Below are 71,267 nucleotides of genomic sequence, written 5' to 3'. Positions count from 1 at the left end.
GGAGCAGATACAATGCAGGAGTCACAAGTCTGGGGGCTGCAAGTCCCCTTGCTCTGGGCAGCTGGCACAAGGGCCACCAAGCTGCTGGCATTGGTCTCAGACCTCACCTGAAACTGCCTCACTTGCCCCAGGAACACGTTAGAGAATGTTAATCTGCACCACTCAGCTCCATCTCAGAGCAGGGATTCACCACATCCTCCATCCACAGGGTCACAGGAGCAGCTTACACCATAAACAACATGGAAACTGCATGGACATCTCTCCAATCCCACCACTGGGAATGGGGGACCCGGCAACGTTGAAAGGCATGAGCATGCACAGTGGCATTAATGATGGATGGCTGCACTGCTTAAGTGAAGCCTGAGAGAGGGTTTGAGAAGGATAACGGGACCCTCAAAGCACCAACTAAAATGACATTTGTCACTAGCCCTGTCCATAGCAAGAGGCTGGAACTGGATGATCTTTAAGATCCATCCCAGGATCCTATATCTGCTGGCTTTGTGTGAGAGCTGGTTGAGGCCACAAAGGTGGCCCAAAAGGCCCAGGTTCTCCAAGCTGGATCCCAAAGCTCCCACAGCGGCCCTCACCGCCTGGAGGAGGAGCGGAGGCCTCGGCCCTCATCTGCCCGCGCTGTGGAAGCCCAGAGTAAACATTTGACATGCCCTGGCTCGGCTCATTCATGCCACCACAACACATCCCTTATTGTCCGCCGCACAAGCCGCGCTGTGTCGGCTTTGCCCGGCCTTTCCAGGAGCCCCCGGTGCCACGGCGCCCCGGGGCCGCATTCCGCCCGTCCCCGGCCATAGTGGCGTTTTGTCATGGTGGGCCCGAGCGGGCCGTGCCCACAGCCCGGCCGTGCCCGCAGACCGGCTGTCGCCGCCGTGGCACGGCCCCGCGTGGGCAGCGGCCACGGGGGTGAGGAGATCCTGCCAGCCCCGGGAAAGAAATGCCCACGGGTCTGAATGGAATCAGCAGCCGCGGGCTGGCAGCGCGTCCCTGGCATTTATTGTTCCAGCACAAGGGTTCTTTGGGGAGAGGAGCTCTGCGGAGAGATTAGATCGGTTCCCTGCTCTGCTCGGAGATAAAGCTGCCCGTGGCGCCGCCTTTGTGTGCTCCGGCCCCCACAGCAGGGAAAATGAGCCGCAGTTTGCAAAAAGGGACATTCTCTCCACGGGTGACAGCCAGGCTGCAGTTTTGGAGTGGCATCGAGCAGTCATGGCTCAGCCAGAGCAAGGGTGACAGCGCTGGTGACATCTGAACCATCTGGGAATCCCTCCCTGGGAGGGGGCACAGGAGCTTCTGGGAGAAGGCTGCAGCCTACCCTGCAGCCTCAGGGGGACATTGATTCAGAGGAACATCAAGATTTAGTTACTTTGGAGCAGTCACAAGGGTGATGGAGCTTGGTAGCTCCTACTCAGTACATCAAAACTTTTTCCTTGTCCTGGGTCACTAACAAGGCAGTGATAAACTTAAATAATTTCAGCCATTTCTTTTCTGTAAAACAAGTACATCACTGACCTCCTCCATGGAGGTCCATCACAAAATCCACTTGAGAGCTATTTTTTGGCTCTACCCCCTCAAATGACCCTCTATTTAGCACACGCTGATGGAATAGAGCACACATCATCTGGGAGACACCAGCCCAACTCCAGGCCTCTGTAGGGCCCACAGAGGCAGAAGGACACGAGCTGAGACCAAGAGCAGCAGGTCCAGAGAGCAGAGCCCTGCCAGGAGCCTGCAAGATCCATCTCGCTGCCACCTACCCCACCACTTATTTTCTTCTTTCATGGTTTTGCCATTAAAAGCAATTACAGCCCAGTCATATTCACAGGGCACCCCGATGATGAATTCATCAAAGCTGGAGCTCCACACAAGCCCAGCTCAAAGCCACGGCACTTTCCTGGGTTCCTGGGGTGAGCTTGGATGTCTGCAGAACAAAAGCCCTGCACAAAGAATTCCTGCCCGACTTGAACGGCAGCCCCGGGTGCTGATACAGTCTCAAACGCAGTAATTATTGCTGGCTTTGAAGCCTAACGTGTGCAGAGTGCACTTTCCACACCTATTTCACCCAAACGACAGCACTTACCTCATCCCCGGCGTACCTGCTCCTCCGGAGCCCTTTGTAGTCCTGCCAGGGCCTCTCATTTCTGCTCTCAAGTGCTGCTGCTGCTCCTGGAACAGGAGACGGGGACTTTATGCAGGGGAAAATGCAAAATGAAAAAAGGCTGCCCTGAATTACAGCTTGCATCTCCATGAGAAAGCCTTTATTATATTATTTCAACCCGCTTGATGAGGGGAAATTAAAGGATTAAGTTTCCAAATGGGTGTCTATTGCCCACAACTCCCACATGTCCAGCCCTGGCTCATCCTTGACCTGGCACCCTGAAGGACCTTTCACTCCCAGGCCTTCTCCCATGTCCTCTCCAACAAAACCCTCCGTTTGCTTTGTCAGTGCCACTCAGATAAATCCAACCAAATTCCTTGTGGAGATGAAGACCTCTTGCCATTTTACCACGGAAGAGGCAGATCCAGAGCAAAGCTGTAAATCCAAAGTGGGCTTTCCCAACATCAGCTTTGCAAGACAGCAACCAGACAGAAATCCCCCCTGCCAAATCCCTGAGGCGATAAGGAAGGTAAACTAACTCAGAGATAACATCAGAAAGCCCAAATATCTCTGAGCTGGTGAAGAAGCAAAGCCTGTTTGCCCAAGAAAATGCTCCAAGGATATCCTAAAGATGGCCTCAGCCACGTGGAGCTGAGTGTCAGCAGTGGAAATAAGCTCTGCAGGGCAGGCACACAGCACCAGGCAGCCAGAGCAGGGCTCAGCAGCCTCTGCACAGCAGCACAACCCAAATTCCCTTCCCAGAGCCTGCTCAGGGCCAGCTGATCCCACCACACTGCTCATCCCCACCCAGAGCATGTCCACACACACGGGGTGGCCTCAGCAGACAAGGTACAAGAGATAAAGTCCCTTCATCAGATAAAACAGGACAGATAAGTTTGGTGTATCTCGTTCTCCAGGAGCTGGAAGAGTCCTTCACAAAAGACTCGGCACCCACACACAGCCCGTGCCACCAGAAGGGCAGGAGGTGACACACAGACCCTCAGGGGAGGAGAATTTTGGGATTCTGGTTAAAAAAAGAGCATCACCACTGCCCAGATGGTGCTGGCACAGGAGCTGCAGTGCCCGCCTGGCACGGGGCTCAGAGCAATGAACAAGCTCTGACAGCATGAGGGTGACAAAGGAACAGCACAACCCCTGCAAGTATTTCAGATTTTTTCTGGCCCCACGAAGCCCTGGTTAAGGAATAAATCCCACAAGGGTTTTCCTTATCCAGGCTGATGTGTGGCAGAGCTAAGAGGTGCCCAAACACTGGGGGTGCACCAGCTACTCTGATTGTGAGCACAGCAAATGTGCCAGGGCAGCTGTGCTCAGAGGGCCAGGAGCCTGAAGGGCTCAGGCAAGCACAGAGGGCACAACAGTCTTTCCAAAAACAAGAAAGGGAATTTGGGGGAAAAGCACATAAATCCCTCTTTAAATGGAAAGCACTCCATACAGTTTGTTGGTTTTTTTTCTTTTTCTTTTTTTTTTTTTTTCCCTACACTGGGTTTTTTGAAGATATTCAGAAGGGCAAAATCAATTGGGTTAGAAGGGACCTTAAAACTCTTCTCATTCCAAACCCTGCTATGGTCAGGGACACCTTCCATGAGCCCAGGTTGTTCCAAGCCCCACCAACTCCCACAAATTATAAAGAAGAAAAACAGATGCTCTTCGATATCATCGTCTGTCCCCAGCATTAACAGCTGCTGGCACATTAATGAATCTAATTAACAGAAATGCTGCTCATCCACCACTACTTGGCTCTACATTTTCAAGTCCTCATTGATGTTTGGATTTTAGAGCATATTTAAAACCCCCTCCTAACCCCATACACCAAGCACAAAGTGTCTTATTCCAAGCAGAAAAATAGCTCTGAGGCACAGCTTGGTTTAACATTTTAGGGATGGCACCTTGAGCTCTCAGAAGTCATCTCTGCTCCCCAAACCAGCTCCCATCCCTGCAGCTCTCACACTGACCAAAAAAAATCCTCTGGGTGTCTATCAATAAAATTTCAGCCTTGATTGCAGAGCACTATTAAGTAACACTATTGTTCCCTGACAAACCTGTTGAGTTATTTATTAGGAAAGATTTGGCAAATTAAGCCAAACTGCCAAAGCTTTGATAAACGGAATGACTCAGCCTCCAGAACTCCATTCTTTAAACACTTTCAGTTATGTATTTCTCCCACCCCATCGGGGCAGAAATGCCTTTCCCCCTCAGCCAGTGCTGGGATGATGATGACATTCCTGAATGGAATCCCTGGTGGTTGGTGCAGTCAGCATCCCATGAGGAATCCTGCAATGATTCCTCATGGGATGTAACTGTCAGGAAGACAAGTGGAAAAGGCTGGATTTCCCTCCCTGCACTGCCCAGGACAGGGTGGACCCTGATGGGCAGCTCTGCTTCCACACAAGGAGCTGCTCTCACTGCCAACAGCTAATTCCTAAGCAAATTCTTTTCAAATGTTAATTACAGTCCAACATGCTTGAATTTTACTGACCCCATCAAATTTGACAGGTAACTTCTCATGTTACCCAGAGCCACTTAAAAGCAAAATCAAGCTGAATATATCTTCAGGCTAAAATATTTGTTAGTCTAAAACCCTGCAAGCTTCAACCATAACCTTGCAATTTCCCTTGCATGTATCTCTGTTGATAACAGGTTCAGGACAGCAATTACTGGGCTTGTAAACACAGGCAAATCTCAGGTCTCAGGGACAAAGGCTGGAACCAGAGCGTGTCTGGTGCTCAGAACACCGGGAACTGATTGTGCTCAGTGACACACAGACAAAGGATTTCCCTCCTAGATCAAGGCAAAGTACAGGGTAAGAAGTTGCCTGAAGATCAGGCAGTAATATTTTTAAGAGGGTGCTCTTGGAGCCAAATCTTTGCTCTTTTAGGAGCCAAAACCACACAGGGTCAGGCACCTTCCCTCGAGGGCATGGGAGGGGCAGACAGAGCATCCTTTTGGGGCTGTATTTTTTAAACAAAATTTGCCCTCCAGCCACCTGCCCATTTACCACCAGCATCTCACTGGGCTGTGAAGATTCCATGGGACAAATCCTGCAGGAAATACAGGGGGTAACCAGGACCTAACAGTTCCTCTGAGATTTCAATCCATTAGACTGCCCCAGGGAGAGAGCAGGTGCCCCAGGGACACTCCAGTGCTGTACAAACAGGACAAGAAGTCTCTCCCAGCCTGACATCAGAGGGTGGCCCAGGCCAAACTGGTCCAGATGGGCCCTTCCCATTCCTCAGCACTGGCCACACAGGCAGCTCTCCCACCACAACCCCCAGCATCACCCTACAAACCCCAAAATGCCCCCAGGAGTGTCCACATTTGACACTCCTCCCACCTGCCAAACTGAGTGCCAGAATTTCTCTTCCTCCTTTTCTCATCTTTGGAAGAAGCTGCTCTGTGCAACCACCCCAAAACCACCCCATGACTCCAAGGCTCACCCAGAGCTCCCCACACTTCTGGGGTGCCTCCAAAACCTCTCCCCTGCTCAGAGTGCCAGATCAAACCCCAAAATCCTAACTGCAGACATGCCCTGTGCTTCACCCACATCTTACACCCTTCCAGAGGACAAAGGTCTCTGCTGCTTCCCAAACCCCCACGATTCTGACAGATGCAATAAAACCCTGCCCACTAAATCTGCAGCTGAAGTGAAGTGACAATTCCTCATGGAAATTCACAGCTGACAGAGGTTTGGGAGCAAACAGAACATGACATCCCTGGAAACATCCCTCCTCTGACTGCCAGCTGCAGATCCCTCCATTCCCAATTCTCCATCACTGGGGTTCATGTGAGGTCAGCCACGAGCTGCCCCATTCCCAAGACTCTCCCACCCCGAGGGCAGCACAGGGAAGCTTTTCCTGCTGCCATCCATCCCCACTTCTCTTCACTCCCATCTTCTGGGAGGTAAGAGCTGCAGGTAACTGCCATGACCTTCATCAGTCAGGCTCCTCCTGACGATGGGCAGAGCCCCAGCAAAGCTCCTGATCCCAGAGCCCAGGAATGCTCCTCTCCCAAAGGGAAAAGCACTAGCTTTTGTGAAATTAAGATTATTTTTACCCCCAGCGCTCCCAGAGGCTGGTGACCAACATCTGTCAGGGCCTGTGGAATCCCACCAGCTCCAGGCTCTGCAGCACAGCTCCAGCCAGGGCTCCCTTCTCACCCTCCCCATCTGATCAGGAAGAATTCAAACCATCTGCAAAGGCACCGGCTGTGTGCTAATGGCAACTGGCAGAACACGTTCCTGTTTTATCTCAAAGGCTTCTGGTCTCAATGTGAGGCGTTGGATCCATCACCAGAGCTTCCCACCAGGCTTCCTGCACTGCCTGTCACTGCACAGAAAAGCTTTTCCCACCAAAAAGGCAGCCCAGCCCCTCCTCTGCACATCCCCCAGCCAGGCTTTGCTCTGCCCCCTCCTCAGGGAGAAGTTTGGAAGCATCAGACACTCACTGCTTCGCCTTCTGATCTCCCTAAAATCGAATCCCAGCCTAAAATCCCTCCAGGTCCCAAAGGACAACTGATGACATCAGCCCACACTGATTTAAATAAGTTATTGCAACTTGCACACGGAGGCGTGGCCTGAAAATGGCATTTTTGGCTTTCTGACAGGAAAAGGGAAATGCAAACTATGAGATGCCTTTTTTTTTGAAGCTTGATAGGAACAAATTTGGGAGTGGTTTATCAGACATATGCACGGCACGTGGCCTCTGGGTTTTCCCGTGGCTGAATCCTTTCTTGAGGTTTCTGCTTTGGGCTGAGCAGCCTTTGAAGCTGCTGGCTGAGGCTGCTCAGCAGGAGGAAACGTTCAGGACCCAGAACCTGGGGGAGCTGGACCCACTCTGTCAGAGGAAGCCACATCAGACACACCCCAAATGCCACTTCCATCATCCCTCAGTCCTTCAGCAGAGGATGTCTCTGCCACCAGCACAGGGAGCACTGTCCTTGTGCCAGAGTCCCTCTCTGGGCACTCAATGTCTTTATCCAAGCCTCTCCAAAGAGAACAGGATTTCCTCAAGTTCATTCCCAAAAGGTTTTTCAATGCTGAACACAAGTGAAACAGGCCAAGAACTCTCCAGATTAATTCTGGCTGGTTTAAGTGTTCACTTAAGGAAAAATAAGAAAGTTTCCAGTTTCCAAGCTCACCTACTGAGCTAAATGTAAAGAAAAAAAAATTAAAAATCAAGACTTCAAGCCCAGCACTGCCACAGCTAAGGAGGTGTGATTCCACCTCTCCTGCCCACACCCAAGAGCTCCATCAAAGCAGAGTGATGGCAATAACCACGGTGCTTTTCAGCAACCCTGCCCTGAACCACATCAATCTCCTGCCCCATTTATTCCATACCCAGTCTGCAATCAAACACCTTCAGGCACCCCTGCTACTCAAGGGTTAAAATATTTGCTGCTCACACACCTCATGAGGTTAAGACAGAGGCTTTGGTGCTGATTAATCATTAGCAGTTCCCTCAGCATTATTAAAAAAAAAAATTCACACCCAAGCAGCTGCTCTAAGAGCTTTCATGGTGCTTTAAGTAGCGAAACATCACAAGTGCAAAAGCAGCTTTTTTGGGATAATTTAAACTGGATTAAACCCCCTGCAGGGCCACCTCAGGTGCAGAAAAGTTCAGCTGAGTTAATGCACCTTGCAGCATGTGGCTGTTTGCTCCAGGAGGGATTTTGCACATGGATTCTCATGGTGATTTCTGCATAAAAATGCTGGGAAATGTATTTTTTTTTTAATTGATGTTGTTATCAATTGCTGGGAAATGTTATTGTTATCAATAACAATATATGATATTGTTATATCATTGTTATATATATGTTATATAAAGTTATATATATAGTTATATATGTAGTATCAATAACAATAAATTATATTGTCAAATTGATATTATCAATTTGACAATTTATATTGGCAATGGATATTATCAAATGCTGGGAAATATGTTTTGTATTGTTATTATTTTGGGGTTTTTGTATTGAAGTTGTTACCAAGGACACTCCTGGCCTACAAGTAGAAACCTTGGTCCAGAGAGGACCTTCAGCATCCCTGGAGGAGCAAAAGCATCTCAGTGGATTCACTCCCGTGATAAAATTAAGGAAAAAGATGATCTTTGGGGGCAAAGAGCAAGGAGCAGAGCCTGGACCCAGCATGGATAACCAGGCACAATGATCAATATTGCCAGTGTCTAATGGTAATTTCCTGCCCAAATCTGTCCTGAGTCAATGGATGCACTGAAACCTGGGTGACAAACCTGGAAAAGTTAAATATGAGCAGATATTTTGGAGTTCAAGTCCTACAAGGAAACACAGGCTCTGCACTGACACCAGCAAATTAAAAACTCCCTCTGTGACTGAGGAGCATTCAGGCCCTGCAGCCTCCTGCTTGTCAGCTCTGATTTCCCCTCTTGGCTGGGGGTTCCTCTTGCTCAGCTCTGGGCATCCTGGGCTGATCTGGGAGCAGGAATGTCTGGAAGGAGCCATGGGGACCTGAGAGCCAAGAGTCTCCTCTGCTGGTGTCCAGCTGTGTCACTGGGCATCAGCTCTGGAGCTGAATTCCATGGGAGACTCTTTGCCATTTTTAGCAGACAGATGGTTGTTAAAAAAAAATCCTTTTAAAATCTCTTTGGATCATTAATACAAGTTTACACTTCCTGGAGGCTTTTCTGGTGCACCTTCAGAGAGCTGTGTGGGTACATTGCAAACAAATGGGCTGCAAAGTTGGGTGTAGCCTCCATCCTGGCAGGGATGGTTCTAAAAAAAGGGCACTCTGCCCCTCCAATGCCACAGGCTGCACACCAGGACAGAGCTAGAACATTTACCTGTCCCTACAGGCATGGGGAAAAGGAGGTGACTGATCTTATGAAATCTGCTAATTAATGTTTGTGATGATTCCCAGATGAGAGTCCCTAATTATTTCACAGCACACCCAGTTCCTTATCAAGGGACCTGTTCATAACCCCACAGCCCAGAATGCTGCTCTGGTTTTTTCCAGCCCTTTTCCAACCCAATTTGGGAGTGCCCAGGCTGGTGCAGTACAGAACATGACTCAGCCAAGGCCTTGAAGAACAAATCAGGGTTTTAGAGCCCAGCCTAGGCAGGAAGGTAAAACCAATTTCAAAATGCAAGATACACTCTCCATGAAGAGAGCTGGGATCACAACCTGGCTGATCCCATCCAAACCCACCAAACTCCTGCACAGCCATTTTATTTCCAGTGCCACTGATTAAAATCGTGACAAGTTAGGTTAAATTCAATTCATTCAAGCCTGGGTAGTCTCCAGTTTTCTCCTTGAGCTACCCAAGCATAGGGAAAACTGAAGCCAACTCATCATTTCACAGAATTCACAGAATGACCAGGTTGGAAGAGACTTTCAAGACTGAGTCCAACCCATGCCCCAACACCTCAACCAAGCCATGGCACTGAGTGCCACATCCAGTCTCTTTTTATCCCCAGCCAGCTGCAGCCTGGTGGGACTGGCAGCAATTCCATTGTGGTGCCTGCCCTGGCATCCCTGGAAAATCTGCCCAGCTCCAACCCCAGCTGTTCCAGCAGAGCCTGGAGCAGCTCAGCTCCAGAGGGACCCAGCAGGGACAGAGCCCATCCCTGCCTGGCATCTGCTGGAACTGCCAAGGGGGAAGGGCAGCGAGCAGGATCCTGCACAGGGAGCATCACAGTGGGCTCCCAACCTTCTCCATGCATTGGGAACACAGGATGGGCACCCTGGGATGGGCACAGCAGCCAGGTGATTTTGAAGGGAAGGTGGTTACTCAGGTGAGGTTCCTCATTCCCAATTAATTTTTCTTGCACTGCTCACAACACCTCTCCCTCTGCTCTTGGGAAAAAGGCAGCATCAGATTTTCCAGCAGGACAAGCACTGTGTGTCAGGAACGTTTTCTTTCAGCAATGTGCTAAAGAAGTGCAAAGGGTCACGGGAGCTCTGGGATGACATCAGCCTCTTTACTATTAATCCTGTGTTGAATATTATCCAGGAGAGAGTAATTTTTAATGGGGCCCTGGTTCTTCTTGTTTAAACTTGCACATACCTGAGCTACTTTTAGGCCTAAACCCACTGAAAAGAAAATAATGCAGCTTGGCTTTAGTGCAAGCAAGAGAAGTGCTAATTCCACCTTCTTTTATCTCCATATTTACTCAGTAGTACAGAGTAAATAGACCAAAATGGAGATTGTTACATTAAGGCACACCTAATAATACTACACCATCCTTAATGCCAATTAACTCTGGGGCCTTTCAACATTGCACTCACTTAGAGCACCCTTCAGATAACACAGCTGATAGAGGAGGTGAAAAAACTGGTGTGATCAGCAGCAGTGGGGAAAGCTGAGCTTCCAGGAGCAGAATGAAAGCCTTTCTCCTGGCAGCACAGAGAATTTTTGTCCTGCAGGTCTCCAGGGCTTTATCAATCTCTAATACATTTTCAACCCCTCCATGATGTTACTATATACAAGAGATGAGCCCCAAGCTGCAGGAAAGGAATTCAGGAACCCAGTTTTGGTGCTAATCCCAGATTTACAAATAAAGCTGGGTGTAAAGGAGCTGAGCAGCTGTGCTAGGCTTGCCCAGGGAGTCACAGAATCACAGCCTGGTTTGGGGTGGAGGGCACCTCAAGAATCAGCTCATTCCACTCCCCTGCCATGGGCAGGGACACCTTCCTCTGCCCCAAGCCCTGTCCAGCCTGGCCTCTCAGCTGGCAGTGAGCAAAGGGGGGAATCAGGCATCCTGTCCCCAGCACAGCCCAGAGTTCTCTCATTCCACAGGAGCAGAAACTGCACAAGGAGCCACAAGCCTTTGTGAGCAAAGCACCAAACTCCAGCCTGTGTGAAGAACACCAGAAATGGGTTTTCTCTGCCAGGATGGAGGTTACACCCAACTTTGCAGCCCATTTGTTTGCAATGTACCCACACAGCTCTCTGAAGGTGCCCCAGAAAAGCCTCCAGGAAGTGTAAACTTGTATTAATGATCCAAAGAGATTTTAAAAGGATTTTTTTTTAACAACCATCTGTCTGCTAAAAATGGCAAAGAGTCTCCCATGGAATTCAGCTCCAGAGCTGATGCCCAGTGACACAGCTGGACACCAGCAGAGGAGACTCTTGGCTCTCAGGTCCCCATGGCTCCTTCCAGACATTCCTGCTCCCAGATCAGCCCAGGATGCCCAGAGCTGAGCAAGAGGAACCCCCAGCCAAGAGGGGAAATCAGAGCTGACAAGCAGGAGGCTGCAGGGCCTGAATGCTCCTCAGTCACAGAGGGAGTTTTTAATTTTCATGCTCTAAATTAAGTCATCATCGGTTATTCCTGAGATGGAAGGTATGATCTCCCTTTCTAAATATACACCTGGAAGGCTGCCAGGGGAACACAGCCTCCAAAACCAACAGGCAAGCAATCCTGGAGGAGAGGAGAAGCCCTTGGAGACCTCAGGAGCTGCTGGAAAGGTTTTCCACAGCGGGGAGAGGAAACCTTGGTTGGACTGTGGATCAGGAGAGCCCATGGTCCTGATCAGAGGAGCAGGGAGGAGCTGAGGAGGCAGAGCAGCCCTGGAGCTCAAAGGAGCTGCAGAGCCCTGGTTGTGTGGTGGTGTTTGTTAATGGTTGGACTCTGGGTGCAGAGGGCTCCTGGCATGGTGGGACAGCCCTGAGGAGGACAGAGGAGCTGGAGCTGCTCTGGATGAGCTCAGCTTCTTTCAGAGCTGCTCATGGCAAGGCCACAGCTGGCACTGGCTCCCCAGGGGCACAGGAGATGTCTGACAGGCTCCAGGCTGTGACAGAAGCCACAGGAGGAAGACCCAGGATCCTCCCAAGGGTGGGATGTTCCAGGAGCCACATCCCGGGGTCCACCACACCAGGGGCAAGGCAATGCTGTGGGCACTGCAGGAGGCCCTACACAACAAAGCTCCCAACTTCTTCCTTGCTCATCAAGCCCAAAGAGTGATGATTAATTAGGGCAATGATCACTAAAATGGCACCACCCGACAAGGACTCTGAAATTCTAAATATCACCTTCATTTTTCAGCTCCTTAAAAAGAAGGGACTTGCCTGAAACCAGATTTAGGATTTGGACCATAGCCCATTATTTCCCATTTTACCAAACTGGGGCATGGCTTGCTCCAGATTTCCTATCACATCAGCTCCCCCCCTTCCATGCTGCCAAAAAGTTTCTCCTCCGCGCTTGAAAATGAATTAATGTAATGAAGAATGCATCCATATTTCCACTTTAAAAATGATTCTCCCAAATGATGGCTGGATGTATAAAAGACTGCCCCAAACACAGGTAAGAGACAGGGCCACTCCTGCTCCCTGCTAACGGGGTGCTACATTATCCCAATTACAAGTGCTGCAGTGTCACATCTTTAGCTCTGTAACAAGCAGCAAAATCTTGGCACGGCTTTTGGCCAAAGGCAATTGCTTATCAAAGCCAGTGCCAGAGAAGAATGATTACTATTTCCTAATGCATCAGAGGAATGCTGCAGTGGGATGCAGAGCTTCATTAGCCAGAGACAAGCCCATTGTGGTGGCGTGGCTTCCACTGTGGCAGGGAGGTCTGCGGGAAGAGGCTCCTGTTGGAAGGAGAGGAGCAGAGCCCAGCCAGGGCCACTGGGGCGTGTAAATTCACTCCCTGCTCCTCCTGATTTGTTTAGAAAGCTCAGGGGTTTGTGTTCCCCGTGCTGAATTCAGAGAGAGGCCAGCAGCAGCACGGAGAGGATTTCTGAGTGGAGGATTTACGGAATTATGGAATACTTTAGGCTGGAAAAGACCCCTAAGGTCAAGTCCGACCATTAACAAACACCACCAAAAGCAGCCTGGCTGCAGGAGGAGCCAGCCCAGCTGGGGTGGGGGTCCCAAGGGCTGCTGTCTCCAGCATCAAGCTCATCCTCACCTGAAAAGGAGGGATAAAGATCTGCTACCCTGAGCAACACCCAGACCTTTGCAGGATACACAGCACACCAATTTATCCTGTTTGGAGGGCCAGGAGCACATCAGGATTGCTCTAAGTGCCACAGAGTCCCAGATTTAGGTTAGACTTGTCTGGAAATCCAGCAGCAACAGCCCTGCATCCCAATCCTGCTGGAACCTGGATGAGCAGAGCCTGCACTGAAGGGAAAAATAACACGGCGGGAGGAAGAAAGTCAGCTGAACTTTGTTTAACCCCACAACGAGTGCAAAGGGATTTCTTATTTTCTTCCCTCTGGTTTGTCCATCCCTAATTAGTATCTCAGAGAAAGCCATGTCGGAGTTGTGTAACCCCACCAGAGCGGGGAGGCTCGGCCAGGACTGCCTGGGGCTGCAGAAATTCAGAGGTTTTGCTCTGTCCTCCCAGCACTTCTCCCAGGCCAGACCACGGGGTGTGCCAGGGACCAAACTGCCAGACATCACAGCGCTCTCTGGCCCAAAAAGTCCTCAAAGGGTGACCAAAATTGGAATGTCTGGAGGCTGCAGCTCCCTGGCCTGAAGCCAGCACTGGGAACATGCTGGATTGACCAGGCAGGAGGGATAAGGACTTCAGCACCCAAAAACTGGCCCATAAAAGATATAACCATGGCCTGCAGCTCCCAGCAGGGACAATTCCCCCACGTTTTGTCCATTTAATCTCAAGGGTGAGGAGCTCAGCTTTGGAAGTTGCAGTGGGAAGGATGCAACACCCTCCCCATTCCCAAATCCCAGGGCCAGCAGCTGTCTCAGAGGATGCAAATATCAACTATCAATCACTGAAAATCAGGATTTATCACCCCAGTGAGTATTTATGGGTGCTTCCCAGGAGCACTGAGGCAGGGAACTGTGGACACTGCCTGGAAAACTCGGGGAAGGCTGAAGCTGGGTTTTAAGGGCTATTTCCTAGCACTGGGTGTGTCAGGAATATTCATTCATAACAGCCAATTCACACCAAAAATCCCAGCCTTGCCATTAGATATCCACAATAGAAATCAGGTCTAAGAGCTCAGCCAGGCCAGGGAACAAAATCAGTGCTAAAGGATCCATTATCCAGCCAAGGGAGTTAAATAAAAGCACCGTGACTTCCTAACAAGCCAAAATATGGGACTGCTCACACAGAAACCTTTGATCCTGGAGGACAAGTGCTTAAAAGGAATCTCATCCATTCACCAATTCCTCCCACTCAGGGGCTACCAAACCTGGCCAGGACATTCCTTTGTGGAGAGATGAAGATTTTACACCAGATGTTGGAGATTGAGCTGCGGAGCCCCACAGAGCCCGGTTCAGCAGGACTTGGTGCTGCCTGGAAGGTTCCAGGGGTGTCCCCAACCCACATCACCCCCAGAGCACAGCCACCACAGCAGGGCTCACAGCTGGCTGCTCCTGGAGCCACCAACAGCCAGAGGAGGGGGCTCCTTGGGAGGGATTTACTCCAAAGGAGACACATCCTTCCTGATAATGTGTTCCAGCTTCCTTTTCCCTGTTCACATCTGGGCTGTGTTTCTAGGTAGCCAATTTAGCTCCGTGGTTCCACACATGGCACTGCAGCATCTCCCTCCCCACTCAGAGAAAACCCTTCCTCTGCTGAGAAACAACCCCCAGCAGCTCCTACAGCTCCACAAGGAGTGGCCAACATGAAGAAACAACAGAGCAGGGGGGAGGAAAAAGGAATAAAACACACAATAAAGCGGTGTGACAGCTCTGGAAAAAACCAAGCAGAAAGGATCCCGTTTGTATAAGATATTCCGAGAGCCGGTGTCAGTCCATCATGGTTTGTATTAAACCCAGATGGAGATCATCTCCTCTTCAAAGAGAAGTGGCTGTAGTTGTTACAGTCGGCCAGCTGGTTCTGAGCTCCCCTTTTCCCTGCAGTGTAATATATCCCGTGCTCGTTGGAGCTCACGTCCCATGGAATATCTGTGCAATTTGTAACCAGCACACAATGCGGCTCAGCTGTAATTCCATAAATCACCCCGCAGCCTCCGTTTAAGAATAAATCTTCTGATGCCTCTGCCTTGCAAAGGACCGAGCAAAGGTTTGAAAGGGTTTGGGTTTTTTTTTTTTTTCCCCCTCGCCTTTCAAAGGGGAAAAGAGATCCAAAGACATTTGCAAAATCCACAAGGGGTCAGTGTCTTGGCAGAAATCCTCCTCCAGTGCTGAGGAACACAGGCATGGCCCCAGCTCCAGGATGTTTTTAATACTCCGAGACAAGGGAAGGATTTGTGGGGGCAGGGGGTTGATTTTGATGTTTCTCCCTGCCTCCTTTTTTAATGAAAAAAAGCAACTCAAGCAGCAATTCTGCTTTGCTGCACTGTTTTTCTGCTTTGGCACGAGTGACCTCTGAGGAGTGGGAGAGCCCTGGGGGGGGATGCTGACCTTGGACCTGCCCTGCTCAGCCAGGGGGATGCTGGGGCCAGGCAGGGAGGGGGCTCAGCCCCAGCAGCTTTCCCAGGGCTCAGAAACATCCCCTGTGGGGCCAGGGTGGTGCCACAAAGGGACAGTGGGATCACAGCCCCTCCACACTGCAGCAGCTCCATGGCCAGCTCAGGGCTCTCCCTGGTGTCACCCCCACCGTGCCTGGGGACATCATCCAGGCAGGATGGAGCGAGGTGAGGCTGCACAGCAAAGGGAAAAGGGTCAGTAACACCCCAAAGCTCAGCCCAAACCCACATCCCACCACGGGGCTGGTGTTGCACTGAGCCTGCGCACACACAAAGCCTCAGAGCCCTAAACAAAACTCAGTCCCCAAATCCTTCCCTCTCCTGATACCAAAAGCAGGTCTAAAGGAGGGATGGAAACTACAGCATTTTCAAGGTCTCTTCCAACCCAACCCATCCTGGGGGTGCACAGAGCATTTCCCAGCCCTTCTCTAAACAATGGCCCCAGAGGTGTTTCTGAAATAAATAAAGAACATGTCCAGTGTTGCTGCTGAAGTTCATTCATGACCACATAAGAAGTAGGCTGAGCTTCCCAAGCCCATCTGCTGCATTTTCCTGCCCACACAGAGGATTCAGAGCTGCTTTCTGATTTTCCCCTGACTCAGGGGCTGCTGCTCCAAGAGGTGATGCCCAGGGGCCCCAAGAGCCTTGACTTGGTCTCATTTTCTCAGGTGTGTGGCAGCAGAGCAGCCCAAAGCCACAGGAGGGGTCTCTGAGGGGGGGCTCTAGGTTGGTGAGAGAGGAAGGATTGCCCAAGTCTTACTCAAGGAGCAGCTCTGACCTCCCACCCTCCCTCCACACACCACCACTTACTTATCTTGGAGGAAACATTTCACAACATCACATTTTAAAAATTCTTTTACATTTAATAAACCAAAGTTTATGATTGTTAAGCTGCTATCAAAAGCCTTCTCGAAATCTCATCTCAGCTTGTCTAATTTCAGGCTAAAAAGCTCCAACCACATTGGTTAACTCCAAAAATCAGCACAGAACCCCTTTCATCTTGCTTGATCCCAGCTCATGTGCACATTTTTGTGAGAGGTTTCCTAAGCAGGAATTCAAGGCTATCAAGGTTTTTTTTAAAGGGAAAAGCAAAGCTGAGCTCAGTTCCCATCAGGGCACCTCACATGAAGCCACCTCAAGTGCTGGGAGGCTCCTGCCCGAGTTCCTACAGCTGCACTGCAATCCCACAGGTCACTGATCCCAACAGCAGCAAAACTCCTGCTCATTGAACCCCAGCTGGGCAATAGCTCCAATTTCAGGGATTGATAAATCCGGGAAGCAGAGAAGGAAGAAAGTTCTGCCATCACGTTGCCACAGATGGAGGGCGATGTCAGATGTTCCCTCCAGCCTTTTCTGGAGAGCAGAGCTTGGATCCTACCAGGGATTTCTCTGCCAACACAACCAGCTGGAGGAGGAGAGGATTTGCCCTTGTGAAACAGCAGAGGCCACGAGCAGAGGGGATCTCGTGCAGCAGAAACACAACTCAGCAGGGACTTTCCTGTGGGAGGCTCAGAAAAGCAGAACAGCCTCTGTGACCATCCTCATGGACCTGCACCTTCAGATCCAGCAGCAGACCTCACACCCAGAAATCCACACCTCTGGCAGTTCCCAGAAGCAATAATGGGTTAATTATGGACTTGCCAAAGCTATTTTAAACTGCTGCTGTGACAGAAGAGCTGCAGAAGCTGCTCCAGCACCAGCTTCCCTGGGCTGATGGTCCCACTCCATCCCCACCATGAGAGCTGCACCAAGGGCTGGCTCAGAGTCCTCAGAAGAAAGAGAAAAACATGCTGAATTCCCCAGCATTTGAATCACAGAAGTGTTTGCCAAGAACGGGCCTCCCTCCTTCCAGTTTCATAATTCCTCAACGCTCTCAGCCCCGCTCAGACCCCATTTGGGTAATAATTAACTGTTCCCAGCACAGCTCCAGCTTGGCACACAAGCCTTCAAAATTAAAAGTGCTGAGGAGTTTATTTCTGTTAATTACACTGTTTTGGAAGGAGAAGAGGAAGGAAAGCAATTTCCAGAGACTTGTGGGGGTTTTCTTCTCACCCTTCCCCCCGGCATCCTTCGGGAGAAGGCGCTTCACACCCACCATGGAGCTTCCCCAGAAAAGGGCTGTGGTGTCAATCCTGCATCCCCAAAGCAAGCACAGATCCCTGCTGCCAGGGGAGGAGGCCCAGCCCTGCTCCACACACAGCCTCAGGGGGTGGTGGTGATTCAGTTCCCTTCCTGGAGGGGTTTGTGCCACCAGCCTGGAGAGCCTCGTGTCCCAAATGCCACCCGCGACCCGACCTGCCCAGGGCTGGCAGCATCAGAGAGGGACAAGAACAGAGGATGGTGGATGGACGAGACCAGCAGGGACCAAGCTGAATCTTCTCCCTCCAAAACCTGCAAGGGAAGCACTGGGGACTCTTCCCTTTGCTCCCATCCCTGTTCTCTCCAACTGCCCATGCTTGTCCCTGGGATGCCAGGCTGGAGGGCACACCCTGGGGACAGAGCCAGGCTGTGACCTGCTGCCACTGTGACTGACACACAGGCAGGTCATCAAAAACGTTTTGTGGCCACTTCATTTGGTTCCTGCCCCACCTTGGGGTGCAGAGACACTGGGGGACCCAGCAAGCACCACTGTCTCCCGCCCCACTATCACACATGCTATGGCAATGGAAAACCCATCCTGGGAAGAGGCAAGAGGTCAAAAACATTTTATTATAAAAAAATAATATTAGAAATCAATAAAGAAGTTTCTGTGAGTGTTTAATAGGAGAGAACAATCTCCTTTCCTCTTCCCTGTGGCACAGGTTGGTGCCCACTCTGTCAGCACAGTGGAGTCCCCAGACTGTCTCACCACCTCTGGCACGAGGCCACCAGCTTGTCACCCAAGCCAAACTAGCAGCTGGAGGGTGCTGAGGCTCCCAGCCCTGCCAGGGCTTTGGAAGGGAGGAGCTGGGAAGCACCAACCTCTGAGGAAACTGCTGGCAGCAGTTTGAGAGCAGCAAGGAAACCCTGAGCTCTGGGGTTCCTCTCTGGCCGCAGCACAGGGAGATGCCACCAGCCCATGGCACTCCCAGAGCAGCTCCCAGTGCCAACCCCTCCCACAGATGTGATCATACCAAGCACAATCCCATAAACAGCATCCAGATGTGCTTTGGGAGGCTCCATAAACCTTCTTGATCTCCCGACAATGGTGCCCAGAAGGATTTGGAAAGCTGACAGAACGCTTTGAAGTTTTATGTGATGTGCTTTGGACATCCACAGCAAACAGCTCCACGGTCCCCATCCCAGCAGGATGAGCACCCTTCCCACATCCCCAGGTGCTGCTGGGGCAGGAAACACCAGCCTGACATTGGCTGCATTCAGGAATTGGGGAGCCTGGAGGCTGCTCCACCCTTCATCTCCACCCCGGGGGTCTGGAAATCACTCTGGCATCACCTGAGGAAAGCAGCACTTAGGACACTTCCTCTGCTTCCCTGTCCAGCCTGAAAATACTGTGGGAAAAATTATTCCCAGGGAGAAATTTGGTATCTCCAAGCCTGGCAGTGAGCAGACAGCAAGAGCTGGGAAAAGCAGAGGAGCAGCTCTTCCCAAATCCAGAGGGGAGCTGGGCCAGGGTCTGGGGGAGGGGGAGCATTTCCAGCTGAGTTTCCTATGGAAACACAGGAATGAGCCACCCTGCCTGCCCATCCCCACAATTCCTGAACCACTGACTTGCTTTTAACCAAAACTGTGTGAGGATGAGCCCTTGCCAAAGCCACTCCTTGGGATGTGATGCACCACAGCCCCTCCTGTCCCTGCAGGGAAACTCAGCAGCACCAAAACCCTGCTTCAGTAAGGAGCCACCAGAGACGTCCCAGCCTCAGAGGCCACAACCAGAGCTGCATCTTCTCAGGCAAGCAGGAAAATCCAAACCCAGATGCAACTCCATGGCAGCTGGAGCCCCCCAGGCCACCCCTCAACAAACTCATTTTTCTCCAAAGCTTTGCCTCTCCAGCAGCCCCACAAGAGGGGTGCACTTCCCACCCCCTTCCCAGAGCTCCATCTGCAGTTTTGTCCCCCTCAGCCCCATGTCAGGGCTGGAGGAAGGCTGTGAGAGTCACATTTCCCCAAGAAATTCCAGGAAAAGCACTCCTGCTTTTAATGAGAAGACTTTTTCCCCCCTCTGCTCTCTTCCATAGCCAAGCTAATAAAAATGGAAAGCACTAAGAAATTCCAGCAGAGGGGAGGTGTGGGGGAGGAGCAAAGGGAAGATCCCACTCATTTAAACCTATCCTAAGCAGAAGATAATTAGGCACATATATCCCAGAAAGAATAGCAACAGTATATGCAATTATTGGGAATGCACACTTTAAGAGCATTTGCCAAAAATGCCTGCTTTTATTAAAAAGGAATGGTTTCACAAAGGCCCAACTGTAAGAAAGGTTGTAATTTGCCCAAATAAAACTTAATTTGATCCATGAAATAGCTGTGGTTTATTGTGTAATATATGTGCTATGTGTTTTAATTTAATAGAATCCAATATAATTGTAAGCCAGTTGAGTTTCAGAGCAATTTTGGGTTGTTCCCACAGTGTGCAGAGCACAGATGCCACTTTGTGCATCACACCAGCACATCCATAAATCAGGAGTATAGGAAGGATTATCCACAAAGCAGCAAGTAATGCTTCATCACGCCCCAGACAGAAAATAAGACCTTTGAGGGGAGCAGAAGGAGTTATTCACAGGAAATAACTCGGGATGCTCTGCACTCAGCCAGGCTCCTGGATGCAGTTTTGGGGTGTAGGTATCACCCAGCAGCCAGTGATGCCATGGGCCCCCTTGCAGAGCCCCCAGCCCACCCCAGCTGAGGGGAGATAGAGGTGAATCTTTATTTTTGCTTTCTAGGAAGGTCGTAGTCCCTGCTAGACACTCACAAGAGCAGATCCCGCTCTCCCACCAGGCAGCTCCTGCTCCCAAAGCTCAGGACACACTGAGGGGAGGTACAGCACCTCCCCTCCCCAGCACAGCTCTGCAGCACCCAGCTCCCATTTCCTCCAAAGCTGAGCTTCAACCAGCCAGGGAGCAGCAGATTCACCAGCCAGGGAGCAGCAGATTCACCAGCCTCTCCCCAAGCCCCTGCCATAAAGCTGAGCTTCAACCAGCCAGGGAGCAGCAGATTCACCACCAGCCTCTCCCCAAGCCCCTGCACCAGCTCCCCTCAGCCCTGTGCCCTCACCAGCTCCCTCCACACGGCTTTGGGATGGATGGGAGACACATCTGACTTTTTTGCCTTGGTGTTTGTCAGGGAAAGCCCCACAACCCCCCTCTGGCTCCTGAGGCTCATCCCACACCCCTGAGAAGCACCAGCAGCTCCATCCCCTGAGCCAGCACCACCCCGGGCAGCTGTTAAAGCTCTTCCTCCACCTCAGTGCCACCCCAGAGCAGGCAGAGCCCCAGCCTGGAGCACCCAGAGCTTTGGGATGCACAGGTTGGTGTGAGAGCAGCCCTGCTAAATGCATTAACCCACATCCCAAAGAGCTGGAGACCTTCCACCACTCACAGCCCACAAAGCCAAGCAGCATCACACCCCAAACCAAACCTCAGCTCCTTTCTCTGCACCAACAGGGATTTTTGTCTTTTCCCTTGGTAGCCCACACAGAGCCCTGAATTTGAATTCCAGCTCTGAATTAGGCATTGAACAAGCCCCTCCAGTTTCACTGTGGAGATAAAGCCCTGAGGAGCATTATGGCCCAAAGACTGACAGCCCCCATAAAACTGTGGCCAGACCTGTGCCACAAAGGGCCTGAGAGTGGATGAATTTAGCAATAATTTCTTTTCCATTCTGGCTGCTGAAAAGCATTTCTCAGTCATAGCAGCAACGAAGTCAAGGACTGGGAAGATGAATGTCTGCTCAGGAGGAGCAGCAGCCTCTGGGACTCACCAGCAGCAACTGGCTGCTCCTCCCCAGCCCAGTGCACAGTTTAAAACCCATTATTGCTAAATTAAGAGGATCCTGTCAAATAAACACAGTCCACACACCAAAGCCTGCAAGGACTCAGGTCCAATATGAGAATTACTAATTCAGGGCTTCCACTGGAGTGGACTTGGGGCACACCTGTAACTCCAGGAGAATCCAGCTGATGCCTCCAGCCGAGCCCCGGCGCTCACAGAAAAACTGAGCAGTTTTTGAGTGAGTTTCACTGCTCAAGCAGCAGCTCAGAACATCTCCCTGTCCCAGCAGCCCCTCAGGTGAGCCACACCACGCACCCCAGGCCCTGCTGCAGCACGGAGAGCCGACCGCTCCCTGCCCAGGCTGTGCCCTGGGGCGGCTCCACCTGAGGAGTCGCTGCCTTGAGGACACTTGGAGGGGTGACAGTCACACGCTGAGGCACCAAACCCACCCAACAGCCCCATCCTGCAATAAAACCATCTCCTCTCACCCACAAACCAGAGCAGCTCGGGGCAGTGCCCAGCTGGGCCCCTCAGCACTGGGACAAAGCCGTGTTTGCTCAGGGATCCCTGAGGGTGCTGCACACACCCAGCCTGGGCACCACAACAGCAAGGGCTGAAATCTCCCTGAGCTCAGTGCAACCCTGGGTGTTCCAGCACTACTACAGGGAAAAAAAACCCCTCATTTCCCCACTGCACTGCCCAAAACAAGCCCCTGGTGATCTGTAACCACAGGGGTGACCCAAGAACCTCCTCAGACAAAGCTGAGCAGCTCCAGCTCAAAAGGCGCCACAGAGGCCCACAGATCAGTCCAAGCACAGGCCAGCACCCTCCTGTGAGGGGGCTCTTCGATTTCTACCCTTAAAATGCTCCAACACCACACAGACCCAACAACAGGGAATGTTCCACTTACCTTGGGTGCTGGGAGAACACAATTCCCGCAGGAAAAAAAGGAAAATCCCACTCAGAGAAGCTAGGAGGCTGCTCAGAAAGGAGCAAAGACTGTGGCCATCCTGCTTTTATAGGGCTGGGGCAAGCAGCAGCAGCTGTGGGAGCTGCACAGCAGAATGCCATCAGCTCCTCTACCAACCCCAACCGTGCCCAGCTGCTCCTGCAAACCCGGCAGGAATTAACCCCTCTTTGCCCACGGGAGTGCCCTCCACGCACAGCCACCCCCGGGGCTGCTCCAGGGGCCAATTCCCAGCCCCAGGGAAGGCTCCAGCTGAGCTCTGAGAGGGTCCAGTGTGGAGCTCAATGGCTTTGAAGTCCTAAAGCTCCTTTAAAGAGTTCTAACTTTCAGTGATTATAAGGTATTAAAGGGGCAAAATGAGACAGAAAAGGATACTTGATGTCTTATTTCGTTGCCTCACCATAAAATCCTTTTTTATTCCCTTTAAAGCCCCGCTGTCAACTGAAATAAAACTCCAGATTTATTCCTGGGGAAGCGAATGAGTAATGAAAAAAAAGAGAATTAAGCACCACCAGTGGATTGCACAAGGGAAAGCCCAGAGTTAACCCTCAAATCCATCCATGGTGCTGTTCTGTCCAAAATTATGGATGAAGTGGGTAGAAAGTGGAAAATGGTGGCACTGCTGCACGAGGAGGAGAACAGGGAGCAAAGGTGTGAATGTGGTGGTGGGAAATGCTGGGAACAAGAAAAGGAAACAGGGAAAGCAATTTTTGCTGGTGCTTCCCAGGTAAAATGAGGACAGTCTTGAGAAAAATCTTTTGTAAAAGCCCCCAAATCATAAAAGTGGCCTCTTGATAGACTGTGTGAAAGCGATACAACAAGAGAGGTGGGTGGTTTGGCAGGACCCACCAAACCTAAGCCAAAGGGATAAAAAAACCCCTGCAAAGCTCTTGAAAGCTGCTTTAAATGAGAGTGACATGTTTTGACACCGTTCCCTAAGAATGGCTGTAACACAAACAAAAATTAATGATGTCAAGTATTAATACTGATGCTGCAGGAATTCAAGCAATGTGGTCCCAATTAAACATCAAATATGGTTATAATTTGAAAAATGACTGCGGGAATGTCATTGCAACATTCCCTGCTCAGATCTCTCCAGCATCCACCCAGGTTCCTGAGTTTCCCTGTGGGATGCAGCCCCCACCTTCCTCCATCCCTGGAAGTGTCCAGGGCCAGGCTGGACAGGACTTGGAGCACCCTGGGGTAGTGGAAAGTGTGCAACAAGATGAGATTTCAGCTCTCCTCCAACTCAAACCATTGCAGGATTCCACGATTCTGTGATTCCCCATCCTCACTTGTGGATGTGACAGGAACATCAGGGCCAGGTGCCAAAATGCAGGACCCTGATGTGCACCAGGAGGGCTTTTGAGTGGTAAATTCAAGCCCTGTTTTACTCTTTAAGGTCTCATTGCATCTTTTCCTCTGCAAATATGAAGGTGACAGAAACATCCTCTGCAACCTTGAAAGCTTCCCAGTCACTGGGCTCCAGGGGCTGGGATTTTATGGAAATCAAAGGCACAGACTGGAATTGCAGAACTCCAGGACTTGGCAGAGCTGTTCCCTGGCAATAAATAACTTCCCTGACCAAGCAAAGCCCGTGTCCAACCTGCCCTTGCCAGGTCCAGCACAAGTCAGAGCAAAGGAGCTGATTTTATCCAGGATTTCCAGGCAGAGTAAATCAGCTGAGACAGGCACATCTGACCAGGATATTTTTTTGGCTGCAGCTGCTCCTTAGAGTAAATATATTCTTCCCAAACACTCCTGGATCATTTATTGCCTGGATGACAGACTGGGAGATCTACAGGACAAAGCTGCTCATGGCTCCTCTGAGGCACTGGAGACATTCCCAAAATCCAGGCCATGCTCCAGTGGAGGACCCACCCAACCATGAGTTGTCCAAAACCTCCATTTGTTTCTCAACCATCAAACACGTCTGGGACGTGCAGGGCTCACAGACAACCCCTGGGAAAGGACAAAAATCCAAACTGGTCCTGCTGGGCAGCTTTGTGGCCGTGCAGTATTCTGCTTTTCTCAAGACCTACTGATTAGCACTGATGATGATCAATCTGCACAGTGTGGATGTGCACCCTCATCCTCACCATGTTGTTCTGTGTTATCACAGAGGTCAGACAGCCCTGAGTGAGAAGAGCTACAGATCTTCCTCTCACCTCCTCCCAGTGCTTCCTGCCTCACTCACCCTCCTCTTGGAGCCAGCTGCAGCCTTCCAACTCATTTATTGCTTTTCCAGGGTCCTGGCTGAGATGGGAGACAGCAGCTGCCCCCTGGAACCCCCCTGACTGCTGCCAACTTCAGCTGGGGGGGGAAGAAAAAAGACAAATCCCCCCCCATAATGCGAATACTTTATTATCAATGAGTGACTGGTATTAGCTTTTTGTCTGGGTATTAATAATATTTCAAAAAACCATACATCAAAATTAGGGCTTTCTCCTATTTTTGCTGTATAATTTTTGTTGTTTTTTTTCTTTTTTTTTAAAAATCTGTATTGAAAGAATTATATAAGCCAAAGTGCATTTTCTGTTTTTTGTCCATATACACATTGCACCATACATAAATAATTACATTGTAAAAATGACTCCATAATTACAAGTATAATATATATTTTCATATAATATATAAAACTTTATATTAAATCTAGGTAGATGATATTTGGGATAGTCTGTGTTTTTTTTTTTTTTTTTTTTTTTTTTTTTTTTCTTTTTGTGTGTGTGTGTTTTGCTGTTGCTGTTGACGTTTTCCTTTCGTGGGAGGCTGACCGTTACCGGTTGTTGCTGAGTAAGATCTCCAGCCAACACGGACACGACGTGATGAACTGTCTGGAATAACAGGGCCCCCAGCCCTTGGCGAAGCTGATCCGGACGCTGTTGGGGTCGTAGGGCCCGTCTGCATAATCCAGCTCGGCCGTGTGCTGCAGCAGGCAGGACTTCTCGTAGTCAAACACCTTGATGGAGTAGCCCGGCATCACCTTGCGCACGATCAGAGTCCTACAGTTGGGGATGTCCAGTGTCGGGGAGTTGACGAAGATGGGATGCTCGCTGCGGTTGTAGGCCCACACCCCGTCCGGTTCCTTGCTCAGTAAAATCCCGTAGCCGATTTTACTTCGAGTCCTTCTCACAGTCTCGCTCCTGTTGTCCAGGTTTAGCTGTCCGAGGCAGAAGCCGTTTCCTTGAGGTAGGTCGTAGAAGATACTGACAGACTGTTCGTACACTGTGTAGAGGCGGCCCACGCGCGTCCGGTGCTCCCAGTAGGCCACGTTGCACCAATGGCTCCTCTTCACGGCATCGGGCGACGTGCTGGCGTCTGTGGGGACAGAGAGGGAGTCAGGAGTGCTGGGATCACCTGGGAAACCACAGGGGTGGAGCCTGGGAAACAGCTCCTCCCACCCATCAGCTCTGCTCAGTGAGAACTTGAACTTGTGCTCAACCCAGCCCTTGCGTCCAACACAAACTTCATGTTCAACCCAAAGATGGTGTTCAACCCAAATTTTATGGTCTTCCCAAAATTGGTGTTCAACCCAAAGATGGTGCTCAACCCAAAACTTGCGTTCAACACAAATTTCACACTCAACTCAAAACTTGAGCTCAAGCCAAAGCTGGAATTTAACTCAAAGTTCGTGCTCAGCCTAAAACTTGTGTTCAACACAAACTCCATATTCAACCTAAATTTGTATTTAACCTGAAGTTCATGCTCAGCCCAAAACCTGTGCTCGACCCAAAACTTGTGTTCAACACAAACTTCATGTTCAACCCCGTATTTGCGTTCAACCCAAACTCGTATTTAACCCAAAATTTGCGTTCACTTCCAAACTCGTGTTTAACCCAAAGTTTGTGCTCAACCCAAAAATTTGTGCTCAACCCAAAGTCCATCTTCAACCCAAAGCTTGTGCTCAACCCAAATCCTGTCTTCAATTACATCAAATGCCAGCAAGACTGGCAGCTCAAGCCCAGGCTGGAGACAGGACACCCACCATCTCCCATGAGCTCAGCACATCTCCCTCTCCAATTTAATGTCCAACCCTGCATGCACAGCTGGGCCCACGTGTCCTTAGGATATTTGCATTCCTCCCACTGGATCTGGCACGGACACTGTCCTGGTATCCTGAGCCTGGTGGCTCCCCAGCATCCCTGTGCTCCTGCAGCCCCACCTTCCAAGCCCAACTTGTGCCCAGCTGACCCCCAGGGATGTCCAGGATGTGCCTGGATGAGTGACCCGCCGGGTGTCTCCTCCATGTAATATTCTCTGACAGCGACGCTGATGTTCCCAAGGGGAACATGAAATCTGAGGAAGTATTTCATGCCAAGGGGGAGTAGCTGCTATGAACTATACATGTCCTTCTAAAAACCCACTGGAACTCTCTCCAGACAATGAGAGACGTCTCTTCTTTCTAGGAATTACACTCAGGGAAGACGGGAGGGACGCAGGCTGCCAGAAATCTGTTTAATCTATGATGCCTCCAGAATTTATGATCTCTCCAGAAGGAAGACAGGAAAAGAAGGAGCCCCAAAGAGGGCGAATTAACCACTTGCTGAACATCATTCCTGCTCCTACCACACCGGTTAACGGAAAACCGCCGTGGAATTTCCAGCAAGGAGCTCTGCTCCGGGCCAGCCGCGCTCCGTGGCCGGCATTAAGCTCCCTGACAATCCCTCACGTGCCCGCGGCCTGCTGACCCCGGTGCCTCCGTGCCATCATGTCCCATTAACTCGCCCGCGGGGTGATGCCATTATTTTGCTCCAGAGCCCCCATTGACACACCGGATTTCAGGCACAGCCCTCCAGCCCCGCTTCTTTTCAGGCTCAAATTACCCCGGAGGAGACCGGGCTCCCCTCCCCATTAACCAGCTTTGAATTAAGCGGCTTTGTTGGAGTTTAACTGGAGTTGTAACTATACAAATTTAAGGGGAGGGCCGTGGGGGAGGAGGTGGCGGGGCAGGCGGGGAGGCAGCAGGATGCCCTTTGCTGTGGGCAGTGCTCATCAGCCTGAAGCAGCCCCTCCACCCACCACAGGTCACATTTTGGGGGGAACCATGTCAGTGTTTCCCCCCTCACCCACCACAGGTCACATTTTTGGGGACACCATCTCAGTCCATCCCCTTGCCACCAACTGGGACAACTTCCACTAAACCAGGGTGCTAAGAGACCCATCCATCTTCCACAGCATCCAGCTTCCACACTCATTTTTCCCCTGGGACATCCTACAGATGCTCCCAATGCCTTCCCCAAAGCTCTCCCCAAACACTGAACTTTGCTGTTGTCCCACTCAAGTGATCTGGGGGCTGCACAGCAGCTCAGGGCCTTTCATGTGCCGGGGCTGGAGGCTGGTAGCAATTACTGAGCTCTGCATCTGTTTAACCTCCCAACCTCCTCAAAGCCCTCCATGCCCATTAGCTATGTTGGTTTTGTTATTACATTTTCGAGAAACTACTGCTCAGCCCCTGCATTTCCCTTACAGATTAAGGATGGGACAACTTCAAACCTCCAGTGTCCCCAGCAGCTCCATTAACCAGGGGAAGAGTCAGCAATAAACATTTAAATAGGAGTTTCTCATGGTTTAGTGCAAATTAATATCCAAGGGGGGGAAAGTAAAGCTGGAGGAAAACAGTGTCTATCCTACAAAAAATATTTTGCTGGAGGTGCCAACAGCCCTGGTGCCATCTGTCCTTTCCAGGAACTGGGAAACATCTAAGCAAAATCATCCATGAAAACAGGGGAAGGAATGCGTTTCACATGCATGTGAAATAGCTTTATTAAAAGCATTTCCATGCAATTTATGGCAGGAACTTCCCTCCATCCATCCATGAATGCAGCCCACTGCCTCATCTCTGTCACCCCACAGCCCCTGCCTGGCAGTGCCAGCTCACAGCCCTCCTGGAGAAGTCCTGTGCTCCTTCAAACAGGTGACCACGAGTTTCAGGTAACTGCACCTCAAGAAGTGAGAAGTTTCCTTTCAACCCACTTCTTCTGGCCAAGGGAGAGGAAAGTTTAAAATCCAAAAAAAAAAAGTAACCCACAGGGAAGTAACCCCCTGGAAGGGGACAGCTCAAGGCTCATCTGAGCAGCCCCTGCCTGCAGGAAGCTGTCGCAGGGTCCCTCTCCCAGCGCTCCCCGTGCTGCGGTGGGTTCCTCTCCCTCCTTTTATCTCCCAGTGCACTCAACCAATTCCTGCAAAGATGAACTCATCCCGCAGGCCTGACATAAAACAAGCACTTCAGCAAGCCCCCAAATCAGGGGGGCCTGTGCTGTGTCTCATCCCCTGCCAAGTATTAGTTTCGCCTCCAGCTATTAGCCACTACCACTCTGCAGAGAGCAGGGGCGGCCGGCACACCACCACCTCCTCCTCTGCCTTTTAAATAAATATTCCACTTTTCCCTCCTCTTTTTTTCCATGCTGCCCTTTATGCACAGACAAGAAAATCCACTTTTTGTTCTGTTTTTCCCCCCCCTCCCACTTCTGCTAGAACAGAGGCGGGCTTGTTAGCGTTCTTTTTGAAGAAAGGAAAATATTTGAGTCCCGCAGTGGTACAGGAGGGGTTTTTAACAACTATCATTGTAGGCAGCTACAACTTGTAGCAGCTCCAGAGGGGCTGGCGTCAGGGCTATCTCCTCCATCAAAGCCACCTTCATCCATCAGATGGAGGGGCTGCAACTCTGCCTCTTGTTTACTCCCTCCTCCGCTGCTGCTTCCTCCACGTAGCGATGGCAGCAGACCCCAAAGTGAATTCAAACAATTAGAGATAAAGGAACAAGATAGGAGAATCCAACCCAGAATTTAAAGGGAAAAGGCTCCTGCGTGGCTCAGGCAAGAGGAATCCGGGTCTGGGAATAAATGCAGAGAGCAAACACTGTAAATCCTGCCAGCGTTAGCAGCACTGCTGCTGTCGCTCCCTGCAGAGTGTGGAGGTAAAGAAAATAACTTGAGGTTTGAGACTATTTGTGATTTGACAGCGTTTTATGCCAGTAAAGTTCAAAGGAGTGCTTTAAAAGAGAAAAGAAAGATGCTTTTTTTCCAAAACAAAACGCTGCACAGTCCCACTGCTTGATGTTGCACTTGAAAGCAGGATGGAAAACATGGGCAGATCACGAAGCGCAAGAAACAAACGGCTCTGATTCACTCTTTGGCTTTTCCTAAGCCACCAAACCTCCTCCCAGCAGGTCAAATGGCCCCCTCAATACATGGCTGCAAGGAAGAGCTTCTCAAAACACATTGAAGAGGTGCCCATAGGGAAGGACCATGCACATGAAAAATAAATCACTGCACTCTCCAGATGTGATGGGGACTTGAATGCACATCTGGGCAACCTGGAAATGAAGCAGGATATTCAAAAGTGCTCCCACCACAGAGCCCACTCCCCATTTCCATGTCCCTCCCTCCTGTACTCCTATGTCACAGGGCAGCCTCACACTCCACTGGCCATGCAGCTCAGTTACCCTTCCTCAACACCTTTCCATTCACTTTTACTCCACTTTTGGACTATCAGACCCATGCTCAGTCTTTTTCCTCCCCTTTGCCACAGCACAGATCAGTATTTACACTGCCCAAAACACAGGAGCAGGGAAGCAGGAAGGTGACAGCCATACACAGGTCACTGTGAACATGGTCCAGATAAAAAGCCCAGCACAAAGAACACACACATTTCCCCAAAATTTATTAACAGTTCACTGGGGAGCCATCAGTTAAAATAATCCCCCATTAATACCCCTGGAAACAAGCACAGGGTAAGGAAGGGGTTAAAAGTTTCCACAGCAGAAATGGAATTTTTATGGCCCTGCAAAAAAAAAAAAGAAAAAAAAAGGAAAAAAAAAAGGAAAAGAAAAGAAATTAATTGTCAATCTGCCCCAGCAAAGCTCACAACCATTTTCTTTAAGCCAATATACTTAAAATACCTCTGCCATACAAGTTTCAGCTGGAATGCATCACTGTGCCCCCCAGAGCCCCCCTGCCACCAGCACCAACCCCAGCATGGCCCCTTGGGCTGGGGAGAGGCTGAGAGCTGTCCCCAGCACGGGGCCCCTCAGGGGACACAAACCAGCCCCTTCTGGCTGCCCATCCTCGGGGGAGCCGTGGGTGGCACCCTGGGGGCACCCTCCAGGGCTTGGTGACCCTGTCTTGGTCCCAGCAGGGAACAGACACAGGAGGCTGGGCAGGAGCTTCTGCAGGTGAAAATCCTGGTGAGAACAGGATCGTTCAGTCCCCTTCCCTAACTGCTCCTTGGGTTCTCCAGGGAAGCTGCTGGGGCTGCTGAGGGGAAAAGGCAGGTGGGTGCAAGCAGCATGATGGGCAGCCCTGGTTCTCCTCCTGGACATTTTCCTTAAAGCCCAGCATCAACAGAGGATCCTTCTCTGTCCCAGCTTTCACCAAGGAAAGTTTCTCCCTGGTTCACAGAGGCCCTGAGAAGCAGTCAGCAGCTGCCCAGCCGATGGCCAAGGGCAGCCACAGGGACAGCCAGCTGCACCTTCTGTGCCCCTCAGCACCAAAAACCCTCCCAGGTTTCTGGTTTACTCCACTGAATGTAGGGATTCAGCCCAGCTCCTGTCTCAACTATAAAACAAGAATGTGATTTTTTACTGCCATTAATCTGGTGTCACTGCAGGGTCCCAACCCCTCCACCCTCACAAGGCACGTTCCTCGTGCTGGATGTGGCTGTTGGGCAGCCATGGACACCAGTCCAGCTCCTTTATCCCACAAAAACCATGGGAAGACAGCTGAGAAGAGCCCTCCCCACGACCATGCCCCTCATCCTCATCCTCATCCTCATCCTCATCCTCATCCTCATCCTCCTCTTCCAGCCCTCCCCTTGAAGCAGAGCTCTGCTACTCCCCAGCCTCCTCCTCCAGCAGATTTAATTTGTTAACCCAGGAGATGATTAACTCCGAGGAACACTTGCGCTGGGTTAATTAATTAAATTAGTTCAAAAAAAAGGGTCTGACGAGCACCAGAGCCGGTGCAAGAGGTGTGTGGAGAGGCCTGGGGGGAAAGGGGGACATTTCCATGGCAGCCCAAGAAACAAAAGCAACACAGGACAAGGAGCCAATGCCAAGAATGAGGATGAAAACAATTTTCTCTGCATAAAAGAAACCACTCTGCAAAATCATCAGCTCATGCTAATTTTTTTTTATATCCTTCAAATCAAAACACATGCCATGTTTAGTTCTGCCCGGAAATTTGGAAGTCATCATCAGTTAGCTTATTTTTAAGCTAAACTCAAGGAGTTTGCTTCTAATGGACCTTCCCTGGCCATTAAATCCACAGTCCAGAACAAGATTTTAAGGTATTTTAGCACTGTTTTTCTCCCCAGCTCCCCTGTTTTAGAAAAGGCTTTTCAGCCAAGTGTGAAAACTGGAAAAAACCAACTCAGGTATTTTTCCCTGACATTTTTATGTGTTCCTTCTAAATGCCAAAGTTTTCAGAGATTTAGGTGACGTTTTCAAAATGTTTTTGTGTCCAACAGTCTCCGTTAACCTCAGCCTGTCTTGCTCAGAGCTTTCAGGCACATCCATGGCTTTTCCAGCTCCCGGGCCGTGCAGGTACCTGCGTTACACCTGGCACGTCCGAGGGAACACAACAATGTAAATACAGCTTCAAAAGGAGCCCCGAACGTCACCGCCCACGCTGGCTGCCACTTCTGAGAGCATCAGACCTGTCATCAACCACAGCCTGCCTGGGACTTCTTCCCTCTTGGAAACCAGCCCTGGATAAACCCAAACCCAGCAAAATCCTGGGGTCGTGCTTGGCATCGCTGTGAGCATCCACCCCTGTGCCCCAACCAGCTGGAAAATGGGGAGAAAAACGAGCTGGTGAAAACCTCAGGAGAAAGGTTTGGCGAGGGAAGGTCCCCACTGTTTGATTTTCTGTAAAATCTGGAGGTTTGGTGAAAATCTTCCCAGCGTCGTCTGGTTGGGATTGGCTTTTTCTTCTGCCTGCTCCTGGCAAGGCACCAGCTCCACTCACAGGGGAGAAGGTCCATTCCCAAATGTGCCCTCTGCAGCAGGGTGAGGGAAACCAGGACAAAAATGGGAGGGAAACCCCCCTTTTTTCCACTTTTACTTTGAGAACTCACACATTTTCAGGTCCTCCACCCAACCGCATGTGCAGTCCCTTTTTTGTTCCCCTAGAGCCTGAAAAACGCTGAGAATCTGGGAGAAATCACCCCAAAAATCACGGGATGGCAGAACTCCCTTCCAGCCACGGCTGTGACGTTCAAAGCTCCTTTTCCCGCGCCTGCTGCTCATCAATCCGGGGGCTGCAACCCCAGTGGGATGGGCAGGGATTGGGATGGCCAAATGGGATCTCCTGGGCTCTCACCAGCCTTTGGGAGCCGTTCTGGCTTGGCAGAGCAGCTGTGGGTGCTGTCAGCATCCCCCGGGGGAGCGGGATAATCCGCCCAGCGGCCGGAGCCGCGGCGCATCCCGCGGCGGGGCCGAGGCGCTGGGAAAGGGGATAAATATAAATAATCATAGTTTTCGCTCCCAGAGAAGTTTCGGCTGAGCGCTTCAAAGCCTTTTAAAAGCAGAAACTAATTAGTAGGTCCCTCAGAAGAGAAACAGGAATAACACCCCTTCCCGCCTCCATCGCGCCGCTCGCCGAGAGCACGTTGGGCGCTGGAGCCGAGCCTGGGAATCTCCTCAGCGGAGGGGGACGGGCCAGAGGCTTTGGCTGCACCAAACCAAACCCTGCTGGTTCACACCAGCACTAATCCTCAATCCTTAACGATGGAGAAGACCTCCAAGGAAGGGGTTTCTCCCAGGGTGGAGGGGGCACTGAGTGCTGGAGATGGTTTTGAATCCAGAGGCCGAGTTGGTGAGGATGTCATGAGGAGGCTGCAGAGATGCTGCTTGAGCCTCCTCATTTCCCACACTTCCCAAGAGCATCAGGGTCCCCAGCAGCAGCAGGACCACTGACCCAGCACTGGATGCTTTTTCTATCCAGCTGTTGGATAATCCATGGGACTGAGCTCCTCCAAACCAGGAAGGCTGTCCTTCAAAGGCCAGGCAGCCCACCACCACCTCCTTGCACAGCCCAACCCCAAATTACGGCTCAGCTCCCTCCAGGAACAACCCATATTTGCCATTTCCAGAGGGGAATGCTCAGCTTCCCCTTCATGAGGCCTCCTTCAGATGTCCCAGCTGATCACAGAAAATCCACACTTCCCAAAACACCAGGGAAATGGGAACTTTGGAGCTCAGACAGGACACAGGACCCTGAGCAGGCTGTGGCTGCAGCAGATTTTTAGTTTCCTAATCAGAAATGAGTGGAGCTGCCTCCCTGGGAGGAAAACCAAGGCAATATCAAACAAGACACTGCCACCAGATGTATTTTGAGGGCCTGCACTCTGCTCCAGCCCCAGCCATTCCCTTTGGAGCAAGAGCCTCTCCCTGCTCTCATACCTCCGTGGGATTGACTCCTGAGAAGGAGCTGATGGCTTCCAGAGGTGACGTGAGGAGCAGCAAATGGGCTGAAAAACCCAAGGCCACCCTGATTACTCAGCAGCCACAGAGGGCAGACCAAGCGTCTGCCTGCTCCACACCAACACCACCGCGAGTATCAAGGACTGAGAAAGCTTTAGGAAACCATCCCCGACCTGGAAAACAACCTGTGACAGAGGAGGCTCCCTGAGGGGGCCACAAGCAGCAGCCCAACAAATATTTTTCTCCATACAAACTGGGAATGAACTGCTTTGCTCCTCCTTGGCTGGGTGTGGAGTCTGATGCTGGGCAGACATGAGACCTCAGCTTGGGAACTCTGCCTTTCAACCCAACCCTGTGCCAGAGGGTTCATACAGACCCCAGAGAGGCTGTGGGTCCTCTATTCCAACCCAACCTTCTCTCCAAAAGGGCTCCAGCTGAAGCCTCCCCTCATCTGATAATTCTTCCCCAGCAACCCCAAAAAAAGGCTCTTTTCCCCAGCATGGTACCACTGCCCTCACATATATGGGAAGCAGACAGGGGCTGCGAGAGGAATGGGAATTCAGGCTTTGTTCTCCCTGGCCAGAACCCAAGATCCTGCTCCTGATAAAGCTCTCCCGAGCCTCTCTGTCTGCGCAGGCACCTCCAGCCGGGAGCCAGGGCTGCGGGGCCGCCACCGCGTGTCACAACGCCCACGGCTCCTGCAAGTCCCCGCTCGTGGCGGATTTGCTGGAGTTTTACAGGGAATTAAAGGATTTTGGGTGCCAGCCTGGCCTTTGCAAGGAAACAAATCCCTCTGGTGTGCTGGCCAACCTGGTCATGCTGAAAGGCTAAACCTGTACGGGGAGGTCTCGGGCTCCTGCCCGATGGAGGGATTGAAAGCGCCGGGATGGGATTGGGGTGAGCAGCCCTGGAAGGGCCTGGTGCAGCAATCCCACCAGGAAAGGAGCACAGGGATGGCTCCTGCCCTCCTACAACGTGCCCAGGGCTGCGTGGGCACCCACACACGCCAGATTTTCCGATAGCTGCTCCGTGTATTGTGTGTAAACATCTGCTGGGGCCGCCCCAGCCCTCGCTCCAAGCAGGCAGCTGGTCCACTCACAACTGCTCGTGGCCAGCATCCACGGGCTCTGACTCCCACTTCAAGCAAAGACTAAACAATGACTTCAGCAACTCGGGATTTAAGCCCCAGGGTCGGTCCCTCACATCCACAGGGGAGCAGGGGGGGTGCCATGCTGGCATCTCCAGAAGGATCTGCAGCACCGTGAGTGCCATGGAAAACAGCCCTTGTGCCATGTGTGTGCATGGAGGGGCCCTTCTTCTGCCAAATCCACAAACCAGCAGCTCAGAAGTGCATGCACAGAGCACCCACTTCTGCTAACCTGGGACAAGACCATCCCTGAAGATCAAACAAATCTTTTCTTACAATTGCAGAATTGTTACAGCTGTAACTCTAAAATCATTGAGTCCAACTGTCACATTTTTATACTCCCTAGAACAGTGCTGTAAAACCTGTTAGAGCACAGATAAACAGCAAGAAAACTGGTGTGAAGGAGGGGTGGGGGATGAAAATCAATGTGTTTGCATGAAACCCACAACACTGAAGAGCATCACTGCAGCCCAGACCTCTCTGCAAGTTCCCATCTCCCAGCGTCATCTCCCAAATTCCTCACCCTGTACTTGCCCATGGAGACTGGAGGTGACTCACACCAATTACCCTCCCTGGCCAAGAAGGACTTGTTTTCATTTCTACAAACCACAGTTTCTTAAAAAAAAAAAAAAAAAAAAGGAGGGGGGGGGAAATAGGAAAATGCCAAAATACACAGAGAACTCCATGGAATACATCCTGCCCTGCTGCACTAATATGAATCCCAGACAACTCCAGCTTTGCTTGGGATATTCTAGGAGAAAAGGATTAATGAGTTATCACAGAATCCCAGACTTGTTTGGGTTGGAAGGGACCTTTAAGCTCATCCCATTCCGCCCCCTGCCATGGCAGGGACACCTTCCACCCATCCCAGGCTGCTCCAAGCCCAGTCCTGCCCGGCCTTGGACACTTCCAGGGATCCAGGGGCAGCCCCAGTTGCTCTGGGAAATCTGTGCCAGGGCCTGCCCACCCTGACAGGGAAGAATTTCTCCCCAAGATCTCATCCATCCTTTCCTTCTGGCAGTGGGAGCCACTCCCTGTGTCCTGTCCCTCCATGCTGTGAGTTATAGCAAGGACAAAGCCAGTGGAACTGCTTGGATTAAAAAACTCTCCCACCCTTCTAGGACAAGCTCTCATCCTTCTTGGGAGCTGAATTTTCAAGCTAAAAAAATAACCTTTTCAGGGTTGGTCTATGCAGGGTTTGTGGCTGCAACTCCTCCACGAGCTGTTTTGGGGCTGAAAGCAAAGGCTGAACTCAGAAACTGCAGAAGAAGCACCAAATAAATGACCTTCCCAAGGGGAGGAAAAGGGAAGGAGAGGAAGGGGAGCAGGTCGGGCTCTTTGTACATCAAGGCCAGGGAGATTAAGGGAGCACGTGAAGGCATCCTCAGGGATAATGAGTTCAACACTGCACTCCCTCAGCTCAGCACTGCAGGAGAAACATCAGATTCCTCCCCTCCCTCCGGGGAAATCCGCTCTAAAAAATAAAGTGAGGAATACTGGGGGAAACACCAGGCATTACACATTAAAAAGGCAGCTTGTCACCAGCCTAAACCAGACCCATTTTTTTTCCTCATTCCATATATATCACACATATAAAGAATCCACATGGATTTAGAGACTCCCCCTGCAAGAACCCTGAAGAATAACTGGGTGTAAAGCCAGGGTTGGATACTTTTCCAGGAATACATTCACAAAGCTCACACAGATTCCCAGTTTGGGTAATTTTTGCCCGTTATTGCAGCATTTCACACTGTTTCTGATGGGGCTGTGGATGATGTGGAAGCCTCATCGTCCAACCCCACTCCCACATGGTACAAACAGATACTGGTGTTATAAACTCTGTTAAGTCCTGCACTAGAATCTTTAAATTGTTAAAAATAGGAAAGAAACTGCACAGTTCACATATTTTATAAAGCTGGGTTAAATCAACATCTGCAAAAAATATCCCCGTTAAACGAAATAGCAGGATTTCATTAAGTAAATTGCAAGTTGGCAAAAATTCTGAAAGAAAGGGAAAAAGCCACAGCCAGCCCTGTAATTTAAACCTTATTTTAACTGTGACAGCATGGCTGTGAGAGGCTGCATTTCCAAAGGAAAAAATAAAATGAAGTTTAAAAAAAGTACCTGTTCCCCCTGTTCGTCACCTCAGCGTCTGCAGTCGTTACTCAAACGAGTTTTTCCACAGGGAAATGAAGAGGGAGCAGGACACGCTGCCACCTCTGCATCCTCTGTGTCACATCTACCAACCCTGAAAAACTCAGCGTTTTCCACCACAGGAGCACCTGGATGCTGCTGGGTGATGGTGGCTGTAAATGCCTCGGAGCCAGGAGGGCTCAGGGACACCCCAGGGAGGCTGCAGCCCCCCTTCCACCCCCTTCCCTGGAAGCTGAGCAGCTGAAACCCAGGATGAGATGGCTGCAGAGCTGTGAAACAGCTCAGTCTGGGTGACACTTCATCACTTGGTGTGTTTTAAACATATCCTGCTCCCCTGCACGAGCCTGGGGGTGCCCCAGGAGCGGCAGGATCGGGCTCCTGGCTGTGTACCCCAAAGACACCCCTGGGGGCACAGTGCTCACCCTGGGGAGCTCTCCTGGGCTCTCCTCTGGGATGGCTGCTTCAGGGTGGTCGTGGCCCCGTTTTCCCACCTGGAGGGTGCAGCTTTGGGGCAAAGCTGAGCCCTGGGGCAGGCAGGGAGTTTCCAGCCGGTTTTCCCAACCTGCTGAGCCTTTCCCTGCCCGGGGTGACTCAGGCAGGCTGGGCTGGGCTGCGTGGGGAAGCCGAGCTCTTCCCACAGCCCCGGCCAAGGGCCCTGCAGGAGCCATCCCTGCAGGAGCAGGGACAGGGACAGGACACCCTGAGGGCACCCTTCAGGGCCACCTCCTCCAGGCCAGCACCCAGGGTCCAGATTTCAGCTCCAGGACTCCAGTAACTCCAGCTTCCCACCCAAGAGCTCTGCGTGTCCCAGGGGAATCACCTGGAAGCAGCACTCTGGGATCAGTAAAACCCATCTGGCACATACTGGATCTGTTTGCTTTGAGAAGAATTGCAAAACCTCAAAACAAAACGTGAAAAGAGCAGCTCTGATCTGCAAACTTGGAGCTGAAGAGGAGCCCTCTCACAAAAAGGCCAATTATTTGCTTACAAGGTTTTGGCTTCGCTGTTTTTCCTGGCACTTACGCCACTGGAGTTATTTTGAAGGGCTGTTTGCTCCAGGAGGAGCCGAGCAAACAGCAATCCCATTTCCTTTCGGATCTAAACATCCGTTTGCCGTGCGAGCAGGAGGAAAAAAACCCAACCCGAGTGCCTCAGGAAGCACAAGGGAAGGGGAGGTGGGTGCTGCTGGGGAGGGGAGCACTGCACCCACCCAGCCAAGGGGGTCCCCACTCCCTGCTGGCCTGAAACCAGAGGGAAAGCTCACCCAAGGGCTCTGGGATGCTCTCCTTGAAGCAGACCAAGCAAAGCTCCAGGGGCTGGACCATCCCACCTTCCTCAACACATCCATGGGGGTTGGACTTGAGGATCTTCGCAGGTCCCTTCCCAGCCAAACCAGGGCAGGATTCCACACTTACAGTGGGATGGAGCAGGGAATTCCAGGCAATTTCACAGCCTGGATGAAGCAAGGAATAAAAGACGGGCTCTGCAGGGGCCCCTCGGAGCTCCCTGGAAATGCAGCATCACTGGAGCCTTGCAAGAGGAACTCCGGGAGCAGAAGCAAGGTGGTCATGCTGGGGGAAGTGCAAGGCAAAGAAGGACATGGAGCTGCTGGAACAACTCCAGAGGAGGCCACGGAGATGCTCCAAGGGCTGGAGCCCCTCTGGACCCAGGCTGGAAGAGCTTGGAATCTTCCCCTGGAGAAGAAAAGACTCCAGGAGACCTCTGAGCCCTTCCAGAGCCTAAAGGGGCTCCAGGGGAGCTGGAGAGTGACTGAGAACAAGGCACGGAGGGACAGGACACAGGGAATGGATCCCACTGCCAGAGGGCAGGGCTAGGTGGGACACTGGGGAGGAATCCTCCCAGCTATGCCTTCCACCCTTCAGTGAGCAAAGGGCCAGCTCGCCGGCGTGTTCCTAAATTTCCTGGCTTTTGAGGACACAAGCCAGGTCATTAACATTATTTATAGGTTCCTGTGTATGAGTTTCCATTTGTTTGCCTGCTTAAAACCAGTTAGGTGGAAAAAAAAAAGCAATTCCTGGAGGTCAGACAGTTAAAAAACCCTCATGTCCATGGTCTGATGGACCCAAAGGATCGGGAGCTCCTTTAGAGGCATAACTGTTTCCTTAAATGCTTATTGTGTAAATATTTAAGCTACTTTATAAAACTTTTACAATGTACTTAGGAAGCATAAATCTCCCCAGCGGAGCACGGCAGGCCCTGGCCGTGCACGCTCAGGAACACAAACAGGGACATTTCCAATGCTAATGCTGCACCCAAGGGGCCCTGAGGTCACAATCCCAGGAAAATCATTACTAAGCTGATCCCCTGGGCTCACCCCAAAAGGGAGCGTGGTTACGTGCACTGAGTCATTGCTACGGGGTGACTGCAGCGTGGCTGCCTTTGAAAACAATCAGGGATTGATGGCTAGTGGGTGGTGGTGTGCATGGAGCCCTGAGGTTTTTCCTCTTCAAAGCACAGCTCTTACACTCGAGAATTATGTAATTCAAAAACAATCCACTAATGCTCATCCGTTTTAAGAATGAAATGATTTTTTTTTTTTTTTTTGCTGCCTGTGGAAGGTTTGAAGTCAAACCCAAGTGATCAGAGCCCACTGCTGCATCCCTCACCAGTCCAAACCAGTGCCACCCTCCCATGCCAGCCTCTCTCGTGGTGCTTTTTGGGGAGATAAAACTTCCCAGAGGTGAATATTCCCTTGCATTGGGAAAAAACCCCCACGTGCTGACGGACACATCTGTATCCAGGCTGGTTTCCACAGGGAAACCGTGCAGCTCTGTGGGATTTGCTTGGACACAGCACTCACCAGCTCCAATTCTTCAAAGAAATGAGACCTTATTTAACATAGGAAATAACATGTTTAGGATTTTTTCCCCCAAAACAGCTTCTCTACTGTAATTTAGGTGCGTTTGAGGCAACAACAACAAACGGAATCAGGGAACTGGAAGTTTATTCTCTTTGCAGAGCACAGCTTGCTGTTGTATATGATGAAGTACATAGAAAGCCTAGAAAAAACTTGGATGGGAGTTCAAACACTGATGTTTTAAAGATGAAAGGGTGTTCTGCGATTAAATGTTTAAATAAAGTTTTCTGGTACTAAATCATTTAAACATTTTCACATTCCTCACATTTCTAGAAGCGCTGTTGGCTTTTATTTATTGTCATAACCCAGTGCCCTCAGCAAGCCACCAGGGCCACTTGAGGCAACCTGCTTTCCAAAGGGAAAGTTCTTTCCGGATGGTAAAAAGTCAGGAAGAACAAGGGAGCCTGAGCCTTATTCTCCACCCCCCATTTAGTCTCCAACCCCCGTCACATTTTCCTCTTTTTTTTACAAATAAATCCTCCCATGCTGCACACGGGCACAGCCAGGTTCTGCTCCAAATATTGACCAGAAATTCAAAGTAATTCCACTGACTTCACCGTGGTTGTATTTAGACAGCTGAAAATCAACAGAAATTGGCCTGGGTGTTGAAATTGTCTTTTTTAGCAGCTCTCGGGCTGTTGCAGGGTGCTGTCAGTGACGAAGTCAGAATTGCCCATGGGGACACGGAGCAAGGCTCCACCACCAGGGCTTCAAACAGCCACAGGAAGAGGAAAACCTGAAGTCCTCGAGCTTTTGGAGAAGGTACAACTCATGAAACCACCAAGCCCAACACTCCAGCCCAGCAGAGCAAGGAAGCTCCGACCTGGCCTCTCCCAGCTCTGCCACAAAGCTTCGAGGAACTGCAGAGAGATCCAGGAAAAATGGGGATAAACCTGCCACGAGCCAATTAAGAGTGGAAATGCTGGCGAGGTTTTTCCTTCAGGACAACGCAGCAGTAGCTGAGGAACAAAAATCTGAATTTCTCCTACGACACAGCTCGATAAACAAAACGTGGTGTGGTTTCCAAAGCCAGAAGATAACTGGGCTCAGTCACCCAGCACGCTGCTGCTGACCCTGATGTCCTTCTTTCCTTGTAAATCCATCATTAAGGAATAAAAACAACAGCCCAGGCTCAAGGGGACATTCATGAGTGGCGAGTCCTGCTCGAGATCCCTGGTGGTTCCATCCCTGCTGCTCTCCACTGAACCTCTCCCCAGGAGCTCCCAGGGCTGTTTGGCTAACACGGCCCAGGATAAAACTCCCTATTTATTTTGGCACCCTGCACTCCCAAGGCCCTAAAACCCAAATAAAGCCCGTTCCCCTCTGTGTGTATCTCCAGCTATTGACACTGCTCGGGACCAATTTGCAAATCCAAACAAACGCTCTGTTGTGTAATGGGGCTGGAAAAACAATCAGGAAGGGGCTGGGGGTGTGCTCACAGGTTCCTGCTGAGGCAGGGCTGGAAGGGGCGGCAGCCCAGGCAGAGATTACAAGAAATTCAGCTTTTACTCTGATAACAACAGGGGCTATTTCTGCCCATGACATCACGCTCCCAACCCAGCGCGGAGCAGCGGAGATGGTGCCGGTGGAAGTCAAGGAGGATTTTGCTGGTTGTTCCAGTGGCCAACATCCTACAGTTCCCTCCTTTAAAAACAGCGATTTTTCTTTTCTTTTCCAGTGCCTTGCAACCACCCAAATCCTCTCTGCTGGCTCAGCTGATCCGAGGATAAATCACAGCACTCCAAATCCATGTGAACAAGCTCAGACCCTCCAGCCTGCAGGGAATGATGGGGGCACAACTTATCTGCCCTGTTTTAGCCCTGTTCTGTAGAGAGAAGATGAATTGTGCCCTTCAGCTGGCTCTTCCTTGCTGTTGGCTGTACTTAAGTATCCAAAAAAAACCCTCTCAGACATGGACATCTGTATTATTCTGAGATTAAGTGCAAGAATTGCTACCCAAACACCATCAAAATGGTCCAAAACATTATTAGCTCTTTAATCACATGCAAAAGCAACATCCCAGTAAGGGAATTCAAATGTGTCATTGCCTGGATGACTCTGGATAGGAAATGGAGCTGGAAATGGATTGTGAGAATAAATACATTGGTGTGTTCTACCTGTAGACACAGAATTGATGTATAAGAGTGGCAATAAGCTACACCTACATAACTGAAGGATGTCAGGGACTGGAAAAGCACAATGCTGTGCTGTGCAGGGCAGGCTGAAGTTAAAACTCTTATTCATGAGCCCATTATTTCAGAACCAATGGTTAAAACTAAGAGCTGCCACAAACTTCTCCTGCAGCTTGAAGGACCAACCCAGAGCCCGATCCCAGCCACCACAGGGGCTCTGCTCAGCAGAAAAAGGGTCTCCTTTCAATGCAATGGAGAAGGCAGAGCAACAACTCTATTTTAGCCCTGTTGCTATGAAATGTCTACAAAAATAAGTCCTGCTTGTGCCCTTCCTGAGGCACATCCCTGTCCCGCTCCTCCTCGCAGCCCTGTCCCAGCCAGAGCCTGGCCTTGGCCAAACTCACCTGGTTTCAGGTTTCCTGACAAACCCCGAAACATAAATACATCCCTAATTCTGCTGGGGAAGCTGAGCCAAGTTTCTGGCAGGGCTGTGCTTGGGATTGAAACAAGGGGGGGAAAAAAACCACAGCGGTTTTGACCCAAAACCAAGACTCCCCCCTCCAAAACTTGGCAGTTCCCACTGATTTTTATTTTGACTCAAAACTGAGGGCTCCAACACCCTGCTTGGGGAAGGGAGATTTTCAGAGCCCTGCAGGACATCCAGCTCCCTGCCTGACACTGGATATCTCGATGGAAGTGTGCTGCAGCTCTCCAGTGCCATGATGAGGAAATCCCAGCTTTACTGCAGCAGAAAGCCCAGAACACTGTTCCTAAACCCTCCCTGCAAATCCCATCCATGCCCAGAGCCCAGCACTTGGAGGCTGCACACAAACAGAGCTGCAGGCATCTTTCCGAGGGCTGCAGAGGCGAGTTTAAAAGCAGGATGTTTGGCTGAGCTGCTCTTCCCTCAAATAAACACCCACGGCCTCAGTGGAACAGAGAGGCACCGCTCTGGGAGCGCTGCAGTCGCTGCATTTCCACACAGCCAGCCTCGAGTTCCCCCCCTGGCTCTGGGAGTGTCACCAGCCTGGGTGGCACCTGGGGAAGGCAGCGATGGCCACAGCTCTCCAAGGGCCACGCTGGAATTCTGGCATGTGAAGGGAAGGGTTTTCTCATCCCCCCCTTTCTCATGGACCTGCTGGGTTGAGTTAGTCAGAAAAACTCTGTTTTGGAAGCTGTGAAATGCTGAATTGGTGAGAATTTCTTTCTGCATCACAGTCTGCTGCATCACAGCTCAGGGAATGAATCCAAGCTGATGCTCCCATTCTGGGAGTGGATCTGCATTCAACACTCACTGTTGCCTTTGTAGTTTGGAGACCACCAAGCCTCCAGTGTGCGCAACTGCAGCACTCACAGCAGGAGCCAGAGTCTCACCCCTGTGCCACCACTAACCCAGGATAAAGACACAGCATTTTGGAGAAACATTTCTGCTACTCTTCATGCACCCTACACACTGCTTCAGTTCCTTCATGTGACACAAGCATTAAGCACAACTTCAAAGGAGAAATAAGGAATAGAAGCCCCAAGATCAGCCTGCGCTGTTTCCCTCAGGTGGCTGCACTCACCCAGGCACTGCAGAAATGCTCCTTCCCTCTGTTAAACCAACCTGTGCCCACCCTCACCACTCTCCTGGACTACTGATGGCTGGGTGTGAGGTGTTTGGTACCTACTGCAGCTGGCACATGTGAGTTATTAATGCCTGAACCAATTTCAGTCACCTGCCTGCCTTGGAAGCACCCCCTGAATCCCTAAAACCTTCCTGGGTCTGAACAGGGCGGAGAACATGACTCCAAATCCCAGGGGATGCTTCCTCTGCTCAACACACACCAAACACTCAGCCCCAGGGAGGTGCACCGAGGCAGCCTGACCCACAGAAGAGCTCGAGAAACAAATAAAGCCAAAATTTAACAACCTCTAATCCAAGCAGAGCTGTGCTGTGACACAGCTGGAGGTGACAGGGCCACGGCACATCCCAAACCCGGGTGCTCCCTGTGCTCCACCCCACGATGCTCCAAGGTGGGATGGCTCCAAAGGCAGCCCCAAATCCCAGGAGTACGATCACCATTCAGGGAGGACAGAGCCAGGAGGAAAAGCTCTGGGGGCTGGGGGAGAGCCAGGCAGCCATGACCCAGCCGGTGCCAGCTTCGCCCCGGCCCGGCCCCGCTGCGGGGGAACGGCTCTGGGAGGCAGCTGGTTCTCATTGAGAGCCTCTGCAGCCTGCATGGGGGGAGAGAGCCTGCGGGGAAGGGCACGGGGAGGAGGAGGAGGGGCCAGAGGATGGGGATTAAAATAATATTGTGTCGAAATCTCAATGAGAGGGAGGAAAGGGGGAAGAGCAGAGAAAGCGGCGCTTTCTGCGAGGCAGCGCCAGCGATCCGGCCCGAGGCTGAGCTGGGATTATCTGCTGGCTCCCAGCAATGCTCTGGTGCTGCTGGCTTTGTCCTCATTTAAACCTGGACTGATCCTATTGCGTGTACCCAGCCAGGGCAGCTCCTTCCCTCCAGCACACCCGGCAGCCCAAGGCTCCCACAGTGGACAATGCACTCACAAAACCCTTCCACAGCTTGGTCTGGGCACAGACAGCCCCTCCCTGGGACAGCCCTTCCATTAGCACCTTCTGTTTTATGGGGTTTTTTCCACTGTTTCTGTGCTTTAAAGTGATCAGTTCCACAGTGCAGCCCGCTGGGATGTGCATGGATACACCAGGCTGGAGGGGAAAGGGCTCCAGCCCCGCTCCAACAAAACCTGTTTGGTGACAGACCTGATCTAAACATGCACAAGTCCAGGATGTGAGACAGGTTCTCCCCTTTTCCCTTCTGAGATTCAATTTCTTTGGAAAAAAATCCCAGTTTTCAAGCCAAGAATCAGGAAACTTCACAATATTATTTTTACTGTTCACCTTTGTTTGAATACTAGCTGTAGTCCAACTCAATCTCTTGTGCTTGGTTCTTACTGCCAAGATCTCAGCTGAGTTTTCTGGGACCAACCATTCCCAATTCTCCAAGCACACACAGGTTTCCTCTCACCCACAGGGAAGGGCCATGGAGAGAACCATTCTTGGGGCTGCACCAATGACACACAGCAGCACATGCAGCTCCAGCACCCGTTTCCTACAGGAATAAGCCCTGGGCATCCAGTTTCCTTGAAAGCTTTGAAAAGCCACGCTCAGCTTTTCCTTCCTGCAGGTTTAACATGAGCTGACACTTCCCAGCGAGGCAGCAGAGCTCGGGGGACTGCAGGGCTCAGCACATAAAACACCCAGAGCTGCAGCCTTTGAAGCAGAGCCCTTCAAAGACAGGCACATACCAAATCTACTGAGGTTTTCTACACAAACAAATTCAGCATGGCAAGAGCAAAACTAATTTGCAAAGATCTTTTAATGTTGGAAGTCTCAAATGACCGACCCTTTCAAGCACAGCTGAATTCAATCCTGCTCTGAAGGTCTGCACTGGCGATTCAACATGGAAAAGACACGGAGATTTCAAAATATGTGGCTGTAATTACTGGGGAATAAAGAATGACTCCAATTTTCTTGTTCCAGTGATGAAGAAGCTGCCCAGTGTGCTCCTAGTCTGTAACCTGTGAAGTGTGACTTTTTTTTTAAAAAAAACATAATTCTGCTGACATTTCCCTTCCATTCAAATAACTCAGCAATGGGGAAGAGCAGCTCCCTGTACCCACAGGATCTCTACCTTAGCTTGTACTCTCCCAGGAATTTCCTTGTTCTGCTGGGGGTGGAAGTCCCCTCAGTCACACACATCCCTTTGTGCAAGCACTGAACAGGCCCAGTGCAAATGGAAGAGTCAGATGAATTCCCATGCTGGAAAGCCCTGTGGCATTTAAAGATGAGCCAAAGCAGACAAAGACCCGTTCTGGGGTCTGGTCCTCCACACAAGCCAGCTCCTGACTCCTGGGACCCCACCCGGGGGTTTGGGGGGCTGGGATGTTCCCACCAGACACAGGAACAATCCCACAATGGGTAAGGCTGGAAAAGCCCTCTAAGATCAGCAGCTCCAACCATTCCACTCATCCCCAGGTGCCACAGCCACATGGCTTCTACATCCCTCCAGGCATGGTGACTCCACAACTGCCCTGAGCAGCTGTGCCAGGGCTGGACAGCCCTTGTGGGGATAAAATTTTCCCAAACATCCACCCTAAAGCTCTGCTGGCGCAACACCCAACAGCATCCAGCATCCCTGAACTGGCACAGCCACACTGACCCAGCCCTTCCCCTGGATCAGACCCAGGAACAGATCCAACATGCCATGGATGCAACTCCCATCCACGTCCTCACCTGCACCCTTCAAACCCACAGGAACCCACCTGAGATGGAGCAGGGAGCCCCCAGGCAGGGCTTGCAAACTGCAGAGCTGCCACCCAGCTCAGGCCCCAGCCATAAAAAGAGCTCCACAATAGTGTTATTTATTTTTTTGGAGTCACAAATGATTTCCAGCAGCAGGAGGGTGAGGGATGCGGCGCTGGACCCGGCACCCGGCCAGTCTCATAAATGGTTGGCAGCCAGCAGAGCAGCAAACCCATTTCTATTGAAATCAGCTTGTTACTACTAATTTTTACTGGCTTCCTGGTCGATTCATAAAGTTTTGTTGGGTTTTTTTTGTGTTCTGTTGGGGTTGTTTTTTCCAGGTCTCAGAAAGCAACTCCACGACACTTGAGGGAAGCCGAGCCCTGGCCTTGCCACCAAGGCCTGCTCTGCACCCAGCCAGGCACCCACAGCCTCTCTGGAAACACAACAGTGCTTCCAGGGCTTCGTAAAACCTCAGCAGAAAGTTCTCCAGAGCTGGCCAAAATCAAAACCTGCTGCATTCAGTTTTACAGTGATGAGCCGTGGCAGAGCAGCCTCAGTGGCAGCTGCAGACGTACAATTCACAGGGAGGGATTGGGTCTGAGACACTGAACTGCCCATTTTCACATCTGCCCCTTCTCTGCACAGCTGGATACCCCGAGCTGCTGCACCAGACAAACCCAACCAGATCCTACCTTGGAGTCTGAGCTTTTTATAAGCACCAGCGACTGTTTGCTGTGAGACTTGGCAAAGCTTTGGATCATATAACCATGGAATGGTTTGGGTTGGAAGAGACCTTTAAGATCATCCTGTTCCACCCCCTTCCATGGGGCAGGGACACCTCCCACCACACCAGGCTGCTCAGAGCTCCATCCAACCTGGCCTTAAACACTTCCAGGCTGAGAGCTCCTGTTGGGTTATATCACTACTCCTCTGGATTTTAAGAAGAATGCTGGAAAGAAAAATACTTATAGCTCATTTTTACCTACAGCTCTCACTGCAAAATTTAAAGAGCAACAAATCAAAAAAAAATTTAAAAAGCAGGCAAAAAAATCAGGACCCAAAGACTGTGTTTGCCACAGAACTGAGGGGAAGATGCAGCATCGCTTCCAAAGGAGCAACATTTATTCAGGACTAAGGGAAAGCAGAACCCTGGGAGTTCCCAGCCAGCAGAGCCCATGTTTGCCTTCCTGTGCAGGACAGGGATGCTCCCAGACCCCACAGCCTGACGCAGGGGGGATGAATCAAGTGCCTCATTCTTCCTCCTGGACAAACTTGGCTTTTCCCGGCGCGGGCTCGCACAAACGGGGCCTTGTGTGAGCTCCACGCTCAGGAACAGGAACAGGCCAGGCTTTGGAGCAGCCAGGAGAGGAGAAGGAAGAGCAAAGGGAAGAAAAGGGATGTGCTCTGCACAGCACGTCCATCGCAGCAGGAGCCTCTGCAGACAGTGGGGTAAATGTAAAGAGTTCATCAGAGAAACAGAATGGGTTGGGTTGGAAGGGCTCATCTCATCCCACCTTCCATGACACCAGGCTGCTCCAAGCCCAATCCAACACTTCCAGGGATGGGGCAGCCACAGTTTCTCTGGGCAGCCTGTGCCAGGGCCTTACCCAGCACTCCTTACCCATCACCTGGTGCTGCAGCTCCTGAGGTACCTTTTTCCCTGATTCAACAGACAACTTTGCATCACTCTGTGTGAAAGCACAAAGCAGCTGGCACTTTTTTTTTTTTTTCCAAGTCTTTAACATTCTTTGGCTTCTCTCATGGAAAAATCTTAGCAAATGAGACCTTAATAAATGGAAAGAGCTGAAAAATAGCCTTTCTGCTGGCAGGTTCTGCTCCTGCTCATGGAATACACAGATAAAACCAACACAGTTGTGTCTCCCGCCCTTCCGTGGAGCCACTGTGAGAAACTCTGCCCGAGTATCCCTGGCATCAAGAGATGCCCCTGCAGCAGCTGCAAGGCTCCAACTTCTCCAGCCTGGAGGAATGGGCAGCCTGATCCTTCTGCCACAAGTACTTAGGAGGAGGAACATCTCCAAAGCCATAAACCAAACACAGGAGCAGGAAGGGGAGGGCAGCTCTTCCAAGCCCAGGTGGGGACGTGGCCAAGCTGCAGTGGGGCCAGCAGAGCATCAGTGTCCAGCTGGGACAGCAAATGTGACACTAGGGCACTTCCATGAATTGCCATTGGGAAGGGAGGGATGGCTTTGGTCCAGCTTTTGCTCTGGGAATGCACTTGGACTGGGTGGGGGGTGCTGCAGGACAGGAGCACATGGGCTCCCTGAACCCTCAAGGATCTCCTGCATCCCCCAGGAGCACAGAACTGCTGTGAAGGACAAAACAAACTCTCCACACATCCCCCTCTCTTGCACTGTTGGGAATTTGACTTTTTGGCAGGTTTCATGCTCAAGGATCTCCTGCATCCCCCAGGAGCACAGAACTGCTGTGAAGGGCAAAACAATCTCTCCACACATCCCCCTCTTGCACTGTTGGGAATTAGACTTTTTGGCAGGTTTCATACATGGGCTTTTATAACCTGAAAAGCAAAATGCTGAGGGCAGGAGCAGCATCCCAGCCTGAGCCTGATCCCTGCCAGAGACTGCATCCCTGTGGGGAGGCAGGGACAGGCTGTATTTTGTGAGGGTTTTCAGATCTGGGCATCAGAGGCAACGTTTATCCATTTAAAGAATAAAATTAGGAAAAAACAAGAAGAAAAAAGAGGGGGAAACCTGGGGTGGGGGGCTGATCAATGAGATGCTGGGGCAGGAGAGGAGCTTTGGGTTTAATTCTGTTTATATCCTCTGATGCTGGTGGTTTTTTCCCCATGTATTTTCCCATATCCAAAGCCTGGGATGAGGAACCAGCTTCTCCCTGAAGGAGAAGCTTCTCTGGGAAAGGGGTGGTGGTCCAGCAGCACTGTCCAGCACTTCCACGCCAGAGCTGTTTGATCCCTGCTCCAGCCCCTGGAGCTGCAAAGGCCATTACCAGTCAGCGTTAGCAACCCTGCCAGAGGTCAGCCAAGACAGGCATTTCCATGTGAAATGTTTTTGTTCTTACAGAAAAAACACACCCAAACAAGAATCCAACAGTCCTGAGCATCCCAAGCCCAGACCCCAGTGCTGCACGTCCTCCCCTCTCCACCCTCCCAGCACTCTGCCCTGGGGTGATGCTTTTTCCCAGCTGAACACCCATTTTCTGGGGCTACAAAAAACCTGGAGAAGGACTTTTGACAAGGTGGGGAGACCCTGGCACAGGGTGCCCAGAGCAGCTGTGGCTGCCCCTGGATCCCTGGAAGTATCCAAGGCCAGGCTGGACCAGGAGCACCCTGGGATGGTGGGAGGTGTCCCTGCCCATGGCAGGGGGTGAACAGGATGAGCTTTAAGTTCCCTCCCAACCCAAACCAGGATTTGATGAATCAACCAAGTGCAATGCACAGAGCAGGGGCAGAGCAAGAGCTGGGACAAACCCAAACCCCCAGGAGCCAGGTGGGACCTCAGTGAGCCAATGTCCCCCCCCTGCACCAGCAGCCAAGAGCAGGACCTGGAGCACTCAGCAGGACACGGGGCAGAGCTGGGAATCACAGCCCCAGGCTCTTGGGAAGCACAAAGAGCTGAGTCTCCTTTGCCAGTAAACTGAACCTGAGCTTCCAGGGGCTTGGGACACTTCAAAGCCCTCAGCAGCACTGAAGGGATGGACTTTTCAGCTGTGGAGCAGAGAAGCAAAATCCACACAAACAAGCAGTGTTCCAGAAAACCAGGTTTAGCCATCAGCAGCTCCCAACGACAGGGGGGATGTTTTTCCTGAGGTTTTTTTTTTCCCCTCCTCCTTCCAGTTTGCCTTTTTTTTTTTTTTTAATTTCTTACTCAAAGCTAGCTCAAGCTCCCACACCACACAGCCCATTTGGGTCTGAGCATCCTCCAGAGGTAAAATGCTGAGTTAGGCCTTGGAGCCCGGGGAAGGAGGTGCCTTTGATGAAGAGCAAATCTCCAGACTTCAATGGCTCCGGTGAGCGCCACACATTTAATAAGTTATTTCCGTGGAAAACCTTGGTAACTCAGTTATGAATCAAGCCTATAAACACCTCTCACTCATCAAAGTGCCACAGAAAAATCTATTACTGGGACTGTGAACACAAGCCTCTCTCTACAGGTCCCCTGTAAGAAGCCAAAATTCCTCCTTCAAAACATTCACCGTTTTCAAAGGTCATAAATACACTGTGTCCAGTATTCAGCAAATCCCTTTAAAAAGCAAAACACAGGCACAGGGAAAAAGGAAAGTTCAAACAAAGCCGGATCCATTGGATCCATGCTGCTTAAAGGACACAACCAGAGCTACATCAAAGGAACTTTTACTACCTAGAAAGTCGTATCCAACCCCTAATAGGGTGCAAGAATGTAATGTTTAGGCTACAAAGATTAAACTAATTTACTTTTAAGTAACTTGCTTACTTCCTGATGTTTCTTTTTTAAAAGAGTGATGCTTAGGTGCTTGGAAAGTGAGGGATGTGATTATTCTGTGATTCAAGGCCAAACATCATAACTGCTCAATGAACCACAGACAAAAACATATTTTATCTGGGTCTTGTACTTTCTCCAAGAACTTCTAGGTTGAAAACATCCAGGCTAGCTGTGAAAATCCATCCCAGTTCTAGGTAACAGAGGGAGAAAAAGCAACTTTCTCCTTCTCTGCTGGAATATACTCAGAACTTCAGTGTCTTGCCTCCAAGGGAACCATGCTCCCCAAATACTGCCCATGGAACCTTCACTTCAGGACATCATCCTGCCTGGATCCCTGATGGAAAATTCTCCTTTGGGGCTCCGGAGCTGTGTGTACACACAAATACAGAGGCATCATCTGCAGAGCAGCTTTAATCTCTGCATCAGGCACGGGTTTTTACCAATATTGGTAAAACCAACCTTCTTCCACCCTTGTGCAGCCTGTGCCACTCCAGGCAGATGATCCCCAGGCTGGCAGCCAGTTTGGATTTTTCCCTTCCTTCTTCTGAGCAAAGTCCAACTCCAGCTACCCAGATTTTAAAGGGTCAGCTCTGACTGTCCTCATTTCTAAAGTGAGGCTGTTGGGTGATTTTAGCAGCAAAGGGACATTCTCCACCTCCCAGTCCAGCAGACACCTGCCCTCCTGTCAGGCTGTTCTGGGAGGCTGCTGCTCCTTGCTGCACAGGATACAAAACCTCATAGGAACCTCGATGTTCCTCCTCAGGAGACCTCCAGCACAAGCCACCCCTTCCCACCTCCAGCAAATTCCTCAGCTTGTATGCAATTAATTTCCCCTCTTCACATCGCTGTCCTGGCTGAGCTCTGCACTAATCCCAAGACCAAGAGCCCTGCACTACAAGCCTATTTTATACAACCAGCTGTCTCTGCTTTAGGAACACCTCTGCAGCTGCACAGGCCCTGCCAGAGCTCCATGCTCTGCATGGATGGAGCCACCTCTCCACACAAGACACGGGTGCAGGTGGCACCACCAAGGTCCACTGCCACCAAGGCACGGCCACCCACCAGCTCAGGCACAGCTCAGTGCTCCAGCTCCTGGCCTGGTGGCCCAACATGAGTTATCCCATAGGGTTTTCATGGAAAAACAACCACATGGAGGAAGTATGTCCCTCCAGCTTTGACCTAGGGTGCTTCCCTTCCATTGGCAAGTCATCTAACTTAAAAAAAATTTCTTAAATTGCTGCTTGCTCAATGTTCTGAACAACTTCATCTACTTATGATTTTCCCAGGTGGAATACTCTCTGCTGATGGATGAAGCACTGCTATCAACAGGATCTGGACACAACGAGGAGCCCAGCTGGCTCCAGAATCAATGATCCCTCCACCTTCTGCTCCAAAGGAATGGCAGAACTCCAGGAGCCCCCCACCATGGCAAACACAAATGGGATGTGGAAAATCCCCCTGCCCTCCATAAATCCCCTGGCTCCAGGGGGTTTATCCCCACCCCAGACAGACATCTTTATACAAAAGAAAGGAGCACACCTGCACCTCTGTGAAAGGGACAGCCCTGAAAGCCCAGGGAGCAGCTCCCAGAGCTTCCCCACCTTCCCTTCCAGGGATTAATCCATGATTCACCCCACAGCTGGAGAAGCTGCCTTTGGTGCCAGCCCCAGAAGCTGCACATGAGCAAAGCCCCAGGGAGGGCAGGTTGCTGCTCTGAGGCTCTCCCAGCCATCCCAGCTCTCCCATGGGGGTTCCAACATCCACAGCCAAGTGGGAAAAGCCTCCACAGCGAGCAGAGAATTCCTCTCTGAAGCACACTGGAAAATAGATGCACTTTATTTCCCGTTGGCAAAGTGAAACTATGGAGGAAAGCTGTTTAATATAAAAACATCTGACAAAGCACCTCCAGGATGTATTTTTTTGCATCAAAGAAGTAGCTCTTGGCAACAGGCTCGCTCCTCCGACCAGGAGAGGTTTTTAGCCAAACCCTGATTGTTCTAGACTGCACGGGGGAAGACAAGCCAGCAAACCTACAGTTAAATAGGAAAGGAAAAAAAAAAAGAAACCAAAACCATTACTGGCCCAAACAAACATCTGTCTGTGATTAAACTGGATGCACAGATACGTTGTGTCTTTTCTAAAGGATTTGTTTCTGCAGGAAGGGAGGGGAGAAGGGATGAAAAGGCTCCAGGGCGGTGCTGGGTCAGACCCAGCCCCCAGCCCAAAGCTGTCTCAGGGACACAGCAAAGCCAGAGCCTGTCCTCAAAACCCAACATTTCCCCCCAGAAGAAACTGCTGTCCTATTACAGACAAAAATACCCTTTTTTTCTATTAACAGGTAATTCCAGAACCTCTCCCCCAGCCCGGAAAGGGCAATGTTTGCCCAGTTGCCACACACATCCGCCTGACAGATTTAATGGGCTTTTTTTTTTTTTTTCCCTACTCCTAACACACAGGATCTTCATAAATTTCCTTGTTAGCATAAATCCTGCAGCCTGTTATTTCTGGGGGGGAGAGGAAGGGAGACGTTCACTTTCTCCATTCAGTGGGTTTTAAAATATGCTTCCTTAAGTTCATCCTAAATATTGCTGGAAGCAGAAAAAACCCTCTGGCTCTCTCCTGGAGCCGTGGCATCACCTCAGCAGGGCTGAGTCACCAGCTGGGATGGATGCTCCTGCCTTCTTCCTCCCTTTGGTGGTACAGGGACCCTGCACTCCAAATCCAATGCCCCCAGCCCCACCACTGCCCTGCAAAAACTTCCCCATCTTAAAAAGAAGAAAAAAAAATCAGAAATAATTTAAATAAGCTCCTGCCCATTCAGTCTCTGGTTTTTTTCTGTCTGTTAATTCTCAGCTTTCCTCCACCATCATCAGTCACCAAGCACAGCTCATCTCCACATGGAGCTCAGCACCTTCTGGACATCAGCAGAGCTGCTGGGAATAAATTCAGGCCTGTGCTTCCATTCCCAGGTGGAAAACACCTTCCTGCTGCTTTGGAGCACAGACAGAATTCATCCTTTCTCCAACAAACCACCAATTCAACATTTCTTCTTTAGGATGCACATTTTCAGCTACACACAGGTTCACCAGAGCTGAAACTCTTGGAGAGTTTTAACACATGGGAAGTGATTTCAAAGTTTAAAAAACCCCAAAATTACTATTTTTGGAAAAAACAATCGGCATCTTCCCTGGGGATGGTCAAGTCAGCACAGAGACTTACAGATGCAAGGCCACCTTTTGCTGTCCCACCTGCCCTCCCCTATTTAAAGCCACCACTAACAAGAACTTTGCCCAACGCTCATCACAGGGCTTTTTCAACAGGAATGGGGCAATTCCATGGGTTTTAAGGAAAGGTCCTTCCCAGGGCCAGTGAGGGAGAGCCCTGTGGGGCTCAGAGGAAGGCAGGCAATCCCAAAGCCCACGGTAGCTGCTCCATCCCACCCCATCCCCTGCAGAGAGGCTCAGCCCTCCACACGCCTGGCAAGTCTAACGGGTACAGCAGCTTCTTGGCATGTGCTGGAGGAGCCAAGTCTGAGGGGAAGGGAAAAAAAAAAAAAATTACTACAAATGTTCCACCAATTATGAGTCACGAGGCTGAGCTTTTGTTCCTGCCTTGCTGGATTTTGCCCTTTCCCTGGTATTTCCCCAGCCCCGGCCGGCAGCCGCGGGGACGCCAGGACCGGCCAAGGCTCTGCTGGCTCCCGGGGGACAGACAGGCCCAGCCCAGGCCAGGGAACCACCTGGGCTTAAAATATAACCCCCAAACAGCAGGTTCTGTCAGCTCTGCTCCCCTGGCAGGAATGAATCTAAGCAGGAAAAGATGGAGCTGCTGTTTGTGCTGAATGTGGCACTGCCTGAGCTCAGGACGAGGAACCTGCGGGGTCAGACACCTCCCAGCGCCTCTTCCCACCAACCCTGACCTTCCCAGGCCATTGCACCTCACTGGGAAAGCAGGAGCACCCCCATTCCTAGGGAAAAGCTGTGGCTGGACACTGACCCTTGCACAAACAACTTTGTTTCAAGACCCAAATGCTTTGAACAGGAGATGAAGAGGGCTCTGGGGTATCATCCAGGGATCCAGGTCACATCCACCCAACCACCCACAGCTGGTGCTCCCAGTTAGTGCTAACTGTTCCTCTGAACTTTACAGTGAGCCTGCCACTTCTCTGAACACTTTCCCTCTTTTTAAAGGCAATATTTTAGCCATGGAAGATTCTACTTCAAAAAAAAAAAAGGGTTTGTTATTTTTTTAAACTAATACATATGACAGAGATCATCTTTTGCCTTCATGCTAAAACCTCCTGTTTAGAAGTTCATCAAGTAAAGGAGAAACAGGAGAAGAACAGTTCTCTTTGTTACACAAAATTGAATTTTGTGGCTTTAGTAGGAAAAGCCTTTTTGATGATCAAAGCTGGAATAAATAGCAGTGGCTTGATGCTAGATCCAAAATGTACTTATTTTTGGAAGACAAGTTAAATGCACACTGAGTACACAAGAGGAGGCAGGGAGGACCACGTGCTTTGTGTATCACTCCCACAGACCTACACTTCAAGCAGAGCTATTAAATGAGTTGAAATGGAGAATAAACAAACTGAAATGTGGCAGGTAGACTGGAGCCTAAGTGGGTTTTTCCCTTGTACTTCCCCGTGATGACATGTATGGGTTAACTTCAGCAGGGCTCTTATCCTCTTTCAGCAATCGTGAGCACTGGGGAAAAATAAATCACCCAGCCCCAGACTCTTATTAAAAGTTACACCATTGGAAACAGCACAGGGGAGAGGAGGGATCTGGTTTCAGCACAATCTTGGTCACATGTTATCATTATATTGTTCAAGGAAAAGTTAAAATCTCTCTTCTTTCCAGCAAACCCACCAGATGTCCCATAAAGACTGAGCCAGGAGGGCAGCTAAACCATTACATCGTCAGGAACCCCACTTTTCCAACTTGGCTGCTGTAATTAATGCCAATTATCAAGTTACAACAAAAGCCACGGGCACAGGGAGCTTTAGGGATGTGCATGCAGCCCTAGGATTGTTTGTTAGGAATTGCAAACACATTTATTAGAGCACAAGGCTGAATGATCCCAGTCCTGCTATCAATTGCTCCCCTGCTCTGGACATTTGGCAGCACAATAAAAGCCTGTGGGCCCAACCACAGGGACACCTGAAAAGACAAGGAGAAGGGAAAATCCCCAGAGGGAAACGTGCCATCATGCCATGACACAGACCCTGTGCTGGTTGAACACCCTCTGGGGTTGGGATCAGCCTAAACATCCTGAGGAATGCCCAAGTCTCACCAAACTTCTCACCAAATGGACCATGAACTCTTGCAAGGAAAGAAAATGAAGAGAAATGCCACAGCCAAGGGACTAGTGCCCCAAAGGTGCCCTCCAGCATCCCCCTGGACTCACAACATCCCCCAGGTGAGCAGCAGATCCCATCCATGTGCCCAGCAATCCAAGCAGGAGCCTCAGAGGTGTCCAAGCACCACCCCAGCCACTGAGGGAGGCACGTGGGGCTCCACCAAAACCCACGTTTGTCTGCCTTCATCCCAGCTCTCAGACCATGAACCAGGCAAAGAAATTAAACCCGGTCCTACAGCCAGGCCCCTCCTGTCCCACAGTCAGCCCCCAGCTGGGGTGAGAGACCAAGGAGAGAGATGTGGGAAGGACAGCCCCAGCTGTACCTGCTGTCAGGTAAAACCACCCCGAGCCTTGCAGAGCCCCATTAAGTGAATGAAAGGTTGCAGGGTGGGGCACAGCAAAAACCAGGACCTAATTAAGCCAAGCTTTGTTCAGGATCTTCAATGGCTCCGTAGCTGGGAGCCTGCTCATGAAAGCAGGGACTGCAGCCCGGGGCCAGGGCCCAACAGGTAACACCAGCCCGACGGTCCCGGCAAGAACCTCCCCAGAGCAGCAGCTCTGAACGGCCCCGCTGCCCTGCCATGGAAATGGGGAGAGCCCAGGGCCCAGCCCCCCAGCAGCCATGGCCCCAAAACAGCTCTGAACAGCCCTGCCATGGAAATGGGGAGAGCCCAGGGCCCAGCCCCCCAGCAGCCATGGCCCCAAAACAGCTCTGAACAGCCCTGCCATGGAAATGGGGAGAGCAGAGCTCAGGGCCCAGCCCCACAGGAGCCATGGCCCCAGAGCAGCTCTGAAGGGCCCTGCCATGGACATGGGGAGGGCCCAGGGCCCAGCCCCACAGCAGCCATGGCCCCAGAGCAGCTCTGAAGGGCCCTGCCATGGACATGGGGAGGGCCCAGGGCCCAGCCCCACAGCAGCCATGGCCCTGCAGCCTGGGATCCATCCTGGGGCCTCCACACGGGACACCGTGGCCCTGTGGCCACCTCCAAACATCCCTGCTCACCCCACAAACAGTATCTTATCAGAACGTGCAGAGCACAGACTTCTGTGAAAAAACAACTCCAACAACTGCTCTTTTTGTCCTTCTCCTCACACCCAGAGCACAAACCAAGAGCAGGATCAGGACCCCTGTCCCCTCCTGCTGTCCTGCCCCACCACCAGCCCCCCATGGCAAGGAACGGCACCAAGAGCTGCCAACCTGAGAAATCTCCGGGCGTGACGTTGGGAGAGTTTGTAGCCTCTGTTTCAGTGTAAGACAACGTGGAATCTGATAGATCTGAGGGGGAGAAAAAGGAAAAAAAAAAAAGGCACTTTTAGTCCTGCTGCGTTTGCCAGCACTACGTGAGCACCCGTGGCTGCTGGGCTTCCCACCACCTCCCCGAGAGAAACTCTCCTCAGAGCCAGAAAGCAGCCATTAACTTTGTAGCTCCACCACGCAAATGCAAAGTTTGAATTGCCTCGACCACAAAAATAACTCCAGTTAAGTTGATCAAACAAGTAGGAACTTGGTGCTTACTGGATAAAGTTACATTAAGCCTCTAAACAAGTCAGAGTTACTATACTTAATTATCACCATTAAAATTCTTGAAGCTGTTTATTCTTGCTTCCTTCCTTCCTCTTTGCTGAAGCGAAGGAAACTTTGTTTTAACAAGTTAAGAGTCTTTGTTATTCTCTCTTGCTTACACCCCTCTAATTAAGTGCTCAACTGTTTGCTCACAGATTAACTATTATTTTTCCAATCAAACAAGCCAGTGAAGCAAATTTCAACCCCTGGCTGTTGTTTTAATAAAGTCACGTGTCGCTCACTATCATCTCTCCCTGCAGCACAAGCAGTTTCCAAAAGGAATTAACTTGGAAGGGGGAGTGCAGGGAGGGACAACTCCTTTTTTTTTTCCCTCCACACCTAACAAAAAAAAAAAAAAGAAAAAAAAAAAGCCACCAGCAGCCAAGTTGGCCTTGCAGGCTGCTCTGGTCACAGCCCTGTGGCGATGAAGGCGCCGGGCACGGGGTGCACACATGGCTGAGCTGCTCCCAGGCCTGGCAGGGCAGGGACTCACCTTGGCAGGGGCAGCTCCTGCCTTCCCCCGGGGCTGGGTGGGACAGGCAGGCACTGCTGTCCCCTCCTATCCCTGCCAAACCCCGTTTGTCTCCTCCCTGTCCCTGCCCCATGGCAGCAAAAGCAGCTCCCCCTGGTCATTAACGCCGGTAAATCACTGAGCACGGGATAAAGGGAGAAAGGCTCCAGCTGCACCGATCCCAGCAAGAAATCCAAGAGGGATGTGGGATTCCTCCCTTCCCCCTCATGCTCCCAGGTCTCTGCTCCCCATTTAATTACACAAGAAGCAGGGCTGAGCAAGGATGGTGAGGATGCAGCGATGCCAGCTCAAAACATCTCCAGGCCAACGTGCAGCACACAGGACCAGGATCCAAGGGGCTGCCAGCAGCCAGCATCCTGCACTCCACACCCAGCCTAGCCACCCCAAAGCTGCTCTCACCCACTCTGCTTGGAAAACCTTTTACAATTCCCCAGGAAAAGTGACACCCCACTCAGAAACAACACAGAGCCAAGTTTCAAAGGCTTTCCATCTCTTTGTAAGGAGCAGAGGAAGGGTAATAGCTGGTTCCTCCATGGAGCAGCACAGCCAGGCCCTTATGGAAATGGCACCCAGGAGCTCCCACTCCCGCAGATTACACACGCAGACAAAACATGACGTCTGGTAACCTTTCATTACGCCTTCATTAAAAATAGAGCTTCATATTATTTTGGAAAATATGCATGTGTCTACACGGTAATTTGGTAGGATAAACTGGCATCCATTTACTTCTTAAAACCCGTCAGCTGATGCTTGCTCAGAAATAATGAGCAGCCATAAAACCCCGACTTGTTGGCTTTTGCCTGGCGTGCCAGGTAGGGCTGTCTCAGAAGCAGCACCAGGGCTGCACCATGAAAGAGTTCCCCAGAGATCAAAAGAGACAAAAGACGTACCCAGTGGCTTTTGCTCATCATTAGGAGACAGCCGAGAGTAGGGAGGTGGTGGAGACTCTGGAAAAACAAAACTTCAGGTTAGTGCTGTGTTCGGTTTATCAACAAACCCTCTCGCTTTCTCTTTTGGGGAAGGAACTCTTCCAAGGTTATAAACACCCAGTGGAGAACAAAACACTTGGAAGCAACTGGAGACCAAGGTTTCCCTAATTTTTGAACAATGGGAGTTCCACCTTGAACTTTCAAAGTGGGCTTTGCTACTGAAAATGCTGCACCCCTGTGCCCCATATCTGTGCCTGGACACCCACAGATTGAGTCACACAAAACATCAAATTGCTGCCCAGCAACCCCATTTCCATCATCTGCACTGGGGGACAACCTTCCACGGGTGAGTACAACACACAGGGCATGACAAGTGCCCCCCAAACACTTCCCAAGCACTGAAAAGCAGGCCTGGGTGATGAGAAGGCTCCTCTTGGCACACAGGGCTGGCACCAGAGCCAGGCTGGCTTCAGCCACCAAGCCATCCCAGTAACTTCAGTCCATCCCAAAAGGCCCTGGCACTTTGTGGCTCAGGAGCAGAGGCCACCGTGATGCCCCTCACCCTGAATCCATCCCACAGAGCTCCTGAGCTCAGCTCTGAGCAGCAGCACTGGGCAGTCCTGTGCTCCAAGTCCAGCAAGTGCTCAGAGGTGCTTTGCTGGACCAGGTCATTCAACCAGCTCTCGCTGTTCCTAGAAGGGTCAAGACCACGGGGAAACCCCAGGCCCTGATTAAAGTGATTTCTTTTCCTTTTTCATAGTGTGACAGTGATGTTTCTTGAATGGTAACTTGCCAAAACTGAGTGTGCAGCCTGCTGGGCTGCATCAGCACTGAGCAGGCACCGACTCCAGTGAGAAATTGCTCTGTGAAGTCCATCAGTGGCAGGGAAACATGGGAGTGCTCCTCAGCCCCCACCCGGACCTGAGAGCACCCAGCCAGAACTGCAGCTCAGCCCGGCTGGGTTCCCCAAAAAGCACCTCAGCATTCCCCGTGTGATGGCTCTGGGGTCATCTACTGCTTCTCAAAAAAGCTTCCCCATTCCCCCTATGGGAGCAGAGTGCTCTTCTCACAGGGTGCTTATAAATCCCAAAACATTAAAAAAAAAAAATAAAGGTACTGCTGTCCCTGTGTGGAGGTGACAGCAGGACGTGGCTGTGCTGGTCCCACACCTGCTGTCACCAGGGACTCGTTGGAAGCACCCCAAAACTTTCACACCCCACGGCAAATTGGGTGGGAAACACCAAACAGGATGATCCCTGCAGGGAGCCACTTGTGGAAAAAGGGCATCAAGGCCTTCTCCCGGCTCCTGTTACCAGCGCCCAGCCGGCGCGGGTGGGTCCTGGCACAGTCACCCGTTATCAAGGTGATAAGGAGCCACTTGATAACAGCTCTGCTTTCTACTACTCCCAGCACAGGGCTGGCAGCCGCTCACCGCTGGGAAAAACCACCACGGCTGCGGGAAAGGCACTGGGAAACTTCTCCCGTTTCTAAAAGAAATGCCCCGTTCCTAAAAACGCAGCTCAGCTCCAACTGGAGGAAAAAAGCTGCCTCCAGCCTCTAGCGACCTTGGGGAGAAGCACGCCCAGAAGAGAAGTTTCTTTGAAAGAAGTGATGCAAAGCGAGGCAGGAGCCCAGATTGCAACAGAAATAATAAAATCAAAGTTCTTGCCAAAAAGATGGACAGTCAGCATAGAATCATAGGATGGTTTGGGTAGGAAGGGACCTTAAAAATCATCTCGTTCCACCTCTGCCATGGGCAGGGACACCTTCCGCTATCCCAGGCTGCTCCAAGCCCCATCCAACCTGGCCTGGGAACTCTCAGGGATCCAGGGGCAGCCCCAGCTTCTCTGGGCACCCTGTGCCAGGGTCTCTCCACCCTCCCAGGGAAGAATTTCTTCCCAATATCCCATCTAACCCTGCCCTCTGGCAGTGGGAATCCAGCTGTCCATTTTCATTACAGTTTTTGTACAGCCTATTATTTCCATTTCTGCACCTCAAATTTCAACACGCCTCTGCTCCATGTAACCATTCCCTGCTGACATGGACACACGATCGAGTATTGCTGAAAGAAACAAAAAACCCCTCAACAAGCTCAAACCCACGCCTTGAAAAAGCTCAATCTCTGCCCACGGTAAAACAAAACTAAAAAAAAAAAAAAAAAAAAAAAAAAAAAAAAAATAAAAAAAAAGAAAAAAGAAAAAAAAGAAAAAAAATAGAAACCCTGGAGAATTGCAGCAGCCCCCGATGTCCCCGCGGGTCCGGGGATCCCCGCGGCGGGGACATCCCCGCAGCCCCCCCGAAGCGCCTGCGGCTTTAAGCCGGCGGCGGTGACCGCCCGGCTCCGATACGAGCGAGCCAGGCTGGCGCCAGCGGGATGGAGGCGCCGATTATCGCCCGTCCGGCTCCCGGAGAGCGGGGAAACTCCGCGGGAAGGGGAAAAAACCAATAAAGAGAAAGGGCTTTTTACGCACAACTGGAAGCGCTGGTTCCGAGAGAGGGGGGATGCCCGGCGGGGACCCCGGAGCAGGCGCGTCCCCCGGGGCATCCCCGCAACACCGCGGGGCCGGGGCAGCGCTGCCCACGAGGGTTCGGATAAACCCAGCAAGGGGTCAGAAAGCCCGAACCCCCAAATCGGTGCGCGTTTGTGGCGGGGAGGGGGGCACGGACCCAGCTCGCCGCTGCTCACCTGGCCCACAGAGGCGGCTGAAGTGGTAGGGGTTGCAGCAGACCGTGGGTCCGTCGGCGACGCCGAAGCTCTGGCACTCGCAGAGGGGCTTCAGCTCGGCGGGGTGCTGCAGGTCGGGCCAGCGGAACAGCTTGCCCAGGAGGAGGTGCGGGGGCGCCGCCAGGCCCCCCAGGCGCACCTCGGTGCGGGCCACCAGGACGCAGCCGCCGGGCATCCCCCCGCGGGACTCCACCGCCTCCAGCAGGCTGTCCAGCGAGCGCTCCTTCAGCCGCTTCAGCAGCGAGTAGGTGACGGCCTTCAGCTCCTGCTCCAGCAGCAGCGCGGAGCCGGGCCCCGCGCCGCTCCGCCATGGGGTCCCCGCGCGGCGCCGCCTCGCCCGCCGCCCCGCGCCGCTCCTCCGGCTCCCGCAGCAGCAGGCTGCGCGCTACCGCGCGGAGCTCCGCCGAGGGGCTTTTCTCCGCGATCTTGCAGCTGCCGGTGGCTCCGAGGTCGTGGCCGCTCCTGGCGCTCCCATCTCCGCCGTCCCTGTCCGGAATGACGCGGCTCCTCCAAAGTCGCCGCACCAGCCCTGAGCGTTTGGACCTGAACATACGACCCGCGGGCGGCCGGGGGTCGCGTCGCTCTCCGCCGCCCCCCGCCCTCCTCCGCGGGGCTCCTCGCTCCGCCGCCGGCTCTATCTCATCGCAGCCCCGGAGCAGCCCGGACTCCCCGCGGCGCTGCTGCCCAGCGGATCTCCGACGGCCCGCGGCGGGGCCGCACCATGGGGGGGGCGGCGGGGCGGNNGCCGTGCCCTACATCGGCTGCCAACGCGGGGCCGGGCGGGGAGCGGCGGGGGCGAGGGCCGGGGGGAACCCGGGGCAGCGCTCGGCTGCGCCCCGCGGCCGCTCCACCATACAAGGTGGGGAGGAGCGGGGAAGCGCTCCCGGCGCGGGGGTGCCGCCCGGCGGGGAACCGGCGCCGGGGGCCGCTCTGAGGCGTCGGATCCCTTCAGCCAAAAATAGTATTAAAAAAAGGGAAAAAAATTAAATCAGAAAGGCGAAGAAGCAGCAGAGCCCGCAGCGCAGGCCGGTTGTCAGCGCGTCCCTTGTCCGCATCGCAGGGCGCGGCCCCGGTCCGGCGGGTCCCCGCGCTCCGTGCGCGGCTCCCGGGGCCGCCGCCGCCGCCCGCTCACGCCCGCCCGCCCCTCGCCGGCTTTTGTGTGGCCGGGGCGCGCGCGCGGGGCCCCTCGCGAGCGGCGCCGCCATTGGCTGCCGCCCATCATGTGCCAGTCTAGACACTCCGGCGGCTCCGCGCGGCACCGGCCCTTGCGCAAACACCGGCTCGAGCGGGGCCGGGGGGTGGGCGAGCGGGGCGCTGTGAAAGTAGGTCACGGCAGCGCGGGGGTTAACGCGCCCCCCCCGCGGGCCGCGCGCCGGACACACCCCCGCGATGTATCAACTTGTCCGCCGTGGCAAAAGTTCAGGCCCGGCGCGCTGCTATTGGCCCGCGGCCGCGTGACGAGCGGCGCCGCCGTCTCCCTGAACGGGGGGATGAACGGGGGGATGAACGGGGGGACAGGGACCGGCCCGGCCTACCAGCAGCGCCGCCGGGAGCGCCGGGAGCGGCGGCCTCGTGTCCCGCCCCACGGCGACACAGTGCCCGTGGGGAGCGGCACCCCGGGGATGGCACCCATCGCAATAACCCTGCCCAGAATACAGAATAAATAAATAAATGAATGTAAAACAGCCATTCCCCTGCGCCCAGGGGAGCGAGTGCCGGGGCTCGGAGCAGGGCCATCCTCGCTCCATCCCGGGGATGCGGAGGGAAGTTCCCCCAGCCCGGGATGGGTCGGTGGGAAACTGCTGGAGGAAAAGCTTGGGGCCAGCCTGAAGGCTTCGCTAATGAGCAAAAAATTAATCTGGGCAATTAATCCCCCAGCAGCTGATCAGTTAAGGGAAAAACCACCCAAAACCAAATCAATGAAATTATTTCTACCAACAGATTCTGGGCAACCTGAATGCTTGTAGTTTTTCTCTTGGAATCTTTTGGGTGGCTTTTTCCATACCTAAAAGCTTCTGTCCACATTTCTGTCCACATTTCCCCAGACCTGCCCTAATCCACTCCAGAATATAATTTTAATCTACTGGATGAAGACTACATTTTTTTTTTTTTTTTACAGCAAACCTAATCATTGCAACATCAAATATTCCATTTAAAATCCACAGGTGTGTGCCACCAATGTTTGCACCAATATGAACACAGAATGTAAATAGATCTTTCCATTTTGGGGTCACTTCTGAGCTGTAAGACCAGGGGCAAAGCTCCTTTTCCCTGCCATTTTGGAGTGGGGTTTAGGAAATGTGCAGCTTGCCTGGTTAAGGATGTAAAAGCTCCTATAAAACCTGTGAGGGACCTGCTGCCCCTGACACTGCAGCCACCTTTCACACAGTTTGGGCTGAAGTTACCTAGCACCCCGCTGTGGGAGGGAAATGCCTTTTTTCACAGTGAAAAGGCACAAAAGGGCTACAAAAAAATAAATCCAGGTTCAGACATGGAAGTAGAAACTGGGATTTCCTGGATCTCGTGGAATCATGCAATGGTTTGGGTTGGAAGGGACCTTAAAGCTCATTTGGTTTCACCCCTTACCACGGGCAGGGACACCTTCCACTGTTCCAGATTGCTCCAAGCGCTGTCCAGCCTGGTTTTGGACGCTTCCAGAGATGGATTTCCAACCCTGGTGGGATCCCTGCCCATCCAGGCTGCTCCAGAGAGGTCCCAACCCTTGTTTAAAATCCCCACAGATCACCCTGCCCTGCCTGACCCCCGGATTCACCTCCCTGAACGCAGCTGATGCTTTTCTTCCCACCGCCGTCTTTCCAAGCTGTCACCCAAATTACAATATGTCCCAAATGTGCAATTACCAGCATTTAAATATATATAAATCTTAAATATAGCACTGCTCGAGCTAAGAATAGGTTATTATTCCAAGCAGCGACGTCTCAGCGCTCATCCAACGCTCTGTAATCATGGAGTGTGCAAGATGGCAGCAAGAACAATGGGGCTTTCATGGGATCTGGAGCAGCCCAGCATCTCCACGGGCACAGGTATGCAGGAGCAGCCCCATTCCACCCGCAGTGCCATCCATCCCAGCCCCTGCAACAACAGCACATTGTTCCTGTTCCTGCCCCAACGTGGGCAGCCCGAACAGAGCCCTCGATTGTGCCCAACACAATGCACGTATAATTTATAGTAATGTTGGTTATTAAAGGATTGCTAGTGATTAACAGCAATGTCCTCTTTCACTGCCTTTTTTTTTTACCTCCCTCCCCCCTTTTTTTTTTTTTGCCTGTCATAATAACAAACATTCCTGGGAGATGCTCTGGAACACATCCTATAGGTCTTGGCAGGGAAGCTGGAGAGAAGCTTTTGAAAGCCTGCCAGTGTTATCTGACATGGATCTCCCAGGTATGACAGAAAGCCAAATCCTCCTGGGTCCAAGAGGACCGTGGGTGGCCAGGAGGGCACCAACCTCTTCCCAAAGCCAAACTGCAGCTGGAATGGGGAAAAAAGGGGGACAGGGAGCAGCCCTGCCATTGCCAGCCCCCTCAAAAGCATCAGTAGAGCCCAAGCCCTGACTGTGGCACTCCAGGTGTTCAGTAAGGAAAATGAATATCATCATTTTCTGCTTCTTTAAAAAAAAAAATCTCTAGTATTTGATACATTCCTGATGAAAAAAAAGAACGCAGGAGTTAAAATACAAAATGAATAACTGACACTTAAATAATGTTGTAGGGGCTCGACTTGTAGGTTATTTTAATGCCTTGAAAATGGGGGGCAGATGGGGACCCCCAAGGGGTGGGGAGGGCTGGGGGACACATTGCACCCCCTTTTCCCTCCAGGAATGGGGGCTCAGAGTGTCTGAGCCCAGCCAGAGGAACCACCACAAACCTGCTGCGCCAGAGCCAGGGGCCCTGCCAAAAACTAAAATGCCTCATAAAATCCTGCTGGTTTTGCTGGAAGCTGATTTTGAAAGGAACCAGAGAAAAAAGGTTTTGACAACATCAGAATGTCCCGTTTCCTTTGTTTTCATGACATTGCCATGATTTTCCAGTTCAAACTGACTTTTCATTTTGCTCTTGCAAATGTTATACCCTGTGTGGTAACACACTGTGATAGGACCTTGGACCCTCTTCAAAATGGAAAAAGCTAAAATCAGAATGAGGCATTTTGATAAATACAAAGTATTAAAAAAATTATGTTTGAAGAATTTTCCTCCATGGAGTATTTCCCAGCTGCTGGACTCCAGGCTCACAGAGCTCCTTGGCATCTCAAAACCCTTTGTGCAGAGATGTGATCTCACCTCAGCAGCTCAGGCTGTGCCCCCATCCTGGAGGAGCTGCAGCCTTGGCAAAACCCTTCCCATGGGATGTAACCACACCTTGCCAACTCTCCTGGGGCACAAAATCCTGCAATGGTTTGGTTTGGAGGGGATCTTAAAGCCCATCCAGTGCCACCCTGCCATGGCAGGGACACCTCCCACTGTCCCTGGCTGCTCCCAGCCCCAGTGTCCAACCTGGCCTTAGACATTCCCAGGGATCCAGGGGCAGCCCCAGCTGCTCTGGGCACCCTGTGCCAGGCCTGCTCACCCTCCCAGGGAACAATTCCTAATTCCCAATATCCCATCCACCCCTGCCCTCTGGCAGTGGGAGCCATTCACTGTCCCTGTGTCCTGTCCCTCCATGCCTCATCCCCAGTCCCTCTCCAGCTCTCCTGGAGCCCCTTCAGGCCCTGGAAGGGTCTCTAAGGTTTCCCTGGAGCCTTCCCTTCTCCTGGTGAACATTCCCAGCTCTCCCAGCCTGGATCTGGAGCAGAGGTGCAGCATCACCCTCAGCCCTGTCCTGATGTGTGGGGACATCAGTGCAGGAGCCTCTGCCTGGCCAGGGAATGCCCAGGTGGGTACAGCCCAGGGGCCAGCTCTGCTCTGGCACCTTTCATCCAACTCCCTCCCATCCAAATCCTGCTGTGGCCCTGTGCTGGGGCTGCATCTGCTGCCTAAATTGGGGGCAAAGCAGCCAAATTGCTTAGGGATGGACTGAAATTAAATGTCCTCCAAAATTCATCACCACCAGGAAGGAGAAAAAAGAGGCAAAATCCAGCAGGAATTGGCCAAATGCTGCATTTCATCAGGAATTAATGTGAATGGGTTAATGGGAACTGCACAAGGCAGGAGCTGCTGAGTTTCCAGGCTTTCCAAGGCCCTTCCCACGAGTATCTGCTGTGGGTGGGGACAAGCTGACTCACAGTTTCCAGGGCTGTAGTAACATTTCAACACCCCGGCGCTCCAGCCTTGGGGACTGATGGCAAAGAGCACATTCCCAGCAGAGTGGTTGGGAAGCTTTTTGACAAAATGTTTTCTTGGGTCAGAAAATGTCACTTTGGCAAAACCAGATTTTTTTTTTTTTCTTTTTGGTAGCAAAGAACCAGTTTCCACGAAATGTTGCTTGGAATGGTTTTCTGGGAGCAAGCCTGGGTTTCTAGTCAAACCCACAGAGGTAAAATCATCTCCCCAGAGGTCCTCGGGGTGGGTGATGGCATCCATCCGTGGGGGTGCCCATCCCAGGAAAGGCCCCTTGCTTGGAGCAGGGATGTGGATTCTTTAAATCCCTTCTCGGTGGAAAATTGTAGAAACTAATTAAGCAGTTAGTGAGGGAGCAAGAGTCTGACTTTAGCACTGGAGAGGAGAGCCTTGAGCTGAGATAGGGAGTATTGGGTTCAGTTCCCTGGTTTGGCTCATGACAAACAAGGACTGAACCACAAGTCAGGCCAGTGCCACGAGTACAGGATTATCCCCTGTGCTGCTGCTTTCAGTTTTAGGAAAACAAACTCAAGGCATCCCAGAAAAGCCCTGCTGCAATCCAAGGAAAGCATTGGTGTCTCCAGTTTTGTAGCACAGGAAGAGTGCCTTCATCCAAACACAATGCCAGCCTCCACAGAGAGAAAAGTGGGGCTTTTCTCCTGAATAAAAGATTCATTTCAATTTTCCCATGGCAGAATGAGCCAGAGCCACCTCTTGTGGCTCTCAGCCAGTCACAGCATGAAACAGAAGCAGGAGAAGCATCTCCTGTCATTCCCAGAGGTGCTGAAAATCCCTCCTGGGAAGTGCAATCCTCTCTGGGCAGCCTTGGATGCCCCCAGAAAATGCAGAGTCAGCGCAGCAAAGCAAAGAAGAACGAGGGGCTCCTGAAGGGTGCCCAGGCTTCCCCTTGGCAGTGCCATGGGAAGCTGACCTGTGAGCTGCCAACAGAGCTCCCAGTGCCCCTCCTGCTGCCACTGACTGGGATCCTCCCTGCCCTTTGCACTGGCGAGCTGGGAAAATGAGGCACATGGTAGGGGATGAAGGCATTGATGGCTGAGCCTCCATCTGGGCTTTATCCAGGAGGATTTCCCACCTGGTGGTGCCCTGGGAGCTGCAGGGGGTCCCACAGGGGTGTGAGCACGAGGAGGGGACGGGGCAAGGTCCCCCCAGTACTGCAGGGAGCCTACAGGAAAGAGGGAGAGGGATTTTTTACCAGAGCCTGGAGTGACAGGACAGCAGGGAACTGATTGAAACTGATGGAGAGAAGTGTTGGGCTGAATATTAGGAGGAAGTTCTTCCCTGTGAGGGTGAGAAGGCCCTGGCAGAGGTGCCCAGAACAGCTGTGGCTGCCCCTGGATCCCTGGAAGTATCCAAGGCCAGGCTGGATGGGGCTTGGAGCAGCCTGGGATAGGGGAAGGTGTCCCTGCCCAGACAAGATAAGATTTAAGATCCCTTCCAACACAAACCATTGTGGCATTCTGTCAGATGAAGAAGGGGATGGGGAGGAAAAGTCACCTTCAGCACCTCCAAAAATGGTGCAGCCTCTGAGCAGGATGGAGAGGCACATGCTGAGCCCAGCCTACACCTGCATGGCAATTTGGGAATTTGAGAATTTGGGAGATCTGCCTCAGCCTCAATCCTTCCTTCCCAGCCTCAGAAGGACCAGCAGCCCCTAAACCCCTCCTGCCCTGCTCTGGCTGCAGGAGCCCACTTCTGTCACATGAACCAGCTGCTCTGCTCGGATGGGAAGGGAATTACAACCAGAGGACATCCAGAAATCACACCCCCCTGACAAACACCAGCAGTTTGTCCTTCTATCAGCTCTTATTCAGCAGCTTGTGGAGACTGTCTGCCTTTCTGGAGCCTTTTCCAGGCAGATAACACCCAGTTCTGAAACTGCCCTTGACGTTCTTGTTGGCTTGGCTTTGGTGAATTGTCATTTTTGAGCTGGAAAGGGACTATTTGAGTAAGAAAAACAGCTCTGTGTGCTGCCACCACGCTGATCAAGCAACAAACTGTGTAACATCCCAAGCCCGGTGTCCTTAAAAAAAATAAATCTACCCCTCTCCATGTTTACACATACAATTTGCAAACACAAAACTGGAAGCTCCCCAGGGGGATAGGATTAAAAAAAAAGGATTATTCTATTTGGAACTGGTCCAGAAAGCAAAGGGAGTATATATAAATGTATATGCTTATGTCCAAAATGGATTTTAATTGAGGTTTGTTGTGTCCAGTGGTGCTCTGCTAGAAGCAGGAGCTAAAAACACGGCAGGGCTGGAGAAGGAAGGTTGAGGAGGACACCAAAGCAGATCTGAGAAAGGTCAGCCCTAAATGGCAACCTGTCCATTTCTGCAGTAGTTTGCTCTCCTATTTATGATGGCATTTTCTGGGAAGAGCTGGCCAGAGCCAACTAGGGCAGGCTTGTAAAAAGATAATTTTTCTCCCTTAGAAAACACAAAGACAGACAGACTGGGCTGCTGGCTTTTCTCCCTGCCCAAGATCTGCTGCCCTGGGCAATTTATTCTGTTGCAGCAGCTCTTTGCTGGAGTGAGTGGCGTCTGGGCAGCCTCAGAGCAGACGCCAGTCACTCCAGCAAAGAGCTGCTTACCACAGCTTTGGTAAATATTTTCTGCAGTGCTGCAGCAGCATCTCACAGAGCAGCACTGTTATTTCGTAGGCATCTCCAATAATAACTCCGAGAGGAGCGGCCACAAGACATCAGCAAAAGCTGCTGCCGCTGACCAAAACTTTGGAGGAGCAGGAACAGAAGTGGGAAGAGAATAGAAATAGGGACTGAGTCACTGGCTGGAGAGGCAGCAAGGGAAAATTGAAAAAGGCAGGCTGCTAAAGCTGGTGCTGGGACACGGCTGTGGGGTCAGCACATGCTGGGCTGATGCTTCCCCAGATTTCTCACAACCTCTAAATGGGGACATGAAAATCATCATGAGAAAAAGAGAATATTGGCTCCCCTGTTTTGAGTCCAGACCGAAGGTAGCCAGCGGCACTCATTGCTGAAGTACCACAGCTCCATCTCCTTTTGTGCTGAAACTGCGTTTTGAGTGTCCCTGCTGGCAGCTGCCTGCAGGATCTCCAGGGCTGCTTTTCCAACAGAAAGCAGGATTAGGGAGGAAAGGAGCTGACCCCGGAGTCACTGGCACTGCTGGGTGATACTGAGAGCAAATCACCCTTAAACAGACAGCAGGACACAGTTTGGTGCAGCAAAACCCAGTTCACACACCCAGCACAGGATTTGGCTTTGCTGAGAGGGCAGATGGGGGGTGGAAGCCAGTCAGGTCTCCAGGGGACCTTCTCCATTCCATTGCCACTCCATGGAATGAGAAAACCCCTCTCTGAGCTGGCACCCCTGGGCTTGACCCTTCTGTTCCTCCAGCTCTGCTGAGAACCCGTGGAAAACGCTGGCTCTGACATTCCAGGCTGCTGGGAGAGGATGAGGAGCAGCAGCTCCTTCCCCAGGGCTGCCAGCAGCACCTCTCCCTGCTGCACAGGGACCCTGCCTGCCAGCACGGCCACTCCTGGCCATGCCAGGCAGCTCTGGGGGGCAGGTGCCCTCTGCAGACCCCTTCCCATCCTCTTGGAGCCAGGACTGGCGTTTTCCATGGCTGGACATGCATTTCTGACACTAACTCCTGGTGTTTTGGTGAGCCAAGCCCTGGTGTAGCACCTGTCACTCCCCCAGACATGTCCCAGCTGAATTCTGACCTTGATTTCCCTCCTGAGGTGGGGCATGGCCTGGAACAGCTCCCTGGCACGCTGGCTCTTGCCCACCCTTCCCAAAATCCAGGCTGGCTGGGGATGCCAAGCTGACCTGCTGTGTGCAGCTTCCCAGGGCCCACCAGGCCAGGCTGGGAGGGGATGGAGCCCTGACTGCAGCAGGCACTCAACAGAAAATTAATTCTACAGGAATGAGTGGGGTTTGGCTCTCTTTGTACCCAGCTGGTAAATGATTGAT

The 71,267-nt window shown here is 51.6% G+C and overlaps 1 protein-coding gene across 1 annotated transcript; it reads right to left on the bottom strand.

Moving 5' to 3' along the window:
* Positions 1-24,739: 24,739 nt before the first annotated feature.
* Positions 24,740-62,731, bottom strand: SMAD6 (SMAD family member 6). The gene is given in 5 exon segments (XM_041418797.1): positions 24,740-25,709; positions 57,447-57,524; positions 59,235-59,291; positions 61,960-62,278; positions 62,280-62,731. Coding segments are annotated over 5 exon segments (1,266 nt in total). The 5' UTR covers positions 62,550-62,731; the 3' UTR covers positions 24,740-25,167.
* Between the last annotated feature and the right edge of the window lie 8,536 nt (positions 62,732-71,267).

This window comes from Onychostruthus taczanowskii, unplaced genomic scaffold, assembly GCF_017590055.1.
Source record: "Onychostruthus taczanowskii isolate IOZ18803 unplaced genomic scaffold, ASM1759005v1 scaffold6, whole genome shotgun sequence".
Taxonomy (NCBI): Eukaryota; Metazoa; Chordata; class Aves; order Passeriformes; family Passeridae; genus Onychostruthus; species Onychostruthus taczanowskii.
Note: the sequence above shows the minus strand (reverse complement) of the source record. Positions and strands in the feature narration are given on the sequence as shown.